At 42.6% G+C, this 72,089-nt stretch overlaps 1 protein-coding gene across 1 annotated transcript; it reads left to right on the top strand.

Moving 5' to 3' along the window:
* The first annotated feature begins 20,027 nt into the window (after nt 1-20,027).
* LOC310889016 (uncharacterized protein) lies at nt 20,028-51,484 on the top strand. Its single transcript, XM_083815956.1, has 2 exons — nt 20,028-23,617; nt 51,266-51,484. The coding sequence occupies exon 1, from the start codon at nt 20,060-20,062 to the stop codon at nt 23,111-23,113; it is 3,054 nt and encodes a 1,017-aa protein (XP_083672082.1). The 5' UTR covers nt 20,028-20,059; the 3' UTR covers nt 23,114-23,617; nt 51,266-51,484.
* Nucleotides 51,485-72,089: the final 20,605 nt, after the last annotated feature.

The raw sequence follows: 72,089 nt of genomic DNA, 5'->3' as shown, positions 1-72,089 counted from the left end.
AGGAAAACAAGGTGGTTGCAAAGACAAGTTGTTAGCCAGAAAACATAGAACTGATCCTGTCTTCCTCACTGTTTTTCCCTTCCTCATCATGAGCATGAGATGTCTTATGCACTGCTTTCCTTCTCCACCTGTTAGTCTCCAGTTCTCTTTCATGAAGAGCAAACATTCCCACTTCCTTCTTCAACCCTGTGTGCCAAATATAATTGCCCACTGCTTTCCAGAATAGGGAGACGTAGCAGTGTGGAATGAGGGAATATGTGTCATTTTACAAATGGCTGCCAGAAATTAATTTATGGTGTTGCAGCAACAACAAAACCTAAGTTGTAGCCTGTATATCTTCTGCTTAGCTAAACATTCACTGTGTTTCCTGAGTCTTCAGCAGAAAAGAAAAGTAAAGCCATAGCTAATGTGCTGGAGGAGTGGATAAGTGGCATTAGTTTTCTGCCCTAGTTGCAGGGAAGGTGGGCTGGCAAAGCCTAAGAGGGAAGTTTAGCTCTCTTTTGCCAAGAATGGCTTATTCAAGATGCAAAGTGACACAGCAATCAGTGTGATGGGTCGTAACAAGCCTAGCAGACTAAAAATTCTCGGGAGAGCTGCTGTGACAGCTTCAGGGTTGTAACATTTGCCCATTTGCCTGTTCTGCTTCTGTTTTCTGTGAAAGGAAATGTTCATTTAGAAATAATAACAGCGAGAAATTTTTCCTCTATTCCAGAACTGCAAAGTTCCATTTTGCAGTATTTATCAACAAAACACATTCCTCATTATGTTTTTTGAAAGGATGGCTCTATTCAAAGATGAAGGGGAAGAAAGGCAAAGTCTGGTTTCTGGACTTGAAATAATCCTCATAAAAGGCAGATGTTATGATCAGACTGAAATGGCCTGAAACCATCTTTATTTTTATGACATTCAAGCAGTCAGCTTGTCTGCTTTAAATTCCACACCCTTTAAAGATGAAATATATTATTTTGGTGCACACACTGGCTGCATGACTCTCCATCCATTATCGTGTTTTGCAGGCAATGAGTTGTACATAATATATATTGGATCCAACTGGGCATTGGATTACACCATACTGATCAATTACACAAGCAGACTGCATAAAGGGCTGTTACCAGCTAAAATGCACGCACAACTGACACTATGCAATAGTCAGTTAGCATGTGTCTTATAGGCTATTCATGGACATTCTGGTCTCTGTGTGGAGTTTTCAGGCTCTTTTACTTGGGTGAGTAGCCAACAAATGGCTGATAGCATTTGTCACCTTCCCCAGAAGTTTCATTCAGGTTGCACATGGCTTTCACCTTCACTGTGGTTCTGCATGGGATGTGGAGGAAGAGGTCACTGTCTTGTGGAATACGCTGTGGAATAGCAACTCAAGAGAATCTTGGCTCACAAAGCTGAACAGAGGAGGGAATCCACTCAGAGTGGAATCAATTAACTATATAAAATAAGCAGCATCTATCAACTCCTGACGACAAAACTGTACACACAGTAAAAAAGCATCAGACAACAAATAGAGGAAATTGTCTCTAATAAGAGAAATAAATGGAAGTAGCAGTTAAAGAGAAGGTATTCCTGGATAATTTTGCTTTCTCAGTGATGGATAACAGAAAGGGGGCTGAGGAACTTCTAAAGAGGAACTTCCACTTCTGAAGTGGAAGGCCATTTCCTATCCAATACTCTGCTTTGCAGCCTGTCTCAACATCTTTTTTGAAGTTATCAACAGGGTCCACAAGGACAGTGCTATCCTGTGAGATTCCTAGTCTCTTTAAATGATCATCCCACCTTCTGTTTCTAGCATTTGGGCAAGCGTGGAGCTGTTGTGCATCTGACTGCAGGGACTGAACTTATGAGCAGAGCCTGCTCCAGCCACTACTACTGTCAGCATGGCTCAAAGCCTGCAAGGGAACACTTACACCAATAGGGCCAGAATGTATTTTCCCCATGAGAGTTACTGCTTGGAGGCAACAGGTGTTCTTATTTGAGTCTCTAATATGGCAATATCCAGGTATCTCCCCACCAACAGAGCCTTTGGACTGAACCCAGACAAGCTTTCCAATCAGAGGGACAAGAAATATTTTTTTAGAGTTTCCTTCCTTCCTGCTCTGTTGGCCCACTAAAACTGCAGAGAGGAAGTCTGCCTTGAGGAGGGAAGACTGAGGTGGATGCGGTAGTGTTTCACTGCTGGAAGGGACAAAGCCTTGTGGGGTTTTGGAAGTGAATTCTCTGTGCTTGGACAGCGCCCACCAGAGAGCCACTCCACAGGGTGCCACATCCATCATTTACTCAGTGTTTATTTCTAGACCTTTCAAGGCCTGCAAGGAAAAGGCCACTTGCCTAAGCACGGTCTCCATTTTCTGCAAGTGGATGTTGGTGGGGACACATGGAGACACTCGCTCCCAAAGTTCAATGTTCTCTTTCTGCAGAGTGTCCAAAGTAACCCTGGATTTTGCTGAAGTGAAGGCTGCTACATTTTCAGCTTTCTGTTCATGTCCCTCACACTGTCCTGCTGAGCTCTGGCTAGAGAAGAAGGGCGCAGGGAAGTGAACAATCTTCCTTTTCCTTCAAGTATTGGTAGTTCTTGGCAAAATGGTAGTAATATAATCAGCACCATTATTTTTCTGCAGTTGAAGCCGAGCAATTGCAGCTCCCTGGCATACCAGGAAAACGCTGCTTGTTCTTTTTGGATTGGTAGTGTTCTGCCAGACTTACTCTACTCCCTTTCGCTATTAAAATGCTGTGGATAGATATCAAAACTGATTTTCCTGGGTCAAAATGTTTCCTGAGACAGAAGATGTCAGTTTCTGGGACAAATGATTAAAAAAATTAATAGCAATTGAGAAGGCTATTGGTCTGGCAGTTCCTAATGAACATTTCCTGCCTGCTATTTGCTTGTTCATTTTCCAAACCAGACTGTTACTTGAGCTTAAGTCTGCCTGCAGTCTTCCAATAGATTGTTTTTTCTTCTTTGTTTTTCTTTTATGTAGCCACCACCAGGAAAATTTATCCAATCGTTGTTGTTTGCAGATTGGTTTCCCTCCAGACTGTTCCACCTTCTCTGTCTCCTGCCACGTGATGGGTGAGGCCACCTGAATGTTGCCAGGCTGTCAGAAGAACTGGCATGAAAATGAATCACCCTGCTTTTTTCTCTACCTCTAGAAAAGCCCACATCCACCATGGAGAGCCTCTCCTCTCTCATTTCAGTGTTCCTGGCTTTCTTTCTCCTGATGGAAAGCGTCAGAGAGAACAGTTCTGTTGTAAAGAGGGGGCTGAAAATTTTCTTTTTCTCACATTTTTACTGAGATATACATTAAGAGCTTATCCTGGGAGAGGTAAGTTTCAATCCTGCTACCAGCCATCAGCTCCCTCAGCTCTCCTGCAATGGTGTTCTTAACACAGCATCCTTCAGGAACTGGAAACAAATTGGAGTGTTGTGTGGGATGTGGCAGCAAAATAGGACACAGGCAACAGAGGGCAGTTCAAGAGGACTGGGAATTAAATCCATTTGACTCCTTGTAAACCATGCTTGCTATCTGCAGGATGATGTTCTGCAAGTCTCTGAAAATGCTCCTCCTGGCATGTTTGACACAGAACAGAAGAAAAAGTCTTGACTTCTGTCTGCTGTGTCATGATTTTCTGCAAGTGGTTTTCTGTACCTTGGTCTGCTGTTTACAGCCTCTGAGCTGTGGTCCAAACAGCTGGGAGAGCTGGCAATGGTGAACCTTGAGTAAGGAACAGTTTGTGTTGACTTAATTAAAGAAAACATAAGACCTCATCCATGCTCTCTAACTGAGGCTTTCCTGACGCTCCTTTGGAGCTGGTTACTGATTGTGCCTTGTGCTAGCCATGAGGACTCTGGTCTCCTTCAGGAAGCTTCCCATGAGATACAGCATGGAGAGCTGATTTGGGAATTTGCTTTCAAGCTAAGTTATGAATTGCTTAGCCCTCTCGAAAAGGGAGTGTTTCTGTGCAGAAAATGGTGAGGTCCTGAGGGATGGTCAGAGTTGGTGGTGCTGGAGAGCTGAGAGCAGCCTCGTGGATGACAATGGACTGAATCTCAGTTGAGATGTGCTGGGCTTTCACTGCTATCTATACAAGAGGCCTCAAGTTAGTATATGGGTTCCTTACTGTCAGAATGCTAAAATTAAATGCACAGAGTTTCCTCTGTGTCTATTGTTGCTGTCCTGTTCTTATATTTTGTCTGACCTGAGTTGAACAAGGTTGTGCAAAATTCTTTGGGGAAGACAGGACAACACACTAGTTCTGATTGTGCTCTCTTCTATTTGCAGCTGCAAAGAAATCATTGCTGAACATTACACGAACAGTCTCAGTCTTCCCTGATGGAAGAAACAAAGCAAAGCTGCTGGGATCTCTGCAAATTCAGGAAAGGGGAACATAATCTGTTAACTATCACACAAAGAAAAGAACAGATGTTCCTTGCACCTGGTATTTTTTTCTACATTTGCTGAAGAGTAATAGACCATTCATCTCTCTGATGGCTATTTCTAAACAGATGAAGTATGAGCTTTCAGCTGTTGTAAGTTGTATGGTTGTGATTTGCTGTGTAAATAATAGTGGTTATAAATTTTGTACCCCCTTTATTCATCCCCAGGGAAACAATTTGTTTACAATCATTATTTAACCAATAGTCTTCCTCTCCTCCATTGATGTTAGCAGAGAATTCTTCTGAAAGGACACCCTGACTTCTTCCAGAAAATTCTCTGTACCTTCACTTCAGTGCTGTGCAGGAGAGAAAATGGCAAGAGAGGGTTATACAGAGAGGTCCCTTTGTATATTCAGTGAAATTATCATCTGAAAGCCTCTAAGTAATGGGTCAGTGGCAAGAAACACCTGTGTCATTCTGCTTTACAGGGTTCTCTGTAGGAAGGAGTCCACCAGAAAACAACTTCTTGGATTTCATTCATGGAGAAAGACAGCCAAATCAGGAGACTGGAGCTGCCAAGAAAAGATCAGCAGGAGAATTCATAACTGTTGATGAAAGCAGGAAGGGATTTTTTTTCCCCTCCTTCTGTGGAATGATATTCATTTATGATATACATTTCTCTGCTGGAAAAAAAAAAAAAAAAAAAAAAAAAAAAAAAAAAAGGTTCAATCCAATAAGAAAAAAGTCAAATTGAAGAGTTATATACTACTTTTCAATGCTTTTAATCCCCCTCTTCAATGAGGAACCCTGTGATGGGAAATAAAGCACTGCACCAAAGAGTGTTAGGAAATTACTGTTACAAAGGGACTTCTGTGTCAAGTCTTAAACCCAGGGCCGGACTAAGAAAGCACATGTTCATCTGATCATCTGAATGGGTGGAAGCTGAGCTCCACACTGCTCATTGTCTCAGCTGTATTTCAGGTGACCTTGAACTTGTGCTTCTAACAATTGCTTTCTGATATTAATTCTTCAGTGCATTGATCCTGTTCATCAGATGCAGGTAAGTATCTGCTCCGATGTGGTCTTTCCCACAGGCTGCAGGGCAATCTCTACTCTGGTGCCTGGAGCACCTCCTCCCCCTCCTTGTTCTCTGATATGGAGGTTAGCAAGGCTATTTCTTGCCTTTGTTTTCCTCATGTCTCACAGCTTTTTCCCCCTTCTTGTATCTATTTTCCCTGAGGTGCCACCATTTTGGCTGCTGGGCCCAGCTGTGCCCTGTGGTGGGGCCATTGGAGCTGGCTGGAGCTGGCTGTGTCCGGCACGGGGCAGGCCTGGCCTCTCCTCTCAGAGGAGCTCTGCATGCTGCCCCAGCTGCCACAGCCTTGCCACATAAACCTGGTACATGCCCTGCCTTGCATCTGTGAAACTGGATTGTTGTAAAGGTATGCGTTCATCATGCACTCTTCAGGAACTTCCCTTGCATCAACAGAGTTCCCCACTCCAAAACTGAAGTAATATTGTCATTAAACCAACAAAGGTGGACAATTTCAGCACAGAGTCTCAGTCTGACCCTTGATCCTTCTCCATAGCACATCGAGATTCCTCACGATGACTATACTCTCTGGCAACATCCAGCCACTTCCAGGAAAGCAGGGCCGCAGCACGCATACTGATTGCTTGGGAAGACAGGTGCCATAACCATGAACATCACATCTTCTTCCTACTTTCACCCAGTGTTACAGCTGAGCACAACCTTGCATGGCACAGGGTATCCCTTTGGTCAGGTGTGGTCCTCTGTCCTGGCTGTGCTCTGTCTCCAGCCTCCTGCCAATCCCCAGCCCAGTGGCTATGGGGGCAAGTAAGAAACAGAGAGGGCATTGATGCTCTGCAAGCACTGCTCAACAACAGTTAAAACACAGGTGTGTTATCAACACAGTTTCAGTCACAAATGCAAAACAGGGCACCATACAGGATGCTATGACAAAAGTCAACTTCATAACTTGGTCCCAGTCAGACTCAGTCAGGCAGTAAATCATCAGCAGTCCTACTTCCTATGCCTGAAAACAAAGCTTTGCCTCAGAAAGATAACAGGTGCCCTTTCACCAAATAAAGACTGATATGGGAGCACTCTGACTAACTAATGCTAATTAATATGTATAAAGAGAAATGTAGATTTAGGGATAAGTTTTATCTTAATCAAGTTTTTCAAGTGAAGTTTTTCAAATCCATTGTGGGATCTCAAGGGGTAATACTGCATGAAAAGAAAGAGAAGATCTTGTCTAAAAAAAAGGCCCCACAAATTGAACAGAGAGTGGCTCAGTCATGTCAACTCTTAAACAATAAAAAAGTGAGCAGTTTCATAGCTGGTTGACAAATGGAAGAAACATGACTGAAATTTTCCATGAGAAAAGTGATATTTTAAAAGGAATCACTGTGTCCAGTCCCTCAAATAATAAAAATGTGTGCATTGTAACTGTTCGCAAAATGCGATGCTCTTTGGAAAGCTGGAGCTGTCTGGCTGTCCCATTTCTATAGGCCATGGCACATTCATAGAGTTTTGTGAAATGTATACTACAAGTGTGAAATTCTAGTGTTTATAATGCTCTTTTTCTACAGCCATTGTAAATTTCTCTCCTTTCCCTGATCATATGCCAATTGCAATGTAACTTTGATTACCCTGCAAGCCAAGATGAAAGCACATCTGTTTTGCAGGCAATGAGCCAATGTCTGTCATTAGCTGCAGTGTTCTGGTCAGGATTAATTGCTGCCTAAAGCTGGATAGTCCCTTTCTCCTGAAGCACATCTCCATAGTTGTCTGTGGCAGTACAATGGGGAAAGAAATGGCTTCTCTATCTGCAAAACCATAGCCCATCAGGGTGCTTCTGAGAAGGAGGGGGGATAGGTGGATAGGACTAGTTATGAGTTTTCTGGATGTAAAATAAATGTGGATGCCTAGGGCAACATCCAAAGACTCATTCCTTGCACTAACATGAACTCCTCAGTGCTGGAGCTAAGAAGGCATCTGCTCAATACTTTGAGAACTGTACCTCATGCCATAAACTCTTTTTTGTTCCATCACTCTTCCTGGGCTGCCCCTGGAGAGAGGGGTAATAAAAAAGGCGAGAATTAAAGAAAAGCGTCTTTAATGTTTCTTAATTTTGTGCTCTATGTTCTGCATGCAGTAATACTGAGTGTGCCTCTTCTGTATGCTTAACATACAGAATTCGTGTTGAGAGGCATAACGACAAAGGTATAACGACAATAATGTGACAAGGATATTCTGTCACCACATACATGGTGCTCTCCACTTGACTAGGAACCCTGTCACATTTCTGCCCTGCTGCCTGTGCCCCTTGATCTCTCTGGGACTTCCACATTTCCTTCCCCAAGGTAGCTACATGCAGGCTGTTTCTTTCAGTTACTTCATGGTTTTGCAAAGGGCAAGTGTTTGACATGTGGCATAGATTGTAAATGGGCAGACATTAAACAGAGCACAGCAAAAGCCCAAGTTTTCAGAACAGTAATTAAATAATGTGTCCTTGTGATTTGTGCTCAGTGCCTTATATATCAAAGACAATTCCATGGTAGGCAGGCAGGAAAGAGAATTGCTGGCAAGCTAAGGTTAAAACTCTGAGCCATGTAAGTCCTTTGATGTATCAATTTCAGCAATACAGTTTGCCTTCAAAACATAGTTCCCTTGTTGTAATTGATACAACTGCAAACTTGTAATTGTTTGGTTTATGTAAAGCTGGGATAGCTCTATTGTTTAATTGGTAAAGCAATCTCAGTCTGAAAAGATATGACTCCAGCAGGAACTTTATGAGCTGGCACACTTATTACCGAAAAAAAAAAGAATGAACTGATCTTCCAGACAATGATATACCAGACCTCCATAAATGAGTTGTTTATAGAGCTGTTTGCAAATATTCTACCTGAATATTTTTCTTTCCAAACAGACCACCTCATCAGAATAAAAACTTTACAAAAAATGTCAATTCTGATGAATTTTCCTTGAAAAGGATGGAGTACAATGCTTTGATAAGGTCAACCCTTTTCAGAGTAAGCTTTTGATTTTCTGTTTGCAGTGATTTTGTATTGATTTTTATTTTTTTTTGTAATATTAAGGACAAACAGTTCATGCTGAAATGTAACATTCTGATGATGCCATAGGGTTTGACTTATCCTGAAATAGTTCCCCCTTTTCCCCAAAAACATTATTTTGAGGGGAAATTCATAATTACTTTTCTTTCCCCCCCCCCCCCACACACACACAGTTTCCAATTCAAGAATCTGGTATTTCTCATGTTCTTACTCACCCAAATAGCCAAATTATCTCTATTTAGTGGGTGGACGTGGACATTTTCTCTCTTGTCATTTCTTGATCACTGGTGTTGTAGTCTTCCTAGGTAATGATCAAGGAGAAGTCTGTATTGTGAGCTTTCAACTCAGACAAGTGTCTAAAATAACCTCAGCCTTACTGTACCACATGTAGTACAAACAGAGGGTAAAGCCACAGACCTTGCCCCGAAGTGGTTATGTCCCACCGTATAGCATTCCTTTCACCAGCCTTCACCAGCCTCTTTTAGGTTTTATGTGCTTTTTTGGTTCCTTCCCTGGAAATGAAGCCAGAAAATGATGTTCTCAGAACATCTTAAAGAATACCAGTTGATTCATTGTCTTCAGTTGATAACAACTGAAGACAAACACGAGTCAACACAGAAATTAGGTACTGGAAAAGGAAATATTGTAAGGGAAGTGGAACTTTCCCCTTGGTGCAGCAGTGTGAAGGTCTCAAATTAAACTTATTTTGGCATCACACTTCACAACTTCTACCATGGGATTCTGTGAGTGGAATCCTGGCAAAAACATTGCTTATATGATAGATTTGATATACTGAAATTAGATTTTAAAAGTCCATTTTAGAAGAAGCAGTAGCTGATTAAATATCTGTGGTCTTGAACTGTCTTAGACAAAAGAGTTGAAGTGGGATGAAGAAATATGAAAATAGACCTGTGGCTGGTGATGTATTTCCTGGGGGGTGGATGGGCATTACTGGTTCATCTAACATTAGCAGCTGTCAGATGAAAGTTCAGGACAATGCACAGTTGAAAAAAAAAAAAAAGAGGTCAGTTTTCTCTGTGCTGGACAAGGAAGCAGCAGAGGGAAGAAGCATACGAGATACTTCTGCTGGCCGATACTGTCTGATGAGTATTTTTGTGTTCTGTATTGATAGCAGTAGGATCATCTTCTCTCCCTGACATGCTGCATGTGAAGCATGTGCATGCTGCATGCACTTTGTTCACTCATCACCTGTAAGCTATGCCTTGTGCTTTGTGTGATCATTATTATTATTATTATTATTATTATTATTACTATTTTTGCATTAGAATGTCTGAGAAGAGTATTGCAACGGGGATGTAGGGTCTAATGAAATTGCCTGTGCTGTGGCTCACTTATTCCTTGCTTGCATGCTTGGCAGGTGTTACAGTAGATCACCCTTTTGCAGCTTCCCCGGCATTCAAGACCCCATCCATCCAGGCAGCATGGTATGCGTGTCTGAAGAGGATCAGGTGTTCAAGGGGATCCTGAAGCACTGCCCAGCTGAGAAAACAGATGCTGCTCTATCACAGTCCTCTGTTCTCTGTTCCCTACAGATCGTTGTTGAGGCTGAGCAGCTGCAGGTAGCAGGAGAGGTGCAGTATCACTGGCAGATTTAGCAAGTTGCATAATGAAGGAGACTGATGCAACCTTGGGGATTTGGGGGAAATATCTGAATAATACCAAGCTTCTTCAGTTTTATGTGTTGAGCACCCAGGCTATGTAGTCTGCCCCTGTTAGATTCTGTTTTGTGGGTGCTGGAAATACTTGTTCTGCATTCAAAGTGCACACTTCCCCTGGTCCTACACCCTCCATGTGTGACTTTCATTTTTCTCTTCTGCTGGTATGACAAAAATGCAATAGCATTCACACAGGGGAGTCAGTGCTGTATATTTATGCACATGTGTAGGCACAATCGAGGGAGCCTGAGATTCAATAATATCTGTGATTTGTGTAGCAAGCTGGCTGCAGGCTTAGTACGTTTTGGTTGTCTTCCATTTGTGTGTGTGTTTTGAATTCTCCGCTGTCATAGCATTTAGAAGGAAGATCTTTTGTTTGCAGTAATGAAAAGCACTATCTCACTGTAGTTGGAGACTGATCCTTGGCTTGAGAAGGCACAATTGAATTTTTGAGAAGGATGAGAAGATAATCTCTTTCTATTAAGGTCACAGGGCTTTAGAGGTAAATTTCATATGACAGCAGCCACTCAGAAAAAGGAGCAAAGCTGCCAGCCAAAGCATTGTTTCCTCACTAAGGTTCTGACTCAGCCATGTATATTCACATGCCTTTAAGCATTTCCATATGCATGCCGATGAATTAGGCCTAAGATTTTTCAAACAAGTATACACACTACGGAAATATTTCCTTTCCAGAAGACACTTCCCACCTCACTGTTTTAATGTGTATGTGGTAGGTTACAGACTCTGCAATATGAGCTTAATTATATGCTGTTAAGTCCCTATTTTGTTGGTTCCAAACTTTGACATCTATCTCAATGGTCATATACAGTAGGTACATTATTCTCTGTCTATTTCATTTTTGTGTTCCTCCCTGTTTCTTTAAACACATGCCTTGGTCCAGGCTCTGCAGAAAACAAATGAAAGTGGCTTGTGGTCTGAATTAATTGTCAAGAACAACTATAATCATAGAATCACAGAATCATAGAATATCCCGAGTTGGAAGGGACCCATAAGGATCACCAAGTCCAACTCCTGGCACCGCACAGGTCTGCCCAAAAGTTTAGACCATGCGACTAAGTGCACAGTTCAATCTCTTCTTAAATTCAGACAGGCTTGGTGCAGTGACTACTTCACTGGGGAGCCTGTTCCAGTGTGCAACCACCCTTTCAGTGAAGAACCTCTTCCTGATGTCTAGCCTAAACTTCCCCTGCCTCAGCTTAACACCGTTCCCGCGGGTCCTGTCACTGGTGATAACGGAGAATAGGTCACCTGCCTCTCCAGTCCCTCTCGTGAGGAAGTTGTAGACTGCGATGAGGTCCCCCCTCAGCATCCTCTTCTCCAGGCTGATATAATATTATATAATATATATATATATATTATAATATATAATTATATATTATATAATATTATAACTATAACTAACTATATATTATAACTATATTATTATACTATTATAACTATAACTAACTATAATAACTATAATAATAACTATTATAATATTATAACTATAATATTTTTCTCAGGGTAGAACTGACATGTCATACTGTCTTCAGGACATTACTCGTATGTTTGTTTGTTTGTTTGTTTTTCCAAAGGATGAACAGAAAGGAGAAAAGTCTGAGTTGTTCTATTATGTCCTCGTGCAAGGTTGATTTCTATTTTTTCTATTCACAGATAGCTTTGTGGTGGTAGGTCTCACTCGCTTTACTAGTGTTTCATTATGTGCGTCTCCGGTTTTGTCAGGACACAGCTACCCATCTGTTTTGAAAAGGCAATCTCAGGTCACATAATTCTGCTGCCTGTGCTTGCACTCTATTCAGCATGTTCCAGCTCTGAGCCACAGCCCTGATTTTCAGAGCTCTGTGACTAAATTCACAGAGGACACACAGCAGGAGGGTTCCTCCGTGATCTTCTAACTGGAATTTTTTGTGTAACACAGGAGAAGACTTCCCCTAATAGGTCTTGCACTAGTCCTGGAAACAGTGGAAGAACTGGGGCATGTCTTAGAAGGACCTTCAGCACAGTCCTTGCTCTGTCGGAGGCAAATCCCTCAGCAGCCAGCAGCCTCTTCCACTGGTACTTCTGTCTGTAAGAGAAACTAGACACACAAACGGCCGATAGGATGGATCAGAAGGGAAAGTGAGGACATTCGTGAGAGCAAGACTGCGACTTAGAATCCACTGCTGGGAGATGTAAAAATAGCATTCTCTGTGAATCCAGCTCTCCTCTCATACAAGGAGAACAAATGTTCTCCTTATTTTGCATCAAAAGAAAGAGCTAATAAATAAATAAAATCCCATTGCTCCTCTTTTGTGAAAGAGGAAAATAGTCATTTATTATGAAAAGGAAATATCCTAGATAATTACTACTGCAGACATAATTTTGGGACTTAAAGTCAGAGCTGCACAGCTTTTCTATCTGTCTTATGACTAAAATAGCTTCTACTTAGTAGTTTATTGAAATGGAAATACAGTTCATTTCATACACTGGAACTGTGGAAGGCTCATGCTGATTATTCATGCTTTGGCTTTTCTGCTGATGGTGCCATATCTTGACATTTTTGCAGTATTTCCAGTTGGAGGTACCGTCACAAAGTACAGGTATTCAGTAAGTCCCACTTCAAACTGGTTTTGAACTTGTGCTACTAATTTGCATGAGGAGAGTTTCTCTCACAAAGCCTTTATTTTGATGAACAGAACCTTCATTGTAGGCAGTCTCTCTGTATTTTCCCTGACACCATTTACAAAAACAAAGAGTATTGCAAGACCTGCGTCTCTTTTGACCTCATGACATTCTGCTCGCATTGATGTTGCCCTTCCACTGAAGATAAACTTGCAGGTAATATTGCGTCATACAAAGAATTGTCAAACTTTGCTTTTTGGAATAATCAAGTATCTGCCATTACAGGCTTTGCATTGATCACCTGTCGCAGTTCATGTCCTTCTTTTCTCAGTAGGGCTCTTCACAGACGATTATTGATTTGCTATGCTGAACTAAAATAGCTTAAGCTGTGTTACAGTTGTTTAGAGACCTCATCTGCTGGGTTGCCTGGTATATAGTGTCTTTCTGAAGCCATTCACACCACAGCTCTTAATTCCTATTCTAGAAGCCTGCCTAAAAGTCACGGTTTGTTTTAAAGGGCACTCCGGGTTAATTCCACTCTTACACTGCTTTCCACAGTTGTTTGGGAACGCAGTGCTTTTGTCTTAACAAGCACTGAAATAGCTCCGCACATGTCAGAGCACAGATCCTCAGATAGCTGGTGTACAGATGTATTGGATACCGTCAGTTAACACATGATTTAATGTTGTACAGTCGAAAGTTGTACCTAGGTATTTTGCAGACTCAGGGGATGTCTCTTTCCTCCTCTGCTGAGGTATCATAGGCTTCCTCTGCCCTGCTGAGAGGAGAGGACTAACTGAGTAGGGAGTGCTAGCCTTCTGACCACCCATGTGGTCAGGCTAGCTCTGGAGCAAGGCAGCTGTGGGGAATTGAGAGCAGGGATATTCAAAGTGCAGAAAACTCCACAGAAGCCTTTGCAGGTCCTTAGGTTTGCTGGGTTTAGAAGATGCCCAAGATCCTGTGCAGTGAGACACAACAAGACTATCTCCTGCATTATATCCCAAGTGAAAACAGCAAGCTGTGGGAGATGAGAACAAGGCCCGGCTCTGGCCCAGCATCATGCATAGCGCCCAGTTGGAGGAAGGACCCTCATCTGGATTTGCTTCTTAACCCCTTTTTTGTCAGTAATAGAATGAAAAAAAAATAATCTGAACTGACACTTGGTTATCAAGCAATATGATGAAATGCACGGAATACCACTGAGTCCATCTTTGTCGTTCTGTGACATTCTAGCTTTATTTGGGTTTGGGAGCCACACAAAATCAACAAGAGTCTCAAAAGCTTGACATCAGATATGGAGGATCATGTTAGCCATAGTAATTCAAATTGAAAAGCTCATAGGTGCTGCATACAAAGTGCCAACATCATATGAGGCCACAAGAAGCTGAAATTCATGAAGGAGTATCCAGTGCAACGCCAACCCAGATACCTGGCATATGTCTGTCCAACTTTCCTAGCCTTTTGTAAGCTTGCTAGAGGTTGAAAAAAATACCACATTTTTCTTCTTTTGAAGACTGACTTGACAATTATGCTGGTAGTAATCTTCCAGAAAAGGGACCGTTGGTACTGAAGGCTTTTAAAGTAAGGAACATGTTAAACTGCTTCGATGCTGTTAAGTAAATGTAAGAAAGTAAAGTAACTAATGGGTTTCTGGAAAAGTAGTGTTGTTATTGGAAGGAGCAAACCGTCTTGGTGATGTCTTAGGAGAACGGGGGTGGCCAGACTCTACCAGATAAAAGCAAGAAGCCTAGCATGCTGTCCTTAGTACTGCTGGTTCTGCAGGGAATGAGGTGAGAAAAGAGGCTTTTTTTACTGGTCTGTATTTAGTGGGTTTTGTTAAAATCCCAACCTTTCAGAATATTGGTTAGAATAGTCAATTTTGTTTATTCTGAAAGTTTTTTTCCTGCTTATACAGAAGGCAGTATTCTTTTGAAAACTTGAAATAAACTTTACAGTTCTACACATAGAGAAACTTAACTGAAACATGAAAAGCGTCTGCCTCTTCTTGTCTGGGGCTTGCATATAGGTATATAAATTTATATATTTTGATATGAAAGGAGAGCACATGGGCAGTAAAGATAAAAAAAAAATAAATCTTGTTTCCCAGGTGATTTATCATGTCCCTTTTTTTTGTGCTGCTTTATGCCTCATCACTACCAGACTGCTTTATTCTTATTGTTATGTTTATTTTTTATATTACCATGGCAACTAGGGGCCTTAGTTGAGGCACCATTCCCGTGTGTCTCTCTGTCTTTCAGAAGCGTCTCAGAGAGACAGGCCCCGCTCAAAGGAACTTGCAGGCTACAGAAGTCTTGCAGGGGAAATGTGGGAATTAGATGTGTGAGAGAGTCCAAGGAAATGGAGCCGCCTGTCCATCCAGCTGTGGATGCACGCAGCCGTGGGTGTGGGGGCACCCGTGGCGTGTGGGGGCACAAAGGAAGGTTCAGAGCTAGTGCCAAGGAGCAGACACACGTGGTGTGTGGTCCAGGCAGAAGAGATTTCAGTCAGGGGGAGAATATTTCCTGGTAGGACAGGTACCACTCTGCTTACTCAGCCTCGAAGGTGGCAAGTTGAAGGAAGAGCTGAAATCAAGGAGTCAGCAGCACAGTTTTTGGTTACGTGGTCTGCTTGGCTTTCATCACCTTCACGAACAAAACAATCCTAAAATCACGATGTCTTTGGCTGAATGTTTCTTACTTTGAAAGTTTATTAATTTGTGTTCTGACTACGTCTTCATCTAATGAAGCATTCTTCCTCTATTATTGATGTTATTTTTAATCCAAAATTACTTTTAATACAACTTTTTATATTACATAAAATATGGGAGCATAAGTTCTATTTGCTTTCAGAAAGACTAAAAACACGTCATGGGATTAATTAATTAACTACTTTATTTATTTATTTATTTTTGTGGATCTGTGATCTGATAACTGTGGGATTTCAAATGTATATGTATATATTAGGAGCTCAGCAACTGATATTGGTTTGTTTAAGTTCAGAAATACAACATTTCTGAATAAACCAGTTTTAACCAGATAAAGATTCTGTAAGTGCAGCTCTTCTGTAGTATCTTACACAACATGCTCCTTTTGACCTCTGGAGTTGTATTAAATCATACGAGTTGGTAACTGCTGTTTGAAAAATCCCTCATTATAAAATGTACACGTCTTTCTTGCTTGGATTCCTTAGTTTGCGAAGGACAGGACATGTTTCCTGCAGGAATAAAAACCCAAAAAAACTCAAAAGGCAGATGATATTCATTCAGTAATTTATTATGATTATTAAAATCAATAAGTGGTAGAGAATATGTGGTGGATGTTTGTCCTGGTTCCAGTTAGGACAGAGTTAATTTTCCCTCATAGTAGCTGGTAGGGTGCTATGTTTTGGATTAGGATGAGAAGAGCGCTGATAACATGCTGATGTTTTAATTGTTGCAGAGCAGTGTTTACACCAGGCCAAGGACTTTTCGGCTTCTCGCTCTGTCCTGCCAGCGAGCAGGCTGGGGGTGCAGCAGGAGCTGGGAGGGGACAGACCCAGGACAGCTGACCCAAACTGGCCAAAGGGGTATTCCATACCATCTGACGTCATGCTAAACAATATATAGGGGTGGCTGGCCGGGGTGGGGGGGGCCGGCTGCTCGGGAATAGGCTGGGCATCGGTCAGCGGGTGGTGAGCAATTGCATTGTGCATCACTTGTTTTCTTACACATTATTATTGTTAATACTATTATCATTATCACTATTATTATTATTATTGTTATTATTATATTCCTTATATTCCTTATATTATTATATTCCTGTCTTAATAAACTGTCTTTATCTCAACTCACCGGCTTCACTTTCCCGTTTCTCTCCCCCATCCCAGAGAGGGAGGGGGGAGGGTGAGCGAACGGCTGTGTGGTGTTTAGCTGCCAGCCGGGTTAAACCACAACAGCCCTTTTGGCGCCCAACGTGGGGCCCGAAGGGTTGAGATATCGACAAATCTGACCAGAGTGTGTTAAACTAAAATTGGTATAAGTATTGGACCTGCTTAATAGTTGCTAGTCACGATGTTGATTGCCTTAATCTCCAGTCTGCTGTACCTGTATTCCAAATTGAGTTTTATGGTGCTTTACTTTCTGTATGTGCTCCCTGTTGCACTGTTTATCCTTTCCGGGCCCTGGTTTAAGATTGTTATGGTACTGTGCGGTGTAGCAATGGCTTATGAAATGATGAAATATCTGGTCACGACTTTAACCTGGTATTTGTACTCAGCACTGACGTCGACTCTATACTTTGGAACCCATATCTCGGAAACTATTAGCAATTACACCTATTGCCTGTTTTCGTTAGGGAGCCAATCTGTGAAGGGGACAGGGGAAGACATGTTTCCCTACCTGTTCACTCTCCCTTTCTCCTTCACCACCACCCTCTTATCCCCCGAGCTAGTTACGGTGGCTCTCCGAGATGTTGAATATCCTTGGGATACTCAGACCAGCCTGCTCTTGTTGTTATGTCTCCTGAATGCGCTTTAGATTTTGTGGAGGGTTAAACAACTACTTAGGAATCTCATCCGGAGATCTGTCTTGAGGCGGGATAGTTGCGAGTGGCAGGGAGTGTGGGAGGATATGGGCAGGTTTCTAGAGCAGTGGTCACCTCCAGTGTTTTGGACATTCACCCCTGAACAACTGCAAAATCCTAAAAAGCTGGCAGAATGCTTGAAAAAAAGGTGTCATGACTCTGGCAGTTCCAAAGTGACACAAATCACTATAGCGTGCTGGGGTCTGGCTTGTGCCTATCGAGCTGCAATTGATGCTACTAGCAACCTAGCTCCAGCTCCTGCAGCCGCTCCAGTTCCAGCTCCTGCAGCCGCTCCAGTTCCAGCTCCTGCAGCCGCTCCAGCTCCTGCAGCCGCTCCAGTTCCAGCTCCTGCAGCTGCTCCAGCTCCTGCAGCTACTCCAGCTCCAGCTCCTGCAGCCGCTCCAGCTCCTGCAGCCGTTCCGGCTCCTGCAGCAGCTCCAGCTCCAGCTCCTGCAGCCGCTCCAGCTCCTGCAGCCGCTCCAGTTCCAGCCCCTGCAGCCGCTCCAGCCCCTGCAGCCGCTCCAGCTCCTGCAGCCGTTCCGGCTCCTGCAGCCGCTCCAGCTCCTGCAGCCGTTCCGGCTCCTGCAGCCGCTCCAGCTCCAGCCCCTGCAGCCGCTCCAGCTCCTGCAGCCGCTCCAGCTCCTGCAGCCGCTCCAGCTCCAGCCCCTGCAGCCGCTCCAGCTCCTGCAGCCGCTCCAGCTCCTGCAGCCGCTCCAGCTCCAGCCCCTGCAGCCGCTCCAGCTCCTGCAGCCGTTCCGGCTCCTGCAGCTGCTCCAGCTCCAGCTCCTGCAGCTGTTCCGGCTCCTGCAGCCGCTCCAGCTCCAGCTCCTGCAGCCGCTCCAGCTCCAGCCCCTGCAGCCGCTCCAGCTCCAGCTCCTGCAGCCGCTCCAGCTCCTGCAGCCGCTCCAGCTCCAGCTCCTGCAGCTGTTCCGGCTCCTGCAGCCGCTCCAGCTCCAGCTCCTGCAGCCGCTCCAGCTCCAGCTCCCGCAGCCACTCCAGCCCCTGCAGCAGCTCCAGCTCCTGCAGCTGCTCCCACTCCTGTGTCTGGGTCAGAGAAACGAGCCGTAGCAGTGCAAGTTGACCCCGCAGAGGGTATTCCAACCCCTGTGGCAGACCCTGTGTCTGGATTAGAGAAACGAGCTGTAGCAGTGCAAGTTGCCCCTGTAGACAAGGTGAAAAAATGGTATAGAGGCTCAGGTCGTTTAAAACGCAGACAGTCTTCTGCTAAGTCTGGGCATAGTGAAGACGAGGCTGGGCCATCAAAGGTGCAGGAGACTGAAGATGAGGATGGCGAAAAATCAACAGTAACTACCCGGACTCCATACCAGCCATCAAAGGTGCAGGAGACTGAAGATGAGGATGAGGATGTCGAAAAATCAACAGTAACTACCCGGACTCTATACCAGCGTGAGCTACGAGATGTGCGAAAAGATTTTGGTCGCTGTATAGGCGAGCAGCTTGTCACCTGGCTGTTCCGGTGCTGGGACACGGGAGCCAATTATGTGGAATTGGAGGGCAAGGAAGCCAGGCGGCTGGGATCCCTTGCTAGGGACGCATGCATTGACAAAGCAATTGGAGATGGAGCACGATCTCGCAGCCTCTGGAGGCGTCTCCTGTCAGCTGTGAAGGAAAGGTATCCCTTCAAGGAAGAACTTGTATGTCTACCAAGCAAATGGACCACCATGGAGAAGGGAATTCAGTACCTGAGGGAATTGGCCGTACGGGAAGTAATTTATAAGGACCTAGATGACGCACAAACATCCGCAGATCCAGATGCAGTCCGGTGTACACTACCCATGTGGCGGAAGTTTGTACAGAGTGCACCATCATCATATGCCAGCTCATTGGCAATACTAGCCTGGAAAGCGGAGGAGAATCCCACAGTGAATGAAGTGACTAAAATACTCCGGCAGTACGAAGGAAATCTCTCCTCTTCCCTACAGGCCTGTGTCTCAGCTGTGGAGAAACTCTCTGAAGAGGTCCACCAACTTAAAGAGAATTTATCTTCCCCTCCACCTGAACGAACCAGTGTCCACCAGCTAAAAGAGAATGCTTTGGAGAAACTTTCTGAAAAGATCCACCAACTTGAAGAAAGATTATCTTCCCCTTCACCTGAACGAACCAGTGTACACCAGCTAAAAGAGAATGCTTTGGAGAAACTTTCTGAAAAGATCCACCAACTTGAAGAAAGATTATCTTCCCCTTCACCTGAACGAACCAGTGTCCACCAGCTAAAAGAGAATACTTTGGAGAAACTTTCTGAAAAGATCCACCAACTTGAAGAGAGATTATTTTCCTCCCCACCTGTAAAAACCAGTGTCTCAGCTATTAGGGGTAAACGTTCATCTATGCAAGGAAGACAATATGGTGGGCACACACACCGCGCCACCCTGTGGTTTTACCTATGTGACCATGGAAAGGACATGAGAAAATGGGATGGAAAATCTACTGCGACCCTAGAGGCACGGGTACGTGAATTGCAAAGGAAAACAATTGGGAAAAAGGAGTTCTCTGAAAGGTTTGCTGCTCCAACTTCCAGCAGGCAGTCCTTTAAACACAGAAATGAAGATTCTGACCAGGACTAGAGGGGCCCTGCCTCCAGCCAGGGGGAGGAAAAGGACAATCGAGTTTATTGGACTGTGTGGATTCGATGGCCTGGCACGTCAGATGCACAGAAGTATAAGGCTTTGGTAGACACCGGTGCACAATGTACTCTAATGCCATCAAGCTATAAAGGGCCAGAGCCCATCTGTATTTATGGTGTGACGGGGGGATCCCAGCAGTTAACTGTATTGGAGGCTGAAGTGAGTCTAACCGGTAATGAGTGGCAAAAGCACCGTATTGTGACTGGCCCAGATGCTCCGTGCATCCTTGGCATAGACTATCTTAGAAGAGGATATTTCAAGGACCCAAAAGGGTTCCGCTGGGCTTTTGGCATAGCTGCTTTGGAGACAGAGGACATTAAACAGTTGTCTACCTTGCCTGGTCTCTCAGAGGACCCTTCTGTTGTGGGGTTGCTGAGGGTTGAAGAACAGCAAGTGCCGATCGCTACCACAACTGTGCACCGGCGGCAATATCGCACCAACCGAGACTCCCTGAGTCCCATCCATAAGCTAATTCGTCAACTGGAGAGCCAAGGAGTGATCAGCAAGACTCATTCACCTTTTAATAGTCCCATATGGCCAGTGCGAAAGTCTAATGGTGAGTGGAGACTAACAGTGGACTATCGTGGCCTGAACGAAGTCACGTCACCACTGAGTGCTGCAGTGCCAGACATGCTAGAACTCCAGTATGAACTGGAATCAAAGGCAGCCAAGTGGTATGCCACAATTGATATCGCTAATGCATTTTTCTCCATCCCTCTAGCAGCACAGTGCAGGCCACAGTTTGCTTTCACTTGGAGGGGAGTCCAATATACTTGGAATCGGCTGCCCCAGGGGTGGAAACACAGCCCTACCATTTGCCATGGACTGATCCAGTCTGCGCTGGAGCAGGGGGAAGCTCCTGAACACCTGCAGTACATCGATGACATCATTGTGTGGGGTGACACTGCAGAAGAAGTTTTCGAGAAAGGGAAGAAAATAGTCCAAATCCTTCTGAAGGCCGGTTTTGCCATAAAACAGAATAAAGTTAAAGGACCTGCACGAGAGATCCAGTTTTTAGGAATAAAATGGCAAGATGGACGTCGTCAAATCCCAATGGATGTGATCAACAAGATAACAGCTATGTCTCCACCAACTAGCAAAAAAGAAACACAAACTTTCCTAGGTGTCGTGGGGTTTTGGAGAATGCATATTCCAAATTACAGTCTGATTGTAAACCCGCTCTACCAAGTAACCCGTAAGAAGAATGCTTTTGAATGGGGCCCTGAGCAACGACAAGCCTTTGAACAAATTAAGCAGGAAATAGTTCATGCAGTAGCCCTCGGGCCAGTCCGAACAGGACCAGATGTAAAGAATGTGCTCTACACCGCAGCCGGAGAGAATGGTCCCACCTGGAGCCTCTGGCAGAAAGAACCTGGGGAAACTCGAGGTCGACCCCTGGGGTTTTGGAGTCGGGGATACAGAGGATCTGAAGCCCGCTATACTCCAACTGAAAAGGAGATATTGGCAGCATATGAAGGAGTTCGATCTGCTTCGGAAGTGGTCGGTACTGAAGCGCAGCTCCTCCTGGCACCCCGACTGCCGGTACTAGGCTGGATGTTCAAAGGAAGGGTCCCCTCTACACATCATGCAACTGATGCTACATGGAGCAAGTGGGTTGCACTGATTACTCAGCGGGCTCGAATAGGAAACCCCAGTCGCCCAGGAATCTTGGAGGTGATTATGGACTGGCCAGAAGGCAAATACTTTGGGATATCATCAGAGGAGGAGGTGGTTCGTGCTGAAGAAGCCCCCCTGTACAACAAGCTACCGGAAAATGAGAAGAAATACGCCTTGTTCACTGACGGGTCCTGTCGTATTGTGGGAAAGCATCGGAGATGGAAAGCTGCTGTATGGAGTCCTACACGACGAGTTGCAGAAGCTGCTGAGGGAGAAGGTGAATCGAGTCAGTTTGCAGAAGTAAAAGCCATTCAGCTGGCTTTAGATATTGCTGAACGAGAAAAGTGGCCAGTTCTCTATCTCTATACTGATTCATGGATGGTAGCAAATGCCCTGTGGGGGTGGTTACAGCAATGGAAGCAGAACAACTGGCAGCGCAGGGGCAAGCCCATCTGGGCGGCGGCATTGTGGCAAGATATTGCTGCCCGGGTAGAGAACCTGGTTGTAAAGATACGCGATGTAGATGCTCATGTGCCCAAGAATCGGGCTACTGAAGAACATCAAAACAACCAGCAGGTGGATCAGGCTGCTAAGATTGAAGTGGCTCAGGTGGACCTGGACTGGCAACATAAAGGTGAATTATTTATAGCCCGATGGGCCCATGACACCTCAGGCCATCAAGGTAGAGATGCAACCTACAGATGGGCTCGTGATCGAGGGGTGGACCTGACCATGGACACTATAGCACAGGTTATTCATGACTGTGAAACATGTGCTGCAATCAAGCAAGCCAAACGGTCAAAACCTCTTTGGTATGGAGGACGATGGCTGAAATATAAATATGGAGAGGCCTGGCAGATCGATTACATCACACTCCCTCAAACACGCAACGGCAAGCGCCACGTACTTACAATGGTGGAAGCAACCACCGGATGGCTGGAAACATATCCTGTGCCCCATGCCACCGCCCGGAACACTATCCTGGGCCTTGAAAAGCAAGTCCTATGGCGACATGGCACCCCAGAGAGAATTGAGTCAGACAACGGGACTCATTTCCGAAACAATCTTATAGACACTTGGGCCAAAGAACATGGTATCGAGTGGGTGTATCACATCCCCTATCATGCACCAGCCTCTGGAAAAGTTGAACGATATAATGGACTGTTGAAGACTACACTGAAAGCAATGGGTGCTGGGACATTCAAAAATTGGGATACACATTTGGCAAAGGCCACCTGGTTAGTCAATACCAGGGGATCTGCCAACCAAGCTGGACCTGCCCAATCAAACCTGTTACGCACTGTAGAAGGGGATAAAGTTCCTGTAGTGCACGTAAGAAACATGCTGGGTAAAACAGTCTGGGCTACTCCTGCCTCAGGAAAAGGCAAACCCATTCGTGGAATTGCTTTTGCTCAGGGACCTGGATGCACTTGGTGGGTAATGCAAAAGAATGGGGAAGTCCGGTGTGTACCTCAAGGGGATTTGATACTGGGTGAGAATAGCCCATGAGTTGAATTGTAGTATGTTAATTATTATATAATACTGTATGTCATCACTACCATAATTGCTATATATCATAGATGAAAAAGGTGATTAATTAGAATGTATTGGAAAGAGTGTAACCTGAGCATGACATAAATGGTATGGAATAAGGGGTGGATATCTGTCCTGGTTCCAGTTAGGACAGAGTTAATTTTCCCTCATAGTAGCTGGTAGGGTGCTATGTTTTGGATTAGGATGAGAAGAGCGCTGATAACATGCTGATGTTTTAATTGTTGCAGAGCAGTGTTTACACCAGGCCAAGGACTTTTCGGCTTCTCGCTCTGTCCTGCCAGCGAGCAGGCTGGGGGTGCAGCAGGAGCTGGGAGGGGACAGACCCAGGACAGCTGACCCAAACTGGCCAAAGGGGTATTCCATACCATCTGACGTCATGCTAAACAATATATAGGGGTGGCTGGCCGGGGTGGGGGGGGCCGGCTGCTCGGGAATAGGCTGGGCATCGGTCAGCGGGTGGTGAGCAATTGCATTGTGCATCACTTGTTTTCTTACACATTATTATTGTTAATACTATTATCATTATCACTATTATTATTATTATATTATTATATTCCTTATATTCCTTATATTATTATATTCCTGTCTTAATAAACTGTCTTTATCTCAACTCACCGGCTTCACTTTCCCGTTTCTCTCCCCCATCCCAGAGAGGGAGGGGGGAGGGTGAGCGAACGGCTGTGTGGTGTTTAGCTGCCAGCCGGGTTAAACCACAACAATGTTAACAATCCTAATGTGTTGAAAAATCTGCAAGATTTCAGATGGGCTAATATAAACTTCCTTTTCTAATATTCATACAACTCTTATGTGACTGTCAACCTAAAAAGATGTTTGGTGTACCTCAAAAACCATTACAGACCACTTTTTTTTTTCTACAACATCACAACAGCTGTCAAAAGCACTTTTCCTAAGACAACATCTTTGCTCTAGGGGAACAGAATTAACTTAGTAGAAAACAAGATCTGATTTATTTTATGTCGATATCTACCTTTTAAAGTTTCATATTTTTAATAAAGAAAGATGTTTTTGTGTCCTGGTTTCAGCTGGGATAATTTCCCTCCTAGAAGTTGGTATAGTTCTGTGTTTTGGATTTAGGATGAGAATAATGATGATAACACATTGATGTTTAGTTGTTGCAGAGTGGTGCTTGCATGGAGCCAAAGACTTTTCAGCTCCTGTTGCTGCCCTGCCAGCAAGGAGGCTGGGGGTGCACCAGGAGCTGGGAAGGGACACTGCCAGGACAGCTGGCCCAGGCTGGCCAAAGGGATATCCCGTGCCATGCAGTGTCATGCTGAACAATTAATATAGGGTGGCTGGCTGGGGTAGGGGGGGGTCCACTGCTTGGGGATGGGCATCAGTCAGCGGGTGGTGAGCAATTGCATTGTGCATCACTTGCTTTGTACACTCTATTATTACTATTAATATTATCATCATCATCATTGTTATGTTATGTTGTGTTATGTTGTGTTTATGTTATGTTTGTTATGTTATGTTATGTTATGTTATGTTATATGTTATGTTATTAGAGGACTATTTATCTTCCTTTTCTGTTCCATTAAACTGTCTTTATCTCAGTCCATGAGCTTTTACTTTTTTTCCCTCCCAATTCTCTCCCCATCCCACCATGGAGCAAACGGCTGTATAGTGCTTAGCTGCCTGACGTGTTAAACCACAACATTTTGACAAACATGCTTATCTGTCTTTAAAATCCCTGTAATTGTACAAATTGTGCTAAGAGGAAGGAAAAAATATTGGTAGGAAATTTTTTGTTATGTTCTATTGGCTCCCATTGCACAAATTCCATTGTCTGCACAGTCTTGCTGAGTTCTGGAAGTGTTGACACTGTCTTGTAAAACTCCTTAACTAGTTCTTTAAATGTCCACAGGCCTTTCTTGCAATTTGTAATGCATAAGGAAACAGGTTGCACTTTTTTTTTTTTTTTTAAACCTAGATCCCTTAACAAAGATCATCAGCAGATAGCTTCTTAGGATTTTTTACTAAAGGACAATTACATGATAGAGCCAGCCAAAATCTTAGCATTATATCACAGTCATGTGTCTTCTGTCTCCTCCATTTCATTGTAAATTGCATTTCCTGTAATTGGATGAGTACTGTTGCTTAGAAGGAAACCTTCTAGCTAAATCAGAGGAGATAGTTATCCCTTATATTATACATTATAAACAGTTGAATCTAAAAGACCGTCATCAAAAATGCTGTCTGATTGCAGCATTTCTGGTGGAAGATAAAAGTCTTCATCAAAATACTTGAAGTGGTACAAATTTCCTTCACATGTGAATCAGGGAAACATCTTGATCTAGGCAAAAAAAAAAGGTGCAAGCATACCTGAGGCAGTGCTCAGAGTGTCTACTCAGCATTTTGTAAGTATCATGACAGTAAACTAACGTGCAGAACTCGGTGGGGTACATCTCCTACCTCCTGTACCATTGTGGACACTTTGGCAGGTCCCGGTGAGATACTGATGATTATTGGGTGTTCGACAGAACGCATTTTTCACTGGAGTAAGACGCCCTCCATCCCAAGGGAAGCCACGGAGCGTGGAAGCAGGGCCTGTGAATGCACTTTCTGAAAGTTGCAAGGAAGAAGGCAGGACCATGCAGCTGTCTCATGGCAGTACAAGATTAGTACGCAGTATATGAACATTGTTTCCTTCTGCACCATGTGCCTACAAAGCAGGTATTGTTTGCTGTGGCTGTAAGGTGCTTTCTTTTGCCTACTGTCTCAAGAAGCCTTTGCTATAGTCACCAGCAGCCTTTACTGGGACTTCACATCCCCGCTTCTGGACAGGATCAAGTTGTCTTGCCTCCCAGATCCCAAGCCAAAATGACAATTTCAATCTGCTTTTCTTGTCCTACTTTGTTCACTAAGGAGCCCAGCAATCTGTTCCAGCTCTACGATGATCCTTGCAGCGAAGTGCTGCTTCTTTGATCTCTTTGAGTTTATTGTGGGAGGAAGTAATCACTGCCATTGTATTAATGCTGCTTAATGTGTATGTGTGGAGGGGTCCATCCAGTGAATCTGAGGGCTACTGCCATGCCCATCTGTCCTCTGACCACATGGATAAAACAACTGTAGGATACACCTCACGCTCCGGCCCTTAGGTAACACGTGGCATCTTGGAACTGCAAGCGGCATGCAGGTCAGAGCCAGCTGTAAATTGCTGGGTAAGTTAGAAGAGATTATGGACCTTGTCCCCAGTGTCCTTGTGCTGCAGTGGAGAAAAGACAGGGCCTAGAGCCTTCCAGATCCTCCCCTGTGACAGAAGTGTGAGCCTCCTTGGCCATGCCACCGTGCAGTGGTTCTCACTGAGAGCAGGAGGCTTTGGCAGACTTCAGGCTGGATGCTGATCTACCTGTCACTGCCACACCCACTCTCTCCGGTGTCAGTGAGTGGAGTCTGCTACCAACAAACACTGAAAACTTGCATGGGAATTTCCAGAAGTCCAGTGTTCGTGACCAAAGGGCTACAGTGCACTTGGATCCTTTCATGGGAGGTGCTGGCTTAACCGCTCTCTAAACCCCTCTTAAAAATGCAGCATTGCAAGCTAGGCTGGGAGCAGAACCTCTTCAAAGATGGGTGCCCCCCACTGCTCTCTCATCTGTGGTGGTGAGTCCCATGCTTCTAAATGCTACAGTCATGAAGATTTTACTGACTTCTATTTCATGCTTAATTTGTACCTATTACTAGCTAATGACAAGCTAAACAGGTTCCCATGTACTGGGATTTCTGCACGGGGGTGAGGTTTAAGGATCTTTTTTGAATTAATTGTTTCAGATTTTTGTTTGCATCTGAATGCCACTCACTTTGGCACATCTGCTTGGCTGGTCCCAGCAGGTTGGAAAGTGTGGCAAGAGTGAGTTGGAACAAATTGCTTTACCTAATGTCCAAGGGAAACCCAGCAAGAAGTTAAAGCAATGAAGCTGTGATGAAGATGTTGTTGTCATTTCCAGAAAATGCAAGGTGTTTATCAGTCCCCAGGCTTCCTCTCGGTTACATCTGTAGCAATAACCTCTGTCTGGGTTATAGGATTGACGAGAAGGTGGCTGAGGATGTGTGCTTTCCCAGCTTTTTTAAGGACCTCGTTTCCAATAAAGACAGTGTTCTTTGCCACCAATTCACAACACATCTGTCTTGACTGCTTTTACTTTTGGGTTTTGTGGGAGGGAGATACAAAGGTTTTAGTACTGTGTGGGCATGAATTCCACCTCCGCTGCGGTAACACAGTGACAAGTGGTAACACTCACCTGGCTTCTCTGAATCTCATTTTCTCTCTGCTTTACAGTGCTCTCAGTTCCCCTCCCAGTTCTTGTCTGCCTGCCTCTCACCTCTCCTTCAATGTCTCCTTTCCACAAATCACCTTCAATATCTCTCTGTAGCTCCTTTGTTGAGGAATGAGGATGAAAATGAAGAAGAGGAGGAAAGTGGGGAACACCAAAGGGCAGGTGCTGGCCTTAAAATGGTTTGGGGCTCTCTTCGAAATAGCGTGTGGGTGAATTGCTGAATCAACAAAAGGCAAGATACTCCTTTTCCATCCTGTTTTTGTGTTTAGGTTTCAGTGCTCTCATTTTTTTTTTTTTTTTTTGCCACTCTTGCTGTAAAAGCACAATTGCAAATTCACAACTTAATCACACTTCAATCACAACTGTAAATGTAAAATTGTGATTTCCATGGGTGCTATAAACGCTTTTGGTGAAATATCTCCTGTAGCAGTCCTTTCCTTACAGTACTTTTGCTCTGTATAGAGGATGACAGTGTGCCTTCAGTTTTAGGAGATCTTGCCCAATTTATTACCCCGGTGACGATGTGCCCTTTCCAATTCTTATAGGAATAACTGGATGTCTGCATTAGCCCCAAGGACAAACCTAGTACTCCGTGTCATCATCTCCTCTTTTTACGTGCTCAATTGACAGCACTTCCAGTCCTAATTCATGGGTACGACACAGAGTCACATTTATTCTGATTCACTGTAAAAGAGTGAGACACTTGACTTTTATCACACTGTTTGTGGGAGCTGGACAGTGCTAACATCAGTTATCGCCTCCCCTCTGTCCTTGCATTATAGCCTCTTCCCTATTATATTTTTTTGACACTTCTGAAACGAAAGATGGATGTGTCGATGCACTGACTTCTAAGCAGTGTGTTGACAACAGGCAACTCTGACCTGTTAAAGCCCAGTATGTTGTTGTCCATCCTCAGGCCTGAAGAAGGCCTAAGGGTTGTAAGATAGACAGTATAGATGGCAGGGCTCCTCCTTTGCCAGTTTGTGATGGTCTTGATGAACTGCTGTGTATGCAGTACTGTTTCGGTCCATCTGAGACTGATCTGTCCTAGTCACTCCTTTTCTGTCAAGACATGCCTGTAAAATGCAGGAAAAAATTCTTGTTCTTCCTCATTTATTTATTTACAGGTAGTCAGAGTTTGCAATGCACAGAGAGACATCACCTATCTCAGAATGCATAACAAAATTCTCTCGTTAGTTTCTTCTGCTGGGTAATGCCTACCTCTGGCTTCTGGTGTCATGAACAGTTTATTCTTTCTTATTATATTTAATGCTCTCTCCTCTCACACTGGTGCTGTTTGTTTTTTGTTATACAGAAATCTAGATATTTTATTTTATTTTACTTTATTTTACTTTATTTTATTTTATTTTATTTTATTTTATTTTATTTTATTTTATTTTATTTTGTTTTATTTTATTTTATTTTATTTTATTTTATTTTTTATATTTTTTTAATGGGACCTGTCTTTACCTGTGCACTTTTCTATTTCCTTTTGTTATGTTGCATGCAGACACCCTTCATTTCATTGTACAAGCTTGATTGTTCCATGTACTCTCTCTCAGTCATTACTTATCTTAGGATATTTATGATTTTTCTCTGAAAAATATTTTCTTTATGTGCAACTATTTTTCTGGAGAGAGAAAATAATTCAAGCAGCCTGTCTGCAACTCTTTTTTAGCTTGCTTTAGTGAAATCTCAGTCGTGCTGTCCAGATTCACTGGCTTTTTTTGTGCATAGTAGAAAAGAAGTGGGACCTGGTTTGTTGGTTAGACCATTGCTTTTCTCAGGCCCTGCCAAGCCTGGCTCCTGAGCTTTCTACAGCACTTCTGATTTCATACTCCAAAAGCAGCAGAATTTTTAGGTGATCTCTGCTTTGTCTGCTGAATGCCTAAGGTGATGCTACAACACTCCATCTGGCAGTTCATCGGAGAAATAGGATCCAAGATCTCTTAGTGACTTTCTGTGAGACCCTCAGCAGTGATTCAGCTGTACACATCTCAGGTAGTCAGGGTGTGCAAGGCCAGCGTGGGGAAACTGCAGATGAGCTCTGACAGTCTGACATACATGTGTTGTGCAATCAGCAGAAAGCAGATTAAAAATGCCCTCTTTTTTTTTTTCTTTCCTGTTTTTGGTCTGTTATTTTTTAAAAAATTTATTGTGGTCAATATGTTTCCTACTGCAACAGGAGTCCTTTGAGAACAACAGCCTTGCTGTCAAAAAAAAAATACCATTCTTCTGAAAATTCAGATAAAATATTGCAATGATATTTTATTTAAACATCCCAAAGGCTCTCGTATTTACAAGATGATTCATAAAGCAATGACATGTTTTTTTCACAGGCAAAAAAAACCCAAGCAGTCTGTTTGTGTGGTAGATGTAATGTTCTAGAGACCGAAGTAAAAGTGAAGGGTAACAGCTCGTCACAGCTGGACTTCCTACAGTGATCCAGAATAATGGGCAGTACCCTCCCAGGGCAGAGAGTACTACAGAGGGCTCTTTATCCATGCATCAGCAATTATTTTGCCAGCTACCTCAAGGGTCTCCTAGTCAAAAACATTTTAAATACGCACAACAAAACCAGCCCTGTCCTAGTGGCTAGTTTGGATTCAGGACTGATCTAATTACGTCAAATTAGTGATGGATAGTGTGAAATTAAGTTTCCATGGTGCTGGTGCCTTGTAGAAGTAGGTGTAAAGGACTCCATGTCAAAGACAATTATTCTACTTCATCAACTTTCAAAAAAAAAGAGACTCCTTGCTACAGAAGCTTGTGAACCAAACGTTAAGACATAACACAGAAGGTGGGAAAGATGGTGGGAAAGATGGAAGGAGAGCGCATGGTATTTAACAGTGTGCTACTGAGAAAGAATGGGCTTCTGAGGGGCTGCATAGTGACCATGACTGGGAGACCATGGTACATCGAGGAGTTAGTGATCCACGACAGAGCTAACCTGAGTATGCCCAGGCCTGTGCAGTGGTCACCGTACAGAGTGACCTTCAGACCCTGTGTTGCTGCACAAATAAGCTCAGGCGGCAACTTGTAACAAAGGACCCCTGCACGGTCTCGTTCTCTCTCAAATCGCCTCTTTCCTGTCTGCACTCCTTGCTCACCAGGTGCAGAACAGCCCCAGCCCCAGCCCATGTTGCAGAAGGTCCCCTTGGTTTGGCTCACCATGCCATAATATTTGGGTGAGAGTGAAGGGACGGTAAAAATCTGGCTGTCTGTAGGTGGTGGTAGGGAGATCCTGTCAGGTACCATGGTGTGGGGCATCTGTGAATACGAACCATGAGGCCACGTGCGAACTATTGAAGAGAGCAGCTGTTGAAGGTTGCATTACATAGACTGGGAATGGAGGTATTAGTGAATGCTATGGTTACTGATCCAACATTAAATAAGGACCTGGGATGTCAGCTCAGTCTGTTTTATGCTACTATTTTTGCTAGCCTCTGTCAGAGGGGAGCATGGAGGGAAATCCTAGAATTAAATATTTTAATATTGTTAAAGGCAATAAAAGAAGTGAACAAAGGTAGTGTTTGCAATGTGAATTACAGAATATGGTTTTCATTCAACATTATCCCTTGTTCCTTTCTATTCAGCTGTTGAAAGCCTTTTTTATGGAAAACTCAATTCTGGCAATCCTATAGATAACATTAAAGAGAGAGGGTGGGATGCAGGAAGAAAAGGTCCATGTATATGCCTGGAGCTACTGTTGTCAAAGTCAGTCATCTATTTCCATCAGACTTTCACACAAAGGTGTGGAGAAGCAGCAAACATAACAACTGAGGCTTTGCCTGCAGGGCTGACCTTGATTTGAGGCCTCACTGATGGAGGTGCAGAGCTGACCTGACCAGCCAGTCTGCAAAGCAAGAGCTCAGACCATATTGCCTTCTCCTAAAACATTCCATTCAATTTGCCTTCAGATCACAGGCTTACGGCAGGGAGAAAAAAGTAAAATTATCATGTTCAAAACAAACCCTTAGGGAGCAGAAGCAAAAGGAGAGAACGTGGCATAAGCAGCAGGTGGAAATTTCTTACATAGCCATGTTGAAGGATGGAAAGCATCATCCAATATCTTCTTGCTGGTGGCCTGGAGGTGTAGAGAAGGTCTGTGTAGGAATGAAACAAGCTGCTTGCAGAAGTATTTCCCATTTAGACAAGCGAGATAAGCCCCTACTTTGTCAGCTGGTTGTAACTTCAAAAGTACATGCAAGACCACTGCCTCAGCTGTTTCTCTGTGTCTGCTGAAAGTGCTTGGAGTTAAGCCTTGTGGGTATCTTATAAGGCTCTGCACACCAAAGGACTGCAGGGAAGCTCTACCACAGCTTCTTTGATGTCGTGTAGTCCCCCCACAGGTAGGACTAAGTGACCTCTGAGTGAGCAGCGTACAGATGGGCTGGTGGTCTCTGTGCATTCGCCAGCCCCAAACCATCCCTATTCTCACATCAGGTTCTCCTCCCACCTCTTCTGCCTAGTCACCATGCCTATTCATACCTTCACAGCAGCATCCACAAGGGCCATTTTGACTCCATTCCTTAAACCTATGCAGCTTCTGCTTTGTCCCAGACAGCTTGCCTTTAGCTTTTGTTGATCCTCATAAAAAGTTTAAGGGAACAGGCTGAGCTGTATTTCTGTTGCTACAGAAAATGTAGGCAGGCATGGCTTTGCACAGCAGGGGCCAAATGAAGCTTTTGAGAGAATTTAATTTCTGCACCACTCATCTCTGCAATCTTTAATATTTTTTGTTTGTTTGTTTCACAGGGAAGGTAGGAGTGGATTTGTGTTGTGTCAACTTGTATTATGAGACACAGAGGAAATGAAGTGTACTTATGAATATGCAGAAACCTGCCTAACTTGGGCCATACAAACGGTCAAGGCTGGAAAGTGGCTTGCTGCATATAACACTATTTTGCATTTGAATGCAAGCTATCTTCCTCAGATTGTGACTAAGAAACAAAAGCATGGGTCGCCCTGTTAGAGGTTACCACAGCGGTGTGGCAGGGGGAAGGAGCTGCTGTCCTTGGGACTCTGGAAGTGGTCTCAACAGGTTTGGTCTCTGGCAGTCTCAGGGAATCAGCAAAGTCCAAGAGTTGCATGGCATGTCTAGAAAGGAAAGACCCTTAAGAAACATCATTCTTCTGCACTCAGTTATATCCGTGAAGAGACTCAGTGGCTGTTCTAGGAGGCAGACGACTCAAAACAGCATTCTCTACTGCATGCAAGAGTGCTGGGAGAAACAACTGAGAAGTCAGACGGCAATTGTCTTATAGGAGCTGTTTCACAGTGTGCTACTGATCTTGGGGAAGTCACTTTCTCTCCCAGGGCCCCAGTTCCCTGCTCTATCAGGTTTATACCCTATCACATTCCTCACTGAGGTGCTTTTAGCTTTACTGGTATACATCTTATATATAATAGTGATCCCTAGCTGTTCCTCCTTAAGGAGCGGATTAATAGGCTACTTAATTCATATCCAACCTGTCGCTGAAGCAGAGGTTTTATCACAGGTGACCGTAAGATGCCTGTCAGAAGGGAGCTCTCCTGGTGGACAGTGAGCCTTGAGGAGGTCTAGGACTGCTGCTCTTTCTCAGAGGAGCCACCCATTGCATGACAGCCTGTGGGAGAGATTGGCTGTGTATCCATTCACTCATCTACTTCCATTTTGCTCGGGGGAGGGTTTCATTTGACCACTGTTATACTGGTGGAGGTTTATTCAGGCAGTCAGGGAAAAATCTCAGAAAGCTTTGGACTTAAATGCATTCTCAGGAGTGACGATCATGCTTTGAACGTCGCGGGGTTTTTTATTAACTATGGCATTTTTTTTTCTTCTATTTTTTCCTTAAGTACACAGTTCTCGGTAACAATCTTTTATCATGCCTGAGTCTATGTTTAGATCTCTATATATGCATGCAGGGTCATGAATATTTTAAATGTCACATACAAACGGAAGAGTTATTTTCCTCATCATACTAATCACACAGCTGGTGGTAATCATTCCAACTCAAAGCTAGCTAGGATCAGCATAGTTAAAAATTCTACTGAGGTTGAGTTCATTTACAAAAGATTCATGGCAGCCTCAAAAGTTTTACAGAGGTCACAGATCCTGGGACCTCCTGTGAATTTTTGCTTATCGGATTGGAATCTCTAAGTCTATTAATTCTGATTTTGATATCAATTTCCTGCCTATGCAATTTTCTCACAGTTTATTCCTAAATTTTTCAACTATCCTGAAGTTTCTCTGCAGAATTAGCTTGCTACCTTCCCTAAATTAAAATCAACCAATCAGAAGCAGACAGGAGGAGTATAGTTAGGAGCATAGTTTATTAGCAGTATTCGGTCTTTGCACTCCCATGTGGGTTTTGATGTGTTTGTCTCTCTTTGTGAAATTCTGTTTTCCATAGGTGCTGAAGTAATCTTCATCATGATGCAGCATAGTATAACAGGACCAACTAGATGTAATTATAAACTTGCAAATCTAAAGTCAAACCTGTCATGGAAATGAACTACCTCCCACTTTTAGAGACTTGTTAAACACCCACAACAGCGAGCAGTCAGTTGGCTATGTGGCTGGGAGCAGAGATGTCTCATCGTAAGCCTGTGACTGCCTCAGACCAAGCCTCTTTAACCTGTCAGTGACTCAACCTGCTTTTCTGAGATACTGAGAGAGGAACCACATTTGCAGGAAGGACATGTAACTCCCCTAATGAGGATCTGTATCAAACTAACTTCATATCTGAGCCTGAAACATGCTAGTAGATGCATGCTGGAGGCAAAAGACAGAGAGCAGGGAGAACCAAGTGTACTTAATGCCTTTTCTTCTGCTCCAGACAATGTGAACAGATGTGTTTATATTTTTATTAGACTTCTGGGAAAAGCACAGTCTGCATCTTGAGCACAGAGGCCATGGATACTACAGTCTCAAGATTATTTTCCCTTGGGAATTTGTGCTCTTTGTGAAGAGCCTCTGAAGCTGTTTTTCCACCACAAAAAGCCTTGCAGAAAGTTAAAAAGATGGTTGAGTGAGAGGTAAGAAAAAGAACACTTTACTGCATCCTATGTTTTCATGCTGCAGACCTGTGGTCTGTATGCCATCTTCAGCACGGCACACAGAAACCTGCTTTCCTCCCAAAGCTGTTTCTGTTGCCCTATGTACTGGGTTATGGCCAAATGTATTTGAACTGGCCAAATCCACTGATTACTGTTTAAAATTACATCCCGGAGGTCCTATTCTATTATGCATCATGCTGAAAAGTACTTCAGCAGCTATGGAAAATGGAATTTCACAAGGAGAGATAAACACATTAATCTTTAATTAATTAAATAATATTTTAAAACCTTTAATTAAGATTCTACTTAGACTCTCCCTCTTCTGAGAGTAGCTTGATTGTGCCAGACTTGCCATCCAGGGCAGTGTAAGTTACAGGTACTCAGGAAAACACTTTCATAAGAGGAAAGAAAAAAAAATGGGAGAAGATTCACAGGCTAGAAACAACTCACATGATGGAAGGTACTTATTATGGACCGTGGTGTACTGTAAGATGAGACAAGTGGTACATTCATGGTTATCCACTATTTTGATTCAGTTCTCCGTAGTGTCCTGGTTGATCTCCTGGTAAATTGGCTTCCTGAAAAAGGTGGTTGTAGGAACAAGAACTGTGCCTCCCCTGCATGCTGCCTGAGGCATGGGACAGATTGGAGATAACTTCTAGCAATAGCAGTTCTGCCTTTCTCTTTTCAACTGTTTGGCTGCAGGTCCCTTTGCCTGCAGAAGTTGGCTGAGGCTTGGAATCAAGCTAAGCGGAAGCAGACACCAGTTGCAGGAGAGAGACAGAAACAGCCTTCCCAGGCTTCCTAGTTACCTGACTTCCCAGATAGCCCAAGCTGTCTTGACAGAAATGGGTAGAGAAAGACTCCTCCCCCCACCTCAAAAAAAAAAAAAAAAAAAAAAAAAGAACCACTACATTTTTTCCCTTTAAATTAAATTATTAAACAAATTATAACCCTCATAACTGTTGTTTATCTGTATTATAATTTGAATCCAGGATGCAATAAATTGATATTTGAAAATCTGTGATTTTTCCAGAGGGTGAAAAAAGTCCATTTGTTAGATATTTCTTGGTCTTGATCTCCTTCAGAAACACTTGCAAAAGTGGTAGCCATACTACTAAAGAAAGAATGATTTTTTTTTTATTTTTTATTTTGGAAGCTCTGACTCTTTTGGCCCACCAGAGTTTCATAAGTCTTACTAAGTGTATGTTTAAGTTAATAAATAATACAGTTGTAGAAAACAATGCAACTGTAGAAAACAAGAAAAGAGGGTTTTTCCAAGCAACCCAATAACAACATTTTTACCAAAATTGTGCAGATGAACCTCGATTCACTGTGACATATCTTTCTTTGGTTTCACTTTATCAAGAAATATTACATAGATTTTCCTCGAAATTGTTCAAAACAACGTATATAGAAAAAAAGGAGAGATCTGACAAGAACTTGTAAAAAGCTTTTGAGTACAATATAGGACGGGATCTGAAAAAGATTGGATGGAACCACACCATAGAATGAGCAAGGAGTTAAATTTTTCATTTTCCATAAAGTCATTCCTCAATTTAAGGAGCTATTTTACCGAAAACAAGAATTGACTGCCAGCAAAACATCAACAGAAGCTGTGCAAAGGAGGGCAATTTGGGGGTTTGTCTTTGAAAAGCACATCTCTGAACAGCACATCAAAACACAGTAGTTCTGACAAAAAATTGTATGCATTTTTATTTGCTAGCAGAAAACTCCAAGCTTTTCTGTGTCACCTCCCTGAAAATATGCAGAAGAAAAATATGCAGGAAAACAGCAAGCTCAGATAAGAAAACTATCTGTCTAATGTCATACCTGGCAGATTGATGGCTGAAGAAAGCATTAGGCATTAGGATTCTAACCGAGCACCCAAATGAGTTGTGCTGAATTAGATAGAAAACGTTTAATTTTTAAGTACCATGACTTTTCTAATGAAGTAAAGCATTAAGCACAGGCAAAAATAAATAAATAAAAATCATCCATTCCAAATCCTTTAGTAACCTGTATGAGTAATGAGGAGAAACTAATTGTGAAAAGTGGAAATGATCATTTTTACGGAAGAAAGAGTCAGAGTGCTTCTGGTATGCATATTAGTCTTTCTGTTCACAGACAGCCCTGAGTGACTTAAGCAATACCTTAACAGCTCTGGGGCAAAGACCATTTCTTTGCTGCGTGTGCGTTGCAACTAGCACAAAATTCAGTCAATGCCCACTCAACAGAAGTTTTTCACTTCCTGCACTTATCCTTCTCCTCGTTGTGTAACTGCAGTATTCCTGCAGCTTTTATAGGGACACCCACTGGAGAGTCTCTGGCAGTAATAGCATTGCTGATGTCTATATTGTGAGAAACACTCATTAGCCAATAACAGAGGCTCAGGCAATGATCTCAGAGAAGTAACATTTTATTCGTGATTGCAATGGGGGGCATCTCACAAACAGGTAGGTGCTTGGGGATGCAATTTTCACACCTTTTATGCCCTGTTCCCCCACACTTACTTCCTCCCCTGGTTCCTCATTGGCTGAGTACTACAAGTTCACAAATTTTGCAATGCTTTTTACTAGTTTCATACAAATATTATAAACCTTTAATTCCTCCCTTTGTTATTCTTTTGCAACCTTCTTACTGTTTGTAATGGCTTTTTAGCCTTTTGATCATGTACACCCAGTCAGTGCTTTCCACTGAATATCAGTCTAGTACTTGTTTCCCCCCATACATTGCACAATCCCTGGAAGCAACATGCCTTGCATTCCCTGTGCTTATGTTACCAAATCTGATGAAAACAAAGAAACAAACAGACAAACAAAACACATTTTTGTTCCCATGTATATATGATTAATACTTGACAAATAAACTCTGTTTGTCATGGCAATGGCATGACCTTCCTAAAAGAGACATGAATATGATTCTTTAACTCCTGATGCTCACATGACCAATCTTAGTTCTCATAGCCACGGTAACTGAGGTCCATTCAGTCTCCTTTGAAATGCTGATTTTTCCATAACAAAATATAAAATAACAAAATGGTTGGGGTTAAAAGGGTCCTCTGGAGGCCATCTGATCCTACCCCCTGATCAAACAGGGCTGTCCAGAGCAGGTTTCCCAGGTCCATGGCCAGGTGACTATTGAATATCTCCGAGGATGGAGAATCCATAATCTTTCTGGGCTACTGTGCCAGTGCTCAGTCTCCTGCACAGTAAAGAAGTGTTTCCTGATGCTCAGAGGGAACCTCCTGCATTTTGGTTTGTGGCCCTTGTGGCTTGTGCTGTCTTTGGGCACCACTGGAAAAAGCCTGGCTTCCTCTTTTCTGCACCCTCCCTTCAGGTATTTATAGACATTGGTAAGATGCCACTGAGCCTTCTCTTCTCCAGGTTGAAAAATCCCAACTTTCTCAGCCTTTCCTCAGAGGAGAGATGCTCCAGTGCCTTAAAAACATTCATAGCCCTTCGCTGGACTCTCTCCCCTGTGCCCATATGTCTCCAGTACTGGACATAGTACAAGGGCCCAGAACTGAACTGCAGTACTCTAGAAGTAGCCTCACCTGTGCTGAGTAGAGGAGAAGGATCACCTCTTGACCTGCTGGCAGTACTTTGTCTAATGCAGCCAAGAATACTGTTAGTCTTCCTTGTGGCAAGGCCACGTTGCTGGCTCTTGTTCAACTTGGTGTTCATCAGGACGTCCAGTTCCTTTTCTCCAAAGCCGCTTTCCAGCAGTGCCATCTGCCAGCTCCCTCAGCACTAGTGGTTGCATCCCATCAGAGCACATGGACTTATCAATGTCCAGTCTGCTTAAGTATTCCCTAAACTGACTCTTTTCCACCAAGGGCACATCTTCCTTGCTTCAGCCTGTCAGCCTGGTCTATGGGACCTGGGGTTCCTGATAGCTGGTTTTGCTCCTAAAGACTGAGGCAAAGAAGGCATTCAGTACCTCAGTCGTTCCCCTGTCCTACGTAACTAGGTCTCCCGCTTCACGCAGCAATGGGCCCACATTTTCGCTAGTCTTCCTTTGTCACCGATGTGTTTGCAGAAGCCCTTCTCGTTGCCTTTGACATCCCTGACTAGATTCAATTCCATCTGGGCTTTAGTTTTCCTAACTCCATCCCTGGATGGTTGGACAATGTATTTCTGTATTCCTCCCAGGTTACCTGTCCTTGCTTTCACCTTCTGTACACTTGCATTTCGTGTCTGTGTTTGGTCAGGAGCTACTTGCTCCTCCATGCAGGCCTCCAGGCATTCATGCCTGACTTCCTGCATATTGGGATGGACTGTTCCTGAGCTTGGAGGAGGAGGTGATCCTTTTTCATGGGTTAACACTGGTAGGCAGCTAAACACCACACAGCCACTTATGCACTGGTAGTGAGAAAACTTGTAGTTCAACATAAAGACGGTTTAATAGGTGAAGCAAAAGCTGTATGCACAAGCAAGGCAAAATAATGAAATCATTCACTAATAAACACTCAGGCACTAGGTGTTTCATCCTGCAGTAAAATAAAAGTGCTTCTTTCCATCCTTCACAGTTTAATTGATACCTTGTGGAAAATACAGGCTTTAGAACATAAAGGTCAGCAGAGACTTTTCTTCAGGACAAAGAATCTGTATTTTGAATGATCCTTTTATCATTATTTGTCTTCTTCAGGCACAGCTACAATGACCAGTGCAATAAAAATTTTGTCTTTTGGTCTGTGGATTCCCATTTGTCTCTGTTTATCCACAAACTGTACAGACCTTCAGAATGGACCCGACTTGCATTTTACCAATCAAAAATAGCTTTTCCCTTCCTCAAATATTTTTTCTCTTTATTTTTTTTTCCATTTTTCTTTTCTTCTGAGTTGTAGAATGAAAACTGGAGAAAGCAGCAACAAAATTTCTGTAAAAGAAAAATGCCACTGCTGCTCAAAGCCCCAAATCAAAATGTTAATGATATTTATGACAGTGCTTCTCTGAAGAAATCATTTACATTTTCCATAGAGCTTTGAGTACAGAATGAGCAGTGACAGCTAGGTGGGAATCGTTGTATGGCACAGCACTGCATACCTGACACTAAAGTGGTCTCCATTCTTGTTCTCTCTCTGCCTCTCCCGTTTACACATGCCAGTGTGTTTTTTTTGTTTGTTTGTTTGTTTTCTGTCCCAAGACAATGTCCAAATCCTGCTCTGACAGTGTCCAAATAATTTTAGACCTTTGAAAGGTTTTAGACCTTTCAAATCCATCTGCTTTTTTGCTTCCACAGACTGACCTGCAGAGCTGCTATCATCACATCCTGTGATGTAGATGACATTATGATCTCCAGTAGATGACTGGCATTCAACCATTTTTTTCAATCAGGTTTTGAACTGATTTTAACAAAATGCAACTGAAACAAAAAAGTGAATTTAGATTCCTAAATCATGCCTACTTGAAGCCTTGTTTGGAATCTTCTTTTTCTGCTGTTTCCAGAACAGTCTCTGTTGTCTTACCCAGGATGTCCCTTTGTATTAGATTTCTGCCTTTTAAATGACATTTAGTTTATTTTTTTAAGGCTTATTCTTTTCCTAGACATCCCAGTTGTTCTACTTGTCATGTTAATGGGCTAGTGAAAATAACAAGATCTGGTCTCATTGTGCCCTATATTTGTGGGCACTTTGAGTGTCCCTAGGGATTTCTTTTAGGTAAATGACAATCTTTTCTTCAATTGTTTTTTATTGCTCAATTTATTCTTGATGAGATGAACTTTTTTACTGCTTTGGGATACTTCTACCATCTTCTCTAAAGGTTAGCCAGCTTACCAAGAGAAAAATAATGTATTTATGATTCTGTGGCTAATCCAAAAATATGGAAGAAAAATCCAGAGTAAGTCTAATTGCACAGGATTTTTCTATCTAAATCAAAACTCAGCTTCATTTCAATTGAGCATGTTCATATAGTTTTTTGATGTTTCATAAAGATTATGAATCATGTAAGCCTTTCACTAAAGCATTATTTCTCTGTCTATTAATTAAAGATAGGTCAAAAGATGCCATTTGTAAACAAAGGGTGCCTTTTACTTACAGTTAAGAACTTTTCTCTGGCTGAAAGCAAGAAGAAGAAGAAAGAAGAAGAAGAAGAAGATGAAGAAGAAGAAGAAGAAGAAGAAGAGGAAGAAGAAGAAGAAGAAGAAGAGGAAGAAGAAGAAGAAGAGGAAAAAGAAGAAGAAGAAGAAGAGGAAGAAGAAGAAGAAGAAGAAGAAGAAGAAGAAGAAGAAGAAGAAGAAGAAGAAGAAGAAGAAGAAGAAGAAGAAGAAAAGTTATCTTTTATTTTTCACAAAAACTTTTGTTAAAATTTACTTGATTTCTGTACTTCTTTTTTTTTTTCCTCATCACATTCTCTGTTCATGCCTTGTCTTTTGCCTAGTTCTAGTTACATTCTGTTCTTCTGTTCTGTCTCCATTTTGTCTATATGTGAGTATCTTTCTGCTGGCATGTGCACATTCACAAACCATCTATTACTCACATGAATGTGGTTTCCCATGGCTAATTTATGCAGTGAGCATTTTTCTCTGAAGTCCTATCTAGAGAGAAGAAGGTGGTGTGAGATGAGCTAGGTAAAGCACAAGGTCCTCCCAAGGTCTGAGGAGAGGTAGTAAACCTGCTGGGGAGATTTCAGGCAGTGATCGCTTCTCAAGGGAGCAGAAACCTAGAAAACTGCAATGAGCAAAGGATCTGAGGCATCAGTGGCTGGTGAGCAGTGCTAGGGACCCTCTTGGCTGCATGGGTTGGAGTGAGTCTTTAAGGGGGCTTAGCTTGGACTTTGGGAAGATGTGAGCCAGAAAGTGGGTACTCTGAAAAGGTACAGGGAGCCAGTCTTCCATGCTTGGATCAAGGATCAGTGGGTGGCTCTTAATTTACATCCTGAGACAAGGGCTTCATGTCATACAACAGCGAAAATGGGTGAAATCATTGCAGCCTTAAGCACACTGTTCATGTGATTCCTACTGTTGTATCCTTATGCATTTCTTGGCTTCCTGTCATTCTTACCTCAGTCACGTATTTCAGTGATAGAGTCTTACCTGTTGAGAAGGACCAGAAGTATCCTTAAGCTGTGAACTGGTTTAGAACTGATTTTGTGTGTAGTTGCCCTTCCTAATATTGCTGCAGTGACATTTTCCTCTCCATATAGGTGTTTGGTGGATACATACCTGTAAAGTGCAGCATGGAAAATATTCAGATGTGTTGCTCAAGAAAATCATCAATATTTAATTCCTACACAGACACATTCAGTTAGCAGTGTCCAGAGACAGAAATGTTTTTTTTGTTTTTGTTTTTGTTTTCTTTTGTTTGCCCTGAGATTTGGTTTATAATTATCCTTATAATATAACTCACGCTGAAGGAATTGAATTGGTCTTTTCTCTACTATTTTTAAATATTACATACAACCAATCAGCAATTAAACATTTTTCCTTTCTTTTAACAGATTACAACAAAATCCTCTTTTTACCTGTCAGAACCAGAACCAGGTCAATCAGGTTAGTCCCTCCCAGTAAATAGCGTACAGCTTTTTTTTTTTTCTCTTTTTTTTTTTGCCTTTTTTTTTTTAAGTGAAGGTTTTTTGGCTTTCTCATCGCACTGTGGATTACAGATATTCAAACAATCCCACTGTTTTTGAAATCTTACTGCAGACATTTACATTTGGAAATGAAAATCTTTTCTGGCTACTGTAAAGGTAGCTCAGAGAGTTAATATCTGATGTAGAAAAAAAAAAAAAGGAGGTAGAAAGAATTTGAATAGCTTAAGGGATGGCTAGGGATGAGGAAGCATGAAAAAAGGACTGCAGGAATACATTTTTAGACAGAAAAGAGGCTGAAAATTACATAAAAGCCTCCTGTGTCTAGGGTTGAACAGTTCCAAATGGAAGTAATCAGCAAAGAATTATGTCTACTTTTTTACAGATAATCCCAATGCCATTTTGTCCCCAGTTAGCACTAGCTGCATCTCAGGAAGTTTATTCCTAACAAACACTTGGCAATGTAATGCCTCACAGAAAGCTAACCTGAAGGAAAATGCTCAGTTCCTTCCCTTCCCTACAGCAGTCCCTAGAAAACCAGGTGCTGGAGGGGCTGTAGGGCGGAATGACTCTACAAGCAGCTGTCTTCTGTCTCACTTCCTTCCCCTCCCATTATTCTCAGGAGGGCTGTTGGCATGAACCCCTTGTAACCCATATCAGTCATGACAGCTTATTTCTGTGGTAAGGGGGCAGAAACAAGTTCCCAATTCTGGTAGACCTGGGTCTGGAAGGGGATACCTGTGTACAGCCTCATAGGAGATAACACAACCTGATAACAATCCTCATAGAAGTAGCCTTTTTGTTACTGTGGTCTAAAGTCCACCTGCAGTAACCTGGCTGCATTGCCTAGGAGGACTTGCAAATATTAATATGACTCCCTCATGTCATAGGGCAGTGAAGAATCTGGAAGGAATCTTAGCAGGCAGACCATTTCCCACCTCCCGACAGAGGTACTCACCAACATCTGCTGACTGGACAGTTCTTTTCCCAACACAGAATAGCAGGCCCCACTGTTCTGTGCAGAAGATAATTATGGCTGTGGCACAACAAACCCTTCAGTGAGGTGTTTGAAGCCTTTCTTGCAACCTCAGTGTCCATAGAAGAGCTGGTCTCAACTCCATAGCAGTGACATGAATTTCATAAATGTGTTTGCCCACAGGTATCCAGAGTTGATTGGTCCCACCTCTCTCAGACTCCTGTTTTGAGATGCCTCTCTCTACAAAGGAAGCTGGCATGAGTAATTTGGAGCAGACACCTGACCTTCAGACAGCTTCATTTGAATCAAAAGAATCTTCACCTGAGGAGATCTATAGCCAGGTAGCATTCAAAGAAAATCACTATCTGTCTTTTATTCATGGAACAGATAGAACACTGACTTTCATCTACAATGACTACCTCAATGCTTTGCCATGGCGTTGTCACAGAATTATGTTATATCCCCATTCCCTACTGGTAATTAATACCGTAATTAATACCATAATATCTTATGGATGTTCTCTACAGCTGCAAAGATATGTAATAAACAAACAAGCAAAAACAACAACAAAAACATGTGACTCAGGATCCTCAGGTCCAGCTCTGAGTTACATTTGAGCCACTTTAGGTAAATAAGGCATGAATAGCTTGTGGTTCAAAATGGTTTGAAAGGGAAAACTGGTTTTTGTAATTATCTTCACAAGGAGCACAGTTTCCAGAAACCTCCCAGATTTATGAAGGATTATTTCAAAGAGTTTTACAAGAACTTATCACAATAACATAGCAGCTGGAAATATAAATGAATAAAAAGTAACTTGTGAACATCGTTGCAGTGCATAGCAGTGTCTGAGGTGTTAACTCTTGCTAACGGGTAGTGGAGATCAGTAACTAAAATATTTACATCTAGTTGTGGACCTTTCCTGGCCTGGAAGCAGAAGCATATTTGTCTTATTTGTGATTTCTCCACAGTGGTGCCTTGTAGGCATTTCCTTCCTAACCTGCAAGTGTTGGAGATGATCCTGCTTAATCCCTGTTTTGTTGATGTTGTGATCCCCTTCTGTCACATCACCCCTTGCCCTTTGTTCAGCAACCCTGTCTGTCACTGGCTTCTGCCACTGGATAATTGCATGTCTTCAGCTGGACACAACTGGAGGCGACTGGGGGACACAAGGTCTTCTAACTTCTCTCAAATCCTATTTGCACATAGGAAATAATTCAGAGAAGTATTCATTTTCCTTGAAGCGTGCTGCCCCATACTGGACACACAATATTGCAGTTGTAGCCTTTTCCACTCTCCCAGACTGTACTTTCTGTATTCCTACTAACACATCCCACGAGAGGTTCAGTAGCATCCTGCTGCATTTTCTGTTTGTGAGCTAATGTCAGCCTCCAAACCCCTAACACTCTTATAGCCAGCTGGCTACCTTTTTTTTTTTTTTTTTTTTTTTTTTTTAGTAATGGAGCATTTATTTTTTTCCCCTCAAAACATATCACTTGACTCTGTGGCGTTTCATCATGTTGACCTCAGGCCATCTTTCCAATTTGTCAAGATAATTTTGAATTCTGATCCAGCTCTCCTGAGTGCCCCTTCCAGTTCAGTGTCACCTGCAAACGCTGTAAGTGCACTTTCCTCTCCATCTTCCCGATAATTAATGAAACAATTGAATAACATAAGGCTCAGGTCAGACCCCCATGGGAACCAATTTGCATCTCTTCCCACAAATGACAGTGAATCATCAATAACTATTCTGTCTTCTGAAAAACAAACAGACCATCCCCAGCCAGCTGTCTGTTTTCCTTAAGACAGTTCATCAGAGCCAGAGGTTCATTGTTTGCTAACAAGGTAGGTATGTGCAAGCTTACTGAAACTGGTAGGTATTGCTTCCAGTGGCTGCCCTTATATGCTAGGCCAGCTTCCCTATCCTTGACAAATGCCTACAACCTGTCCTTGTCTCCTTTTCATCCATTTAGTCCCAGATTCTGTTGTTTCTGGGAATGACATTATGGTGACTATATCACAGAAGATCTCTATGGTCTTTTTTTCCCCTATATGAATGTGGTGTATGTTTGTGTTTCAGTTTTCTGGGACTTCTCTTTTCCTCTACTAGTTTTCAGAAAAAGCAATCTTTGTCTGGTTCCTTGAGCACTCAAGGGTGAGTTTCTTCAGACTTGTCCAACTTTCCCAGTATTCTCATCCTGTTCTTTTCCTTACTCTGCCCCTTGTTTTTCTTGCTTTGTTACATTGTCTGGTCACCCTGGTGTACAAAAACTAGAGCAAAGAAAATGTAGAATGTTGTATTAACCATCGTACACTCTCTTTCCCCATGAAGTAACAGACCTATAATTTACTTTGAATTGTTTTATTGTACTTCTCTTGCTTTTTCAGGTGTCACATACCTGAAAATACCACGTTCCTCCCTTTTCATGTTCTGGTATGGCAGATTTTGAGTATCCATGATAACAACTGGAGCGTGTCTGCAGTTTTCTCCACAGCTGTGAGGATTTTTTTCTATGTACAGGAAATTCTATGAAAACCATGCTACTCCTGAAGATGGGATACCAATAAAATTGCAGACGTGATGTGATATAATGCAAAACTGTGAGGAACTGGTTAGTAAATGCTACATATTTTTGGTAGGGTTGTAAAGGAATGTCATAATACAACAGATTTCTGAATCAGGTGAAACTAGAATATCCCTTCACCATTTTGCATTCACTTCATGGCTCGCTTCACTTCACTGCATTACTATCCTCTGACAAGGATGTGGGCTAGCATAACTGGGGAGTAAGGAAAATAAATCAAGAGAACTTGGGGAATTTGGAGAAGACACTTTTCTGATGTTCCTCTTCCAGCATCTTGTTTCTAGGCTACGAATTGAAGTCCAGCCAGTTCACTAGGGATAATCACATCTTACTGCTCTCTAAAGGCATCTTAAATGGCTTAATGGCATAGGCATTTTACGTGTATCTCTGTATGGTGATGTTTGAGGCTAACACCTATTGCAAACTGTGAAACTTGAAGCATAAATTTTTAAGCAAAGTAATCTGAAACTGGAGGCAATTTAGGTTGCCATTTAAAGCTTAGTGTCTCTTTTCTTAGAAGTTCCCCTCCACTGGAATAAGCAGCTTGCAGTTCTGGGTACCCCTTCTATCTCCTTCAGCACTTCTCACCCTGACAGCTGGTACATCTACCTTCAGCAAGTTCCACACTATTTGTTTTGGTCCAGAGGGGCTAACGAAGAATCATAGCCTGTAACTCCTAGCTGTTCCTGCTTGGTGGCTGGGCACCTTCTTTTGCCCCTTCTGTAAGAGAAATAGACAGCCTGTGTGAGTCTCTGGTCCTGACTTTGTCCTTGGGCAGTAGTTACTGCTTTTCTGCAATCATGAAGTAGTTACTGCTTTTCTGCAATTCTGAGTGAAAAGGAAAACATCTTCTTCTTGCCTGTTGCCAGTAGTACTTTTCTCTTCCTCCAGTCTACAGCCCTTCAGGGTTTGTGTTCTTCCTTTTCTCCTCTTTTCTTTTTTCTCTTTCTCCTTCTCTTCCATTATTCTCATGGTTGCCATCAAGGCTTTATGCAGAGGAACTGTAGTACTACTAAATCCAAAGCAATCAGATGGAAAAGTACCAAAAAGGAAAAACTACAATATCATAACATAAACAAAAAGAAATTATTCTGGAAATGTTCTCTTCTCACTGTGTTGTTTATTCTTAATGTCCATGAATACAATTTTCATTCCAGGTTCCCCAAGGACAAATTCACCAAGTATACTTCAACAGTAAAAGAATAAATTTACAAATCAAGCATATTTCAGAATTAAAAAGAGTCCTGCCTTGTAGGTTAGGTACATGTGGCACTCTCAGAATCTCTTTAGCATCACACTAGAAGTGAGATGTTGTTATTAGAACAATAAGTCCTATTGGAAGAGGAGTACGGTTTCCAAGGTAAAAACAAAACAAAACAAAACAAAACAAAACAAGACCATCTTCAGGAATTTGTGCTTACCTGAAAAATATTATTGTTTATAAAAAAAAAGAAGGGAGAGGTGGAGTCACCATCCCCTGGGGTGTTTAAGGAAAGGTTGGATGTGGTGCTTACAGACAAGGTTTAGTGGGTGATATTGGTGGTAGGGTGATGGTTGGACCAGGTGATCTTGCAGGTCTCATCCAACCTTAATGATTCTATGATTCTAAGACTTGAAACATTATTTTCAGGCTTTTTTTTTTTTTTTTAGAAGATTTACTTTAATTCTAAAAGGTTTAAAAAAATAAAAAATAAAAATAATTAAAGCTGTTTATTTCTTTGTCAGGCTCCACACACACCAAAAACACAGCTAAAAATTGCCTGCCAGCCATTTTTTGACTTAAAGAGTAGAAAACAGAAGGGGAATGGAATAGTCCTGCAGTTCCACCCTATCTGCCTCTGCAACTGAACTAATGAGAGGGGAGTCTTGCACATCTCTGATTGTGTGCATGACACAAACATATAGAGAAATCCGACACGTCCTTCTTGTGAACACTTTATCTTTCACACCAAACAGGTTACCTCTTTGTATGCAGTTTGGTACAGAGTTCAGATCATGCTAGGCAATTTATGTGGAGCTTGAGGAAGGCCCTCCAGAGCACTGATGTGGTTAGGATGTGATACTAATGGGTGGTGAGTAGAGAATATGGTGCTTCAGACGTCTCTTAGGAAAGATGATGGAATGGCAGGACTCTGGAGACAGCTGTGGCTTGTGATAAAGGAAATCACTGATAAAATGCCAACGAAGTGCTCGAAATACCAAGTTCTGAAGGGGGTAGGGCTAGAAGAACCAGCATTTCCTAGGGAATGTATGGACCTAGTCATGAAAACTTCATTAATTTTACAGCTGTTTATTTATTAGCCCTAATGAAACACATCCATAAATAAGTAAAATTAAAAGGGAGTTTGGGGGTGTCCTTAGGAAGATACTAACAAGAAGGTAATTAAACTACCTCTAACTCAATTCTGTGCTTCAGCTAACACAAAAGAGAAAAAAAAAATGTTTCACGTCCTTGGTCTGAAATGGGATGAAATATATGCATTTTTGAGATGGAAGAATTGAAAACTTCAGACATTTTAGGCGTTCAGTTTTACAGCAGCACTGTTTACATTTACTAATGTAAAACTGATTTTGAATGAAGAACAGATTTCTTCTTGTGCTAAATAATTTGTTTTGACATCTGAAAATTTTTCTGCCTTTCCTTGTGAAAGAAATGTTATTGAAAAATTCTTGACCACGTGTAGTTAAAAAATAGTGAGATGACTTTCTTATTCTCTTACATAAATTCCAGTTAAAATATTATCCATGTATGTTGTCTTTGAGCACTGTGTTCCTCCTACTGACATAGCATAAATCACCATAATTCCCCCCATCTCTTGATGGTGCAAGAACAGCAAAAATGAGAGGTCAGGGAGGCAGTGTGTCAATATCATCACATCAGGACGTAGCAAAGAGGCCTGTTTTCCAGACGGCAGGGTTGGTCCAAGAGAGTGAAGTGCTGACACGACTTTAATCAGGGATTTATGCATAACACTGATAGCATAAAGAGGCTGTTATATATTGGATACACGGTTGAGTCTTGCTAACTGTTTGTGGTGAGAATTGGTAAAAATTGTGCAAATTAACCATAAATCATCACTTTAATTTTAAATACTAATGGCAAGAGTAGGAAATAACCAAACACAGCTCTACAATCTTATCACATTTTATTTTCTGGAAGTCAATGAAACGAAAGGTTTGAAAATGATCTTGGAGCAGGCTGAACCCTATGTAAAGTGTGCTGTAAATCACTGTGTCCCAGCTGATGTACCAGATGTAATGGAACAGCCGAAAAACTTTGCAAAAAACAACAAATTGTTTTCCTTTCTGTCACATCACCACTGTTGCATTCTTGTACGTGGGAGAAGGCAGGCTCTGGCCTTTGGATCATTTCCTTTATGAAACATTATGAGGGCCATTTTTGCATTTTTTTAATGATATGGAGTTCTTGTGTTAACTTTTTGTGTTAATGGAGCTGCCTGGAAGAATCTCCTTTCCAACAAAGTTAAAATATTAATTTAAAAAAATAAATAAATAAATACTGTTTTTTGTTTGTTTGTTTGTTTTGCTTTTGTTTTGTTTTGTTTATTTATTTATTTTTAATAATTCTTTAATGAAATTACTATTTGTATCTTCTTTTTTCTTTCTATTTTTTTTTCTTCTGTCAGTTTTCAGTGGGGAATTTCATTTTGCTGCAGCTTCTGAGAAAAAGAAATTTCTGACTGGCAAGTTTCCTCACTGAAAAAGACAGAGAAAAACCTCGCATGGAATGAAACATTTACCAAAATAAAGCTGAAATATTTACTAAAAGAACAAGAACACTGTTGCTGTTACTGAAATAATTCAACAGGCACATTCCCTTTCCCTATTCTTTCATCTCGTCAGAAAACTCAGAAGGGAATGAGAAGTATTGTGAGAGAATTCTCACTGCCTCTGAAAAGCTTCTTCCTACTTACTCCAAAATCCAGAAAATGTTTTTTTTCTAAAGTCAACATTGCAAATGAATTCAGAGCATTCCAAACATATTGTCATTTCTGGGATAAATCTCACAAAGTGAAAGGACCTACACTGGGATTTAGTCTGTTGTGCTAAACCAAACTACCTGTGGTGATAAGGCAGCAAATAATTCATGTACTCACCAGTTTTGTATAAGGTTTTTGGGAATAGTGCAGGCTCTAGTTTGTTTTGGAAGAAGTAATGGGTTCTGAGGAGGAGATCTGTTGTGGTTTAACCCAACAGGCAGCAAAGCACCACACAGCTGTGCGCTCACTCCCCCTGCAACGCACATACCCCACCCTGCCACAGCGGGATGGGGAAGAGAACTGAAAAAAAGAAGGGTGAAAACTCATGGGTTGAGATGAAGATCATTTAATTGTGCAGAAAAGGAAGGGGAAATAATGATAGTAATAATAGTGATGATAAAATAATATACAAAGCAAGTGTGTGCAATTGCTGACTGATACCCAGCCAGACCCTGAACAGTGCCCCTGCCTTGCACCACCCGGCCAACCCCCCAGTTTATTGCTGAGCTTGACACCACATGGCATGGGACATCCCTCTGGCCATTCCGGGCCAGCTGTCCTGGCTGTGTCCCCTCCCAGCTCCTGGTGCACCCCCAGCCTCATCGCTGGCAGGGCAGTGTGAGAAGCTGACAAGTCCTTGGCTATGTGCAAACACTGCTCTTCAATAGCTAAAAGATCAGTGTGTTATCAACATTGTTCTGATCCTAAATCCAAAACACAGCATCAAGTCAGTTACTAGGAGGAAAATTAGCTCTATCCCAGCCAAAACCAAGAAAATATCCACACCCTGTTCCATAACATCTGTGTTATTCTCCATTCCTACACTTCCAATACATCCCAATTAATCACCACTACCTTTCCCATCTTTTGATATATATACACATACAGATATCATTCCCTTATTCTATGGGTCATCCCTCTGAAAAATCCACTGAGTTTGTTTAGCCCATGACTTCAGGCTCTATCTGTCATAATAGCCCTTCAGGGCAGGAGAGATGATGCGTGGTGCTGGATGGCTGCATGCTGAAGCCAGTTCTGGTCCCATCACAGCCGCACTTTGCTCGCTTCCACCAAATTTCCTTCATCATTAATCTGGGTGACTCTTAACGTACTACCATTGATATGGCACGTAACAACCACAGTAGTGGTGACATGTAGTATCTTATAGCAATTAACATCATACAATTCAAATCCTTGGCTATTCTCACCCAACATCAAATCCCCTTGGGAAGTCCCCACAGGACTTCACCATTCTTCTGCACTAAACACCAAGTGCACCCAGGTCCTTGAGTAAAAGCAAGTCCGTGGATGAGTTTGCTTTTCCTCGATGCAGGAATAACCCAGACTGTCTTTCCTGACCTGTTTTTATGTGCAGTATAGGAGCTTTATCCCCTTCTACATTATGTAAAAGTTTTGACTGGGCCAGCTCAGTTGGCAGATCCCCTAGATCCAAGTTGGCAGATCCCCTAGATCCAAGCACATCCCCTAGGTCCAGCCTTTGAAAAGAAAGCTACACCTCCAAATGCCACAGGAGGGTTCAGGAAATGATTTTTTGGCACCTACAGCTCTTCGTGTAGTTCTCTGACTTGCCCCCAGAGACGGGCTGAGGGAAACCTGAAAGTTATTTGGGTCAATATGTCATTACCACAAGGTGACTTCTCTTGTCCCTCATTTCAGCCTCTACTGAGGACAGCACAAACATTTGTACAGCACTTCTGTATCTGGAGAGAACACTCCAAGGCTTTGCTTCTTTTGCTTGGTATTATACACAGGATATGCCCTGGGACTGGAGGCTGGCAGACAGCCCATTCAGAAGCCTTGATGTTTTGGGCCTATAAGATCTAGCTGTATGCCATGCAGGAATCAGTGAATAATTACCCCGTGTTGCTTCTTGCCTGTATGAAAACTAACTCCCAGGGTGCAAAATGGACTCACCAGCTCAACCTTCTTCCACTCTGGAAATGGAAAGTGAAAGCAAGCTACCCAGGTGTTTTTTCTCCGAGCCACTTCTTGCTCCCAGCTCTGCTTTAAGCAGATGCCTCTGCAGCCAGGAAGCCTGAAGTGAAGCAGTGGGAGACTTGGCATGACTTTGAACTGGGAAGCAGACATCCCACTTGGCCTGCAGTGCCCCTCTCAGGCAATGCAGGATCCCCGAGATGGTTTATTATGCTGTGCAGCTGAGATTTACAAGAATGAATATCTGATGGAGTCTTTTTGTGTGAACTAATGTGATTAATTCATTTGGTTTGCAACTAAGCCTGGCACAGGTCCTCTGAGACAGACATCTTAGAGAGCTCTTTCCTGTGAAATTCTGCAATGGTGAGTCACTGGGGAACCTAGCAAGAACAGATGCAGACAGCAGTTTCTTATACTCAGCTGTGTTTCCACAATATTTTTGTTTAACTTTACTTTGATGTAGCAGGTTGCTTCTTTCTGTTTATTAATTTTTAGAAGAAATATACGGAGGGCTTAACCTGAAGAGCGCTTTCGGAAGCCTCGTATCTGAGCAGTTCCACCTTGATATAAGAACTGGAAGAAAATAGATGGGTTTGAAGGAAGTACCCATTTAGATTACTGTCATAACCTCGGTGAATGGTGATAGACTGACACCTGTACGCATCCCTGGAAACAAGAGTCTCAGCAAACAAGGAACTGGAAGACTTCCTAAGCTGAAGTGGAGATGATTAACACTCTAAAGCCTGTCAGAGCACAGACTGCAGAACCCCGAGATGTCTGACACTGGGCCTGCACCATGCTCTCAGCCCACTGCTGGTGGCAGCCATATGACCAGGTGGGCTGCCAGCTCCTGAAAGACTGATGAGAGGCTGACTGGGGGCTGTTTGTGCTGAGTGCCCTCCTGCACAGCTCAAGGCAGTCTGTGCTTCAGCAGTCCCTGTGAGAAGGAGCTGGGAGACTGTCTGTACTCAAAACATTTTGCTAGTACTTCTGTTGTGGGACTGGGCTCGCAAAAAATCACAGCTGCAATCCCCAACTCAGTTTGCATTAGCTTAAACCAATTTCAGACCAAGGTCAGTGAGATTTTTCTGTCAATGGAAAACTTCACTTAGCCTAACAGGCTGGGCCAACTGGTTGCCAAAAGCAAACTATATCCGCAAAGCCCCCCTCCAGTTCTGCTTTTAAGCAGATAAACTCACAGATGGATGTCTTATGCCATTTTTTGTTTTTCAAATTTCATCAAAAAATCTGTTTTCCTTAATTTATCAGGAACTCCAACTTTATGTTTCCAAAGACAAAAGCAGATAATGGGTGGTTGCTCAGGGAAGGGACTTGCCTTATGCCACAACTCTACTTCTCTGTACTGAAACATGAGAGCAATATACTTCAGTGCTTCTGCTGGATGTGTCTTGTGCATGTAATGCTGTAAGGGTCGAAGGATTAATTATATACTGTACAAGATGAACTAAGCAATGGATTTCCCATGAGTGTTTTCTAAGTACCAATTATTACAAAAGCTGGGTATTTTAAAATTATTTTTGCAATTTTATTTCCTGTACAGTTATTAACCTTTTTGCTCTGTACCATTATTAAAATCACTTGTAAAAACTGCACCCTTGCATCCAGCTTTTGTTGCAATGTTGTTCATCCTTGTTAGTCAAAAAAGAGCAAATTAATGAATGGGAACACAGGATGTTAGCAAAATTCCTTAGCCCTGGGAGCTGCACTAGAGAGCTCTGCATGAGAAGAGAGAAACTTCTGGTTAGTAGCCAGTGCTAAACAAAGATTAAGGAAATTGTTCTCCCTAGTTGTTAGCTGGGAAGGTCCATGCTCTGGCCCACTGCATAATTCAGCGTGGCTTGATTCAATATATGCCATTTGAGCAAACTGACAGGGGGAAAACGTAAAACTTGAAGCAAAAGAGGCATCTGTACCAACTATTGAATTGAAAATGTTATCCAAGCCTGGTGTCTCACCCAGCCTCTGAAGCTATGGTGATGTTTTTATCAATGGTAACAGCTCTGAAAAGTAAAAGGCAGGCTGAGAAGTTTTGGAGAGGCTGAGCTGTCCCTCTCCATAGTTTGTAAGCCCCAAAACTCCCACCTGTAATCTGTGCACACATCAATTTTCCCTGGTTTTTACTCCTGAAGTTTTGCTCTCACCTACATTTTCTTATTCCCTGTGCTGTGTGACCTCAGCCACCCTGCACACTCTGAACAGACCTTGCAGTTCTTCATTAAATCTGTGGCACCTGCCCTTGACTTCCTGCCTCCTAAGAAAATTTCTCATGATTTTCTTCTACCTTTACCAGCATCCTTTTTATTGCTCACTTGTCTACTGCCAATCTTGCAGGCTGTTTCCTTTTCCTCAGCATTTTAGTGCATCATTTGCAACCTTTATTCCAACAGGAATTTTCTTTCCATTTCTCTTCCCTTCTTTATTTCTACTCAATAGGTTCACTTAAAGCAGATTTTTGTTTTGATTTGTTTTGTTCTCATGAAACAACAATGATTTATCATTGTCAGTGACTCAACACAAAATTTCTCTAAATCTCCCAAACTCTTCCAAAGACAGTTTACATAAAGACTGTGATATGCTGGATGTGCAGGTTCCCTTCCTGGTGTTCCAAGATGGCTTGTCCCAGTTATTTAAAGTTTCTCACCTGGGAAATCTGACTGCAGGGTCTTTACCTTGCAGAGGAATACAAAGCTTTTGTTCTCATTCTAGTTTTGCTTCCAAGTATGTTATTATGAGTTAGGAGAGTCCCGCACACACCTAGAAGGATCAGTATCAATGTCCCTCAGTGGAGTTCATCAGGGAAATTGTTCATGAAAGCTCCTGTTTTGCATGAATGTGGCAAAGCAAACAGACTCACTTGACGTCTGCAGTTTCACAATATCCAAAGGGCCATACCCTGATATCGAAGAAGATGGTGTGCTTCACCTCAGAGAGCAGCAGTCTTACCTGAAAATTTGTGTTTTGTCCTGCCAAGCTGCTGATGGATCAAAAGATTCACCTCTCCAAAGAACCTCCTGGTTTCACAGGAATACAAGCATACACATTACCAGGCAGGAGGAAGAGAGACCATTCAGAGGCAACACAGAAATGCACGGTTGCCATCAGTTTGTCTGTGCTAAAGGCAGGTTCTGTCACATCCAGTACTCACAGAGGCTTTATCCTTTGTCAGAAGCTTTACTTAGCTTCTTCCCATCTTGGGAAGATCACACTGTGACTAAGTATTTCCCACCAAAAAAAAAAATGTTTTCCTTCATTAGAATTTTCTCCTCAGAAGTCTTCCTGGTCTGCTTGAACACAAATGTCAGGGCTAAAAAAGATTGTCAGGTTCTATGTGAGGGTGTGGGTTCAGACCAGACCTTACTATTTGATTTCTTATTTGACCATAGTAGGTTAGAAAGCCTAAAAACCCAGGAGTACTGAAGAATCTGTTCTGACTCAAATGTGACCAATAATTTTGTGGTCCCTGGTGTCTAGAGACCCTGCAGTTCTTGAACAGGAGCCAGGCCCAGTCTCCATGTCCAGCTTTTCCACATTCATTTGCATGCAAGGCTGTCTAGCCTTGCTTGAGAACTTCTTTTTAGTCTATCTATCTTGCGCATTAGGCAGGAGTTCCTGACTTGATTGTCTGTTCTGCTACTCAGAAAAGCCAAGAGAGGAGTTCGGCACCACCAGCTGATCTTTTCACTATGACCCTTCTAAAAGATGACAAGAGACAGCCCCAAGGAAGAAAAAGAACAAGGCACAAACAATTAGGCAGCCAGAACCCTACTTTTATCACGCAGAGAACAACTCTCTTTTATACCTGTGCCTTGTGAGGGGCAACAGAGATCAGGATAAAGCAGAAGACACGTGAAAAGGCCAAAGGAATGGGAAACAGCACCAAATTAACCTGAATGCTTAAGGCTGTTAGTTGTTTGTAACCTCCTGCTTAATACAACCCTCCTTTGGGTTCCAGGAGTTCCCTGTGTTGCTTGAACGTAGTTCCTGTCAATGCAGCTGGTGCTCCAAGGTTCTGGGAAGAGTATCAGATGTGACAGTACCAGCCAAAATGACTGCTACAGCATGTTGAAGACAGAAGGAATCAGTTCCCCTGGTTGGTACTGATGCACAGATGGAGCAATAACGAATGCCCACGTCGGGAGAATTCCTGAGCTGCACCGAGGGGAGCTGCAAGGGGTGGAGGAATAGCAGAGGAGGAGGAAGGAGGGAGAGAGATAAGCTGTCTGATGCAGAAATGTGACATATAACCCCTGAGTCAGTTGATCCATCTGAAATAATTCCTGGGCTTTCTGAAGGCAGACCTCGCTGTGTCTGGAGCCACATGGGTGAGGAGCAGTGCTGAACTCAGTGCCCCGTATCACACAGATGAAATGTAACAGAGGATTAGCTAGTGTTTCACTGGAGGTACGGGGGATAATTAATCTTCAAACTCTCAGCCTGGTGTGACTGTGCTGGCAGACTATGACGTATGCCAAGAAAAGCAAATTCCTGCTCTGTTTTCTTGCTAATGAGCAAAGACATTTTCACCCTAACACTTCAGCTAACTTCTCACAGGCTATGATTTTTATTTTTTTTTTCCTGTGGATGTTTTTAAACAACACAGGCTTACTAAAACACAAAGCTTAGCACAGGAATGTTTCTTGGTTCCAGATTTTAATTGGTCAACCCTTGGAAACCAATTAACTGATTTTTCTTGAAACTTCTCAGATGACTCAAATTCTATTCACAGACAGAGGGCTGAAAATATAGCTTTTTTTTTTTTTTTTTTTTTTTTTTTTTTTTAATCCTTACAATAAAAACACTGAAATTCCTTTCCTGAGGCGCAGAAGTGAATATAGCTTTAACCATGACAGTACAGTAGTAGAACCATTGCTAACAGCAGATTACGAAGAGCGGAAAACTTTTGAATGTTGGTCTTGTTAATTTCTGAGCTTAAAACTTCCTGAGGGTAAGAAACATAACATCTATGTCTAGATTCCAGTGTCATTGGGTTAATTTACTATGCCTTATGAAAACTTCAGCTATAACTTTGAGTGTAGCTGAGCAGTGCAAATGACCATAGATAGCATTTGATGAGCAGTGGAGTATTTGGCCTAGGTGTTTCTGTCACTGTAAAATCTTTCTGTGAAAACTGACAAACAAAAACCACATTCATCAGATTCAGCCATCCTTTCATATCCATGTGCAAGGTGATCTGTTGCCCGTAGTATTGAAAAGACTTAAGAAGGGAAAGAATCGAGGAATTCTACAATCAAATTTTTAATTGAGCAAGAAAACCACACATGAGGTAGATCAGAAGGACTGTGATAGACAGATGGTTTATTTTGCAAGGTGATTTTGTCAAAGCTGAGGTTTCTTCTCTCTTGCAAAACTTAATGGTCCTTTGAATACATCATTTCTTCAAGGAAAATGCACTTATTGTCTTATAAATGCATTACTCAGTGTTTCACCTTACCTACAAGGGCCATGGATAAAGAAAGCACTAATGTGAAATGGTAACTTCATGTTACTGTTTATAAAAATGCCTACAGGCAATAAAACCCATTCAGAATGGCTTTCCTAGGCTGTAATTTCCAAAGCTACCTAAAAAAAAAAAATGTTTTTTTTTTCCTGTTTACTTGGCATGAAAAATCTCTTAAGCTTCATTCAAAATCTCAGTGCTGTCACTCAGAGACAAGGTGTGACGCAAGGTGAAGATGAAGCTGAACATTACTGTAAGATGGAGGTGGACTGTCACTCTTTCTCACCACATCTGTAAGTAGGAAGTGAGAGTGTCACGTGGAAGCACTGAGAGTACAAACACAATTTTCTTCTGTTTATGGGAAGAATGTAGAACAAGAGAAATCTTTTTTTTTTTTTTTTTTTTTAAGGAAGAGTAGCGAGATCACTGCTCTGCATGCAGTCTGCTAAAGACAGGTTAACAGGTATACATATGCAGCAGTACCCAGTTTTCAGTAGACAAGTAACTAACTTTAGGGTACTGTTTTTCAGTGCTCTTGAGCAAGCCACTCAGTACTGAACACTTTCTCCTTTCAAAACTCAACCTGGAGCTCTTTTCACTTTCTGGCTGCAAGAGTCTGAGACCAAGGCCTTAGAAAGCAAAGAGCTCTGTCCATTGTCCATCACACCTTTGTAGATTTGGAGGGGTTTAGAGTCCACCCATGAAGACAGGCTCTTCTTGAGCGCTCTTTTAGCCTATGTAAAACTGTAAGGAGAGGGGTGGGAGAGGCAGGACAGATGTCCAGGAGTGAGACTTCGCCAACTAATGAACATAGCAAGGAGCTTCTAAATTCTGTTCTTTTTGTCTCAGTCCCAAAGCAGAGAACGTTTCAGCTCTGTTTTTTCCAAGCATAGGGTTTGTTCACAGCTGGGTGCAGGCTATACATTTAAGCACAAGCAGGTCATGCATGCCTCTTCTGAGCATAGGTTCCTTGTCAGTGCTAATCAAAGCCTTCATAATGTTTTTCTAAAATAATGACCTTTGTCAGACAAAGAAAATATCCTTCCCTCTGATGATGCTAAGACACTTTAAGTTGCTTTTTGCCTTTAACATTTGCCCTTCCTATAGCTCTGGTGTAAGTTTGATGTGGCACATGCTGCGGAGAATCATGTTGGTCTGCATCTTTCTCCTGGGGAAATTCTGTCTCTGCTGTGCCTTCTGCAGCCAGCTTTCTCCTAGCAGATCTGTTCAGACGATTGATTGAGCATGACTCATTCTAAAAATACATTGTTTTTAAAATCTTCTTGCAAATTCAAGATGATTTAATAACACAAATATATCACTGTGGCAAATATAATTAAAAAAAAAAAAGGAAAAAAGATTAAGCCAATGTCTTTACTAAATGATATGAAGTGACTTTCAACCATTATGCAATTAAATGATGTCAACATTTGCTAACCATTTTCCTGAGAAGAACAATTAGAATAAAAGCTCCTCCAAGGATAACTCAGAACCTGCAGAAAATGTTCTCATCTGTGCCAAAACGAAATCCTTTAAGTTGCAATTTAAAGCTCTAGTTTTTAAAGTACTAGGGGACTGACGCTGCCTTTCTGTGGGAGAAACCCACTCAGGTTTCTAAGAGGTAAATGCCCCTGTCTGAATTAGTTTTCACATGCTCAGTCTGTAGTGATTCATTGCAACCTTGGAAAGTTGTCTCAGACACGCGTGCTTGGGCACAATGCTGGCCTCACCTTGGTAGCATCCGGTGTTGGTTTGACTTGAAGAGCTCCTCCTTCTTTCATCTGTCATGGAGTGAAAACTGAGCACAGGCACTGGCTGGGGCAGAACTGGCTTATCCCTCACTGCCTAGCCCAGAATGATACTGGAGCAAAGTTAAATCCCCACCAATTTAGGATTGGAGGAGGGGAAGACCACCAAAACAAAACAAAACAAAAACAAACAAACAAAAAAAACCCACACTGCATTTTAGAAAGCTTTCAGGCTTTATCTTATGAGGAGGCAGGGCTCAAAAGGGACTCAGCAAGGCCACATAGTGGTCCAGAAGGCCTGGAGGGGAAGACGTACGAGGAACGGCTGAGGTCACTGGGCCTGTTCAGCCTGGAGAAGAGGAGGCTGAGGGGAGACCTCATCACAGTCTACAACTTCCTCGTAAGGGGGTGTCGAGAGGCAGGAGACCTTTTCTCCATTAACACCAGTGACAGGACCCGCGGGAACGGGGTTAAGCTGAGGCAGGGGAAATTTAGGCTCGACATCAGGAGGGGGTTCTTCACAGAGAGGGTGGTTGCACACTGGAACAGGCTCCCCAGGGAAGTGGTCACTGCACCGAGCCTGTCTGAATTTAAGAAGAGATTGGACTGTGCACTTAGTCACATGGTCTGAACTTTTGGGTAGACCTGTGCGGTATCAAGAGTTGGACTTGATGATCCTTAAGGGTCCCTTCCAACTCAGGGTATTCTATGATTCTATGAGAAGTCAGTCTGGTGAGAGCTGCTGAGCCAGGCTATGGAGTGCCCAGGTGTCTGCTCTAAGTGCAAGGACGAATAGCTTTGAGCAGTGCAACCAATGGGCATGTCAGATTGGTATCCCATGAGCATCCTTCACCAAATTTCCTTTCTGAAGGAAGCTCTGCAAAATGATGAACAATTATAACGCTTTACCCGATTAGAAGCTTAGAGCAAGCAATTACTAGTGGCAGATACGAACAGTATTCTTTACCTCCTTAAACTTACGCTTATTTTTATTTCAGGTAATGATTGAAGAGAGGCATGGAAGAGTGCTCTTCTACCAAACTCCTCCATCAGATATGTTATGTAGTGAGAACAAAAATACCATGAGGTCAAATGTAGAAAAGCTGTAGAAATGAACTTATCCAAGGATTACAAACTTTGGAGAGGGTTTCAGTTTCCTGTTATTTTACCTTAATACCATATGCATAAATTTGTAAATGATTTCACACTCCTGGAGTTAATAGCACAGAAAAAAAATTAAATAGAAATTGATTACTGAGAGGAAACATTTCAGTAAGCTATTTTCTATCTGTAAGCGTTCTGCAGCCTCATAAACTCAACAGCTTTTCCATTACTGCTTTCCCACTCCACCCCATACTCCACAGCCTGCTAACTTGTGATGCTGTCTTTGCTGTGCAGCTCTTCAGCTGTGTAACTCTTTCAGTTTAGTCTGGTATTGTCACCAAATTTCAAGAGCACTATTATTTCTCTATATGCATCACATTTTAATGCATGACATGTAGTCAAAACTCATTACTGCCTAAGATTTAGCAATAATTTTTTCACTGATTCTGAATCTCTCCTTTTGAATATATATGTATATACTTAGTGCTATTCATTAAAGACCTAAATTTTCCTCTCTTTTTCTATTTTTACAAACTTACAATTTTTTTTTTTACAAATTCTGCATATAACATAAAGACGAGAGAATAACATTTCTGTAGATCTGCAAGCATGCTCTTGAACATTTTACCAGCTCTGCAAGTTTGAAACCTTTTTTTTTTTGCATTTATAATTAATGCAAATTTCAGATACGAGGCAGAAATCTATAAACAGCCTCTTTCTGATAGTTCCTGCAGATGGAAAATTTCTTGGAGTCTCTGACAGCTGTTTTCTTCTTGCAGGAGGAATCTAATAATTAATCCATGCCATAGGATTTAAACCCCCAATTTCTATTGATTTTAATTTATTTATCAAGTTTAGCTCTATCATGGTAGCTTGCCTCTGCAATGTAAGTATACATCTATGTGATGATTTATATTCTGGGAGCATCTCAAGATTGCAGGCAGCTGAAGCCTCAGTAGCAGCTGGCACTGTACAAAACATTGTTGTGAAATTTCTAGCTTCCATGTGGAAGGTACAAAAAAAAAAAAAAAAAGAGTCATAGAAAAGCTTCCCTAACTCCTAGTCCGGTGACACAATATACTTGCTTCTGTCCAAGCCAATGACACTCTAGCATCCTTCCTTTGGGATCCAGTTTGACACCACTGGAATGAGCCAGTTGCCCATGACATGATGAAGAGTTTTGTCCCTCTTTCACTTCTGTGCTCACCCATTTCACTTTGGTCTCAATCAAACAGTATTTTGAGAGGTGGGGTATTTTACTGTCAGATGAGAGACCAAATACTGAATCTTTGTTGTATTCTAATCATACCTTTTGCCAGCAAGGTCTCAAATCCAAGAAAATGTTGGTGGAAAAATGAGCTCTCATCTCAGGTTTGCTACTCTGTAAGCAAGCATTTACAAGCCAAGAACACAGCGCTTGTGAGGTATCTTTATGTAGTTTTTTTTCAGGCTGGAATATTGTGTCTAGCATTAGACTCCGTGTGTGCTTGCATGTATCTGAACATTTTCAGCTAGTTTCACACCCAACAACAGCTTTTTCTCCCAGAAATGCCATACGCCTTGTGGGCTTGCTGGGCAATTTTAATCGGTCAAACTCACCCATAGCCCGTTTTGACAATTACTGTCATCTGCAGCTTTATGTTAGCCCTCCAGCATTCAGGCAGACAGTCATGTCCTCAGTAAGGGAGGGAGGTTTTAAAAGCAGTGTTTATTGCTGCGGGAGTAGTTCCTCCACTGCTCCCATCAGCTGTAATTATTAGTTTCATGCAGTCATTTGACAGTGACAAAACCACGCTTGCCTATAGGTTTTCATCTACAAAGCTATGATTATGATTAAAAGCAGACCTGGTTTGTTGGCTTCTATTTTTTTTTCTTTCACTTTTGCCAAATCTGAGAAATATTTTTTTTTTATTATTTTTTTTTCAGTTCTGATGAGCTGTAATGCCACACTTCAAAGTAATGCCTGCCTTGAATGTTGTGGCTCCACTGGACTCCTTTCTATGGTGATTGCTATTAAAATGTCAGTGCTTGGTAGTGGCTACAGCATTAGAGAATTTGAGATAGCTCACTTATTCCTTTTTTAAAACAGAGTGGAAATGGTTTGGCTATTGTCCATTACCCAGCACTCTAACTGTGAGCAAATATTGGCTTTTTACTGTGGGGCTTTTATGTCAGATCTAAGACAGAGGTAAAAATAATAATAATAATAAAATAAAAAGAAGCTATTAGTTCAATTATTACTGTTTATACATGTGATTTTATTAGAAAGCAGCCTGTGCTTTTAGTTGAGCCTGAATTTAAGATGTATCTGGGGAATAAATACAAAGTGAGTTGATGGGTCTGATCTCTGGGGAGACAGTAGGGAAAACATTGCTAACTGGGGAGCTTGTCACTTCTGAGCTTTGGAGAATGTATTCAATGAAAATATGCAGAACTCTGAGGGTAGAAGAAACCTGGTTCTCTTGAATGTCCTTACCCTCTGCTCTACCCCATCTCATATTCCCTTGGAAGACATTTTCTACTCCAAATGAGAAAATTTGGTTTCTCTGCTTCTTTGGGCTCTTTGTGCCAAGAGGAACCAGTCTGAATCTGGTGACTCAGAGACACATAGTAGTGTATTCTTTTTCCTAAAAAGACATTTCTGCAGCAATATTGACCACAGGGGGAGATTAGAAGCAGGGAGCTACTGAGGAAATCCCTCCTCCATAGAGGTATGTCTCAATGGTGTGCCATGGCGACTCATCTTCTTATCTTTTTAACCTTTCACACAAGCTTTCCCTTTGGCACACTGATGTGGCACAGCTGGAGTATGTTCACTGGCAACATGTCCTTGGAAGGAGGCTTGTCCTTCATAGTCAGATGGAAAAAGCTATTAGTAACTCAGCGCTGTCTGGTCCTCTACCATCTTGTCCTGTCACACTGTTGTTTTCATCACATTTTGTCTACATACCTCCTGGCACACGATAGCAGCTGGTCAGCCACATGCTTTGGTTGGATTACAGCTTCCATTTGCCACAAGGGCGTGACACAGTGTGGTGGTCCTACCCTGCTGGGCAGCTGAACTCCACCACAACTGCTCCCTCACTCCCCCTCCTCAAACGAAAAAAAAAAAAAGGGGGAGAAAATATGATGGAAAGGGCTCAAGAGTTGAGAGAAGGACAGGGAGATCACCCAACAATTATCATCACAGGCAAAACAGACTCAGTATTGGGTGATGAATATAATTTATTGCCTATCACTATCAGACTAGAACAGAGAACACCTGAGTGGTGCAGGGGAATGAGGGCTGCAGTCAGTCCCCAACACTTCATCTCCATTGCTCCTTCCCGGTCACTGAAACATCACTCCCTGGCTCGGCTCTGGCCAGCAGCAGGTCCCTTTTGGAGCCAGCTGGAGCTGGCTCTGCCCATAGACACCACCTCTGAAGTCCCCCCTGCTGCCAAAACCTTGCCATATAAACCCAGTACAAACAGTCACATGGCACCAATGGTCCTACAGGAATGGGTTTCTCCATAAACAGAGGGAGTCAGTGGAAGGTTGGAAGCCTCTGAGACACAGGCTGATCCTCACACAAGTTCTTCTGTTCTGCTCATGCAGACACCAGTGTGATGGCTACCACTTGCAAGGGAATTACTGCGCATGCAGTTTGGACTTAAGCACCCAGCAGAGACTGTCACTTCCAGAGAAGATAAAGAGACGTTTTCCAAAACTGTCATACACACCAAGCTATTGTCAGCCATAGGTATTACATCCTGTATTACACTGTCATCTAGCAGTAGCTCTAGGTCTTAGCGGTGTGCCTGAGATAGCATAGCAAATGGTCAAATTGTACCAAAATGTGCTCCTGCAGAAACTGGGCAGGGCAGGCTGACAGATGCAATTGGAAGGTATGATGAGAGAGTTTTCTTGCATCATCAACATTGCTTGGCCTCCACTGATGCCAGAGTAGGGAGGGCCTTAAGGGGACATCTGGCATGTCTTAGTTAAACCCCTTCCTTAGTTAAACTAAAGGAACGCTCACCTGAGTGGGTGGGAGAGTGACATAGTCATGTTGAGATGATTCCCATTCACATGCCAGCAGCTCTTCTCAGAGGTTTTTTGAACTCAATGACGTGACCTTGTATGTAGTGCATTTTCTTTTGCGTAGGCAAAGCAAAATACGAGGCTTTGGAGGGTTTTGTCAGATCAGTATCTCTTTGAACCCATTGGGAAGTGGTGAGGAGAGATCATTCTTTGATGAATCAATTAAAATTAATTTTCCTGCAACCAAGCCAACTGTAGGCTCATTAATATGGGTAAATTTCTTGTTGGTCTGTCATTTTTCATTGCACTTTTATAACCCTGTCCCAACATGGTTGGGAAGTATGAAAAGCTTAAGCATAATTAATTCTCCTGAATAAGAGACTTGTATTTTTTTCCTCCCTCCATAGCTCTTGGAGGTCTTCCTCAGAGAAGCACGAATAGAATTTCTTCATTGTCACCTGCCAAAGTCTATTGGTGATAGCAAGGCAGTCTGTGATAGTTGTAAGCCTAAGTCCCCACCAATTAATGAAGCAGAATGGTGTTAAATGCCTGCAGAGATTTAGGTTGGAGCAGAGCCAGACATTCTCTGCCAAAAAACAACACACTGGGGACAAGCTGTTGTGCATTATCTCCAAATTCAAGCTGACAGATGTTACTGTTACGTTACTTATCTGAACACTCTGTGGTGACTGCATTCAAAAATGCTATATGAGCCTGGGTGAGGCACTCACACTAGGGAAAGAACTGGAGCCAACTGGGCTACGAAATAAGCATCTTAATCCTGCCACTCAGGGGAAGCAAGTGCTGGGGCCCCAGGCACAAGGAATGGCTTGGCAACAGGATGGAAGCTCAGCACAAGTTCAGCTGTCATTAGCTGCTAGCAAGAATTACAAATCTTCCTTCCTGGCCCACTGATACCCTAAAGTCGATGAAGGTCCCACATTCTCCCCAAACATGTTGGTAACCAAAAAGTCAGGATGCCATTAACCAGACTATTGAAGGAATTGTGGAAGTACGGAAGGAGGTATGGAAGCAGGAAGCAAGGTTTGCAGGTTCTGCTTTCTGTCACTGACCTTCTGTGTTCCAGTAGCATCTGGGGAACCTGTGGCTAGTGTAGTGTACAGTTGCTGGGGTCGTCTCTTGGGACGTGTAGATACCAGCTTGCGAATCTGCAAATGAAGGCCAAGCAGAGTCACCTTAACTGCCTGTAACCCATTCCCCCTCAGCTCCTTCTCTGCTTAGGGAAGGACTTCTCAACATGCTTGAGAAGGCTGAGATAAGGAAGGGAACAAAAAAGCTACTAATCATATGAACTGACTACAGTGAGGGAGAGTCATTGCTTTACAACAGCAGAGAGTCAGGGAAGGGAAGAACCCTGCAAGCAGTGTAGGGGCTTTCACGGAGGCATCACAGGAAAGATTTGTAAGTGGCAATGGAGATACAAGGGCTATTTAATGCAGGAGTAGAGCTGGTCAAAAATATTTGCACCTGGAAATGTTTCATCCCTTGATGTTCCAAAAATGAGAGAGATTTGAGAAGGCATGTGATTGGGCCTTGTAAGCCTGTGCTTTAGAGAAGACCATGTGTTGCTTAGTCACTAGGCAGACCTGGGACTGGGCCTCCGTGCCAGGCGGGGAAGGCACATGGGTTTTCTGGCAGAGTTTAGCTGTCAGAAGAAATAAACGCATAATGCTTCGGAACTGGTTGGTACTTCCAGTATGTCCCTAGCCAAGTGCTGAGCTTCCCGGGTTTACACAACACTTTAATTTGTCGTTGCAGGTCTCTTACTGCTCAGCAAACTGGTGCACAGACAAGAGTCACTGTGCAGAGACTCACAAGCCATAGAAGGAGGTATGCTGGAAGAATATTTACCTCAGCCTTGCCTCTCCAGAGCAGGAATCAGTTACCGGCACCTCAATGGCATCCCTTATGCTTGCTGAGCAGCCATTCCTTGTCCCATCACATTCTTCCACACCACTCTAAGTATGTGTTTATGTTCTTTCTCACATCTTTTGCTTTATTTTAGTCACAACAATTTTGGTGCTGTCTTTGGATAGAACAAAGTCAGGGATTTACAGGGAAAGAGATAAAGTGTTTAAGAAGCTTTTTACAGCCAGCAGTAGTCAGGTGTGTTTTAGCACAATAATTCACTTTGTCAGTGCAATGCTCTCTCCCTCCCTTCTGGTCTCTTGACCAGACAATAGTGTTTGTTATGGCACAGAAGATCTGTTTGGATGCAGGACCCAACAGACAGGGCTGTGCTTATCCCCTGACATCAGCTGGTGCCATATCTGAAATCCTGGAATGTTGTTCTCTTATCATGTATGTCCAGAAGTTTGCATCAAACCTGCAGCACAGCTGGCTTCCATGGGGCACCTGGTCTTAACTGGAGACTTCCAGTCATTTATCTGAGAGTGACTACTACCAACCCTGGGACTACAGGACATCATACACAATGAATTCTGCATTTGCATTGTTTGTCATGCTGACTGCTGCATTGGGTTTACATGGCAAGGTTTTGGTGGCAGGGAGGCTTCAGGGGTGCCTCTGTGAGCAAAGCCCAGCAGCTGCCCCATGTCAGAGCAGAGCCAGCTCCAGCTGCTCCAAAGGGACCTGCTGCTGGCCAGAGCTGAGCCAGGGAGCGACGCTGGGTGGGCCTCTGGAAGAGCAGGTTGAAGAAATGGGAAAATAAGTCCGTGGAGCAGGTGGATGTGGCCTGGAGGAGAGTGCGGCCCATGAAGCCACAGGAGCAGTCCCCGGGCCGGAGCTGCAGCCCATGGAGAGGAGCCCACGCAGGAGCAGGGGGTCTGCTGCCCATGGGGGACCCTTGCTGGAGCAGTTTGCTCCTGGGGGATGGATGGACCCCATGGTACGGAGCCATGTGGGAGCTGTTCTTGAAGAGCTGCTGCCTGTGGGCAGCCCCCGCAGGCTCAGTTCGGGAAGGACGGCATCCCGTGGGAGGGACCCCACGGGGAGCAGGGGCAGGGAGGGACCGTGAGGGAGCGGCGGAGATGAAGCGTCAGGGGCTGACGGCAGCCCCCATTCCCATTTCCCCTGCGCTGCTCGGGAGGAGGAAGTAGAAGAAAGTGGATGGGGAGAAGGTGTTTTAAGTTTACTCTTAGTTTTCTATGCTGTAGTCTGTTATCAATAGGCAATAAATTATATTTATCTCCATATGCTCTCTGTTTTGCCCATCACAATAATTTTTGAATGATCACCCTGTCCTTATCTCAACTCTCGAGCCCTTTGTATCATATCTTCTCCCTTTTTTTGTTTGAGGAGGGGTTTGAGGTGGGGTTCAGCTGCCCAGCATGGTAAACCCACCATAACTACAAACTCTCCTGAGCCTTTATAGCTGCAAGTGAGAGAGACAGGAAGAGGACTTGAACAATCTTTGCTTTGCATTAATTTCTCACATTACTTACTAATGTATAAAGTGTTCAGAAGTTTTATTCTTTATTCATTTTGTGTTTTGTTTTGTTTTAAACAAGCAAAAGGTTTTGCCTTCGTTGTTTTTCCTGGAAGATCCTTGGTCTAGGGGAACTGTAGTAATCACACATGAATAAAATGCAGAATAAATACTCTTAATTCAGAGAACTACTAGACTTGGAAGAAAAGCCCATTGTGAGATTCTTGATATTCCACTTCTGTTGAGGGCTTACTGAACACCCATGTTCATCTACAGCATGCCTTAAGTGAGGCAGGAATGTCTTGTCTCAGCATCTGAGAAAGCAAATGAGGGCAGACTATTATTACTATTACTATTACTATTACTATTACTATTACTATTACTATTACTATTACTATTACTATTACTATTACTATTACTATTTAAAGTACAAAACACGTGCAGTCTCTGAGAAACAAGAAAGAATTCAAAGTGAAGAATGGCCACTCTGTATGTCAGCATTAAAGAAGCTTAGATCAGTTCTTGTAGGGGAAAAAACAAACAAACTAACAAACAAAAACCACCACAAAACAACAGCAGATCAGTTTTACCTTCACCAAACATTTAATTGTAGTGAAGTGCTTATGTCTCTCCTGTTTGCCAAGCTGCTTATGAAGGACAGTTAGCTGTTTAAGGGGGCACTCCATGCACTACACTTATGTAAGTATGTAGTGGACTTTACAGCAGGCAAATGGATTTCCATCTGAACAATAAATACATCTAAATATCTGACTGTCATCTAGTCTGCTGTAATTTTGTCGGTGTCATAGCCTACAATAACTTAGTAAGTTACATCTTTTTCAGTTATTTCATCTCATCACTCCCAAGAGTCTTTCTGACATTTGTTCCTTGGATAATGTTGACGTGTGTTGCAAGAGTCCTTAGAAAAATCTGCATATGTAAAGAACTCTTACAGCTTTGGGGTGGTTCTTACTGGGAGATCTCAAAGGGGCATCAGTATCATTTACTTATCCTCACTTCACCATGGGGGAAAATGAGGAGCTCTGTAGCTGTGGCTTCTCAAGTAAGTGAACAGTATTCTAATTACTGGACGTTGTGCTCCTTTGTGCTGTGCATGGGGATGGTTCTCCACAGCCTGTTCTTGTTCATGACTAGTGCTCCTGTAGCTGTAACCTAACCCTCACAATCTCAGTGAATGAGAGAACTCATACACCCTGCTTAGGAAATTTCCATTAAAATGCTCTCATTTTTCTTCCCCTGAATGTAGTGCAGAGCTGTGCTGAGCTGACCTAAAAAAACCTTCATGAGCAATCACCATTTGCCAGCCTGTGAATTTAACAGAGTAGTGGACATTTTATTTTTTTTCTCTTTGCCATAGCTTGTTAAGCTAGTTTGGCTCATCTCCACACTAAAAATGGCTGCAGTCACACAGAAGATGAAGCATCTTGTTTTTAGAGAGAAACAAGACATCATTAGGAGCTTCTTAATGATATTCCGTGACATTACATGAAAAAAACTACACACACCTTGCGTCTTATCCCCATTTAGCACTGTAAAACCCAGTTCTTCATTTAATCTTCTAAATAGGAATGGCTCTCAGTCTGTAACCTGTGTGTCCACAAACAGTTGGTAATAGAAATGCTAGAATTTCTTCAAGTGTTATTTGGAAAAAAATAAAAGTAGTGGATTTTTTTTCCCCAATTTTCTCAGGTGAGTTTCTGCACCAAGATGTTTTTCAGAGAGATAACTTCTATTAATCTATTCATTTATAAATGCATACACCTGAAATGTTCACATATGGACTGTGATTTGCCATGCTGAGTCTTCACAATAAAAGGGGATTCTTTGTGGCTGAGGATTGAATATCTGATGAGCATCTGTTCAGCTGTTGATAAGATAGAGAAACTTGGAAAGGTGTCTCATTTTCAACAGTTTAAAAGCCAAATGATAGATATTGGGTCCCTGTATGCAGAAAATTTACAGATTATCTGTCTAAGAAACTGTATTAGTAAAGAGTCCCAGCTCAATCATGCGTGGGCTTCAGAGCAATGGCTTAGATAACCAAGTTTGAAGTGATCGTACACATACTCTGGCTATTTTCAGCACTGATCAAGTGGAAGTTGAAATAGAATATGTAGTTTTAATGCCTTAATTCCATATCAATGCGCATTTTCCTTTCCATGCAACCTGGCCTTTGCTTGGTTTTGACTTCTTGAACCAGTAGTTGAAAAACTGGAAAGACTTTTTGTGTGTGTGTGTGTGGATTTTAAAATTATTTTTATCTAAAAATGAAATAGAACTGAAATACATTTTTAGACAGGCATTTTTTGCATGCTATGGTCTAAATTACTCACAGCCCATCTGAAGCATTTGACACATAAGTTTTAAAGAAGTCTTTTTCTGACTCAAAAAAAACATCTTAGTTGCTGCAGCTAATAGCTGAGCTTGCCTAACATACTGCTATATCTGACCCCCTAACAGAACAATATTATTAAGAAAATATTAAGAAAATCTGAAAAAAAAAAAGTTGACATTCCACAGACCTAGCAGAATTCTACTTCCCTTTAAATACTGAAAGTTCAAGAGAGTATGGGTATTTGACATCACATGCTCTAGCCATTTGCCTTTTTTAATTGTAGCTTCAGCACCTATCTCAAGACGTCTCTAAAATCACCAGAGACAGGATGTAGCAGAGCCACTGTTCACAGGGAATATCCGAGTGCAGTTATAGTCTTGTTTTACATGAAGGGAGGAAGAGTTTGGAGAGAGAGCACTAAAAATCTTGGCTGATATTTTTTAATTGGCATACTCCTAGTATGCCAACACACGATGATGACACAATGCTGTTCTGTATTGCCTTTTCATTTAGAAGTCGGGTATCTTCCCCAGGAATGTAGTCTGTGCCTCCATTGCTGTCAGTGAGCATTGGGAGCTTGTAAGACCGCTGCACATTGCATCCTAAAACTAATGTCTAGAACAGAGATCACTCTGGAAGTTATGGCACCTCCATAACTGGAGTGCTTTTTCACCATAACCACTCATGATATGCCTGCTGATTTCTTCATCGTGTTCCACTCAAGAATGTTTTACCTGACAAAGTGTGCTTTTAAAGTGGGGAAAAGTAGATTGCACCAGCCTAATTACTGGAATTATCTTTCTGCATATTTTTAATAATAAAGGAGATGTTGGTTCCAGAAACAATTTACCTCCACTGCAGAATGAAGCCTGTCAAAATCAGCTGTTTTCCCTCTTTGGTATCTAAACCCTCTCGGGGAACACACTGCTCTGATAAGGTTATTCTGTGTTGTAGTGGGTTTACGTGGCAAGGTTTTGGTAGTGGGGAGCTGCAGGGGTTGTTTCTGTGAGCAGAGCCCAGCAGCTGCCCCATGTTACATAAGGGCCAACTCCAAAGGGACCTGCTGCTGGCCAGAGCTGAGCCAGTAAGTGATGTTGTCTGCACCTCTGTCAGTGCAGATTTAAAAAGGGGTAAAAAAGATGCTGCTGCACAGCAGCTAGGAGAGAGAAGGGTGAGAACCAGCTCTGCAGCCCCCCAGGTGAGTGCAGCAGGAGGGCGGGTGCTCCAGGCAGGCAGCAGCAGTTCCCCTGCGGCCTGTGCAGGGAGAGGCCCCTGGTGGAGCAGGCTGTCCCCCTGCAGCCCATGGGTCCCACACAGAGCAGATCTCCATGCTGCAGCCCCCCAGTGGAGGAGCCCCTGCTTGAGCAGGTGGATGTGGCCTGGAGGAGGCTGCGGCCCATGGAGAGCCCCCGCAGGAGCAGGCCCCGGGCCGGAGCTGCAGCCCATGGACAGGAGCCCACGCAGGAGCAGGGATCTGGGGGGAGCTCAGCTGCCCACCCGAGTAAAACCACCACAGTGCTTGTTTGACCCTGAGATTAAGAGTCTCATGCGCTGCATGTCTGGGGAAGAAGCCACAGTGCAGGGAACGGGGGTTCCTCAAGCTGGCTGTTTCTTAGGGGAGCCAGTGAAAAGTACCTTCTTGATCTATTAATTTCCTCAAACACAGACCTCACATGGAGCTTAGAGCAAATAAAGAGCTTGCCCCTGCAAACACACATGGCAGTGGCACTGGCATGTATTGGTCATAGCAGCATTGGGCTCAGTCTGAGTAAGTATTGTGGGATGCAGATAATATGGGCTGATTCTCTGTGAAAACCTTGTGGTTGTATCTTCTGACTGTAAAAATAAAAATGAATTAAAAAAAAAAAACTCACGCATGCAATGGTCCCAAAGAAGAGTTTTCCTATGGGAAAGAGTATCAATATTTCCTATGAGATGCTTATTTCACTTTCTTTTTTCTAACATGATGCAGTACTTTTATGCTCAACATCACAACTTCTGACTTGTCCCTGAGGCAGTAAAATGAGGATAAGCTGTGTGCAACTTGCCACTCAGCGAGTTTTATGTATATCACAAGTTCTGGATCCAGTGGTAAAGTTGTTATCATTGCAAATCAGTTTTTCACTCTTTTGATTTTAAGATTCAAACGTGCTTGCACATAACCATTGTCAGATGACTGTAGTTTGTTCACAGGAATGCTGCTCTGTTCTTCCTAAAGACAACTAAATTGTAATAGCAAAACTTACATTAAAATTTTGGTAATCATATCTAGATGCCAAATCTTATAAGTTTTTGACAAATTAATAAATAAATAAATACCTCCATTAAAATAATGTCCACGTTTCTCCTCAGTTATGTTTCTGTTCTATTTGTGCATCAACAAAATTACTTTCACTCATTTCCCACTGTAGCCTGGTAAGAATTTC

This window comes from Anser anser (assembly GCF_964211835.1).
Source record: "Anser anser genome assembly, chromosome: Z".
In the NCBI taxonomy this organism is placed as follows: Eukaryota; Metazoa; Chordata; class Aves; order Anseriformes; family Anatidae; genus Anser; species Anser anser.
Note: the sequence above shows the minus strand (reverse complement) of the source record. Positions and strands in the feature narration are given on the sequence as shown.

Bases quoted from the DNA above. Each gene is read 5' to 3' on its own strand.
- LOC310889016 (XM_083815956.1), top strand. From the start codon at position 20,060: ATGCCATCAAGCTATAAAGGGCCAGAGCCCATCTGTATTTATGGTGTG.